Source organism: Arachis hypogaea, chromosome 1 (assembly GCF_003086295.3).
Source record: "Arachis hypogaea cultivar Tifrunner chromosome 1, arahy.Tifrunner.gnm2.J5K5, whole genome shotgun sequence".
In the NCBI taxonomy this organism is placed as follows: Eukaryota; Viridiplantae; Streptophyta; class Magnoliopsida; order Fabales; family Fabaceae; genus Arachis; species Arachis hypogaea.
The window spans coordinates 22,599,778-22,671,866 of record NC_092036.1 but is presented as its reverse complement, the minus strand read 5'-3'; the positions used below and the strand labels follow the sequence as shown (position 1 = coordinate 22,671,866).

At 35.9% G+C, this 72,089-nt stretch overlaps 2 protein-coding genes, 1 long non-coding RNA gene and 1 other non-coding gene across 30 annotated transcripts; 1 reads left to right on the top strand and 3 right to left on the bottom strand.

Moving 5' to 3' along the window:
- Positions 1–9,114: 9,114 nt before the first annotated feature.
- On the top strand, positions 9,115–9,222 carry LOC112716245 (small nucleolar RNA R71). The gene has a single exon (XR_003160231.1). It is a non-coding gene; the product is annotated as a small nucleolar RNA R71 (small nucleolar RNA).
- A 27,328-nt stretch (positions 9,223–36,550) lies between these two features.
- On the bottom strand, positions 36,551–39,852 carry LOC140183932 (uncharacterized). Its single transcript, XR_011880506.1, has 2 exons — positions 39,689–39,852; positions 36,551–39,591 (listed from the first exon to the last, which is right to left on the bottom strand). It is a non-coding gene; the product is annotated as an uncharacterized lncRNA (long non-coding RNA).
- A 1,700-nt stretch (positions 39,853–41,552) lies between these two features.
- Positions 41,553–44,882, bottom strand: LOC112800748 (thioredoxin-like protein AAED1, chloroplastic). The gene is made up of 7 exons (XM_025843136.3): positions 44,431–44,882; positions 43,416–43,462; positions 43,217–43,331; positions 42,437–42,481; positions 42,287–42,346; positions 41,949–42,050; positions 41,553–41,853 (listed from the first exon to the last, which is right to left on the bottom strand). Exons 1-7 carry the CDS (start codon positions 44,719–44,721, stop codon positions 41,734–41,736), a joined length of 780 nt encoding a protein of 259 aa, XP_025698921.1. The 5' UTR covers positions 44,722–44,882; the 3' UTR covers positions 41,553–41,733.
- An 18,326-nt stretch (positions 44,883–63,208) lies between these two features.
- On the bottom strand, positions 63,209–70,877 carry LOC112800715 (uncharacterized). Of its 27 annotated transcripts, XR_011862043.1 has the most exons (11): positions 70,083–70,877; positions 69,929–70,010; positions 69,702–69,849; positions 66,161–66,750; positions 65,932–66,072; positions 65,621–65,678; positions 65,380–65,511; positions 65,095–65,271; positions 64,803–64,867; positions 64,536–64,691; positions 63,209–63,466 (listed from the first exon to the last, which is right to left on the bottom strand). XR_011862043.1 is itself a non-coding variant. In XM_072196509.1 (7 exons), coding segments are annotated over exons 4-7 (231 nt in total). In that variant the 5' UTR covers positions 65,381–65,511; positions 65,621–65,678; positions 69,702–69,849; positions 69,929–70,840; the 3' UTR covers positions 63,209–63,457. The 27 variants fall into 27 exon arrangements, 6 of the variants coding, with proteins under 6 accessions (XP_072052610.1, XP_072052606.1, XP_072052615.1 ...); XR_011862033.1 differs by having other exon boundaries at positions 65,380–65,678; XR_011862036.1 differs by having other exon boundaries at positions 65,380–65,514; positions 69,929–70,843.
- Between the last annotated feature and the right edge of the window lie 1,212 nt (positions 70,878–72,089).

Sequence of the window (72,089 nt, the reverse complement as noted above, 5' to 3'; positions counted from 1 at the left end):
TGATCTTCTGTGAATTCTTCCACTTCTTGGCAATTTTCTTCCAATTCAACCATGTTTTAACCAAAGTCACCGATATCTTCCTCATCACTTGAGTCGTAATTGGGAGGTCGAGAAAAGTCGACCTCTGCATCATCTTCGTATTCACTTGGGGAAGATTCTTCTGTCTCAAAAAATTCACTTGCGGATGCAAGTTCAACACTAAGAGAACTTGACTTGTGATCATCATCATCAGGAAAACTTGAGTCTTGGGTTATTTCATCTAATTCCTCACAAGATACCTGCCTTGGGGGTTATGCACTATCCTCCTTAGCATTAATTGTAACGTCACGGAATTCTCCACAACTCTGGATTCCTGCGGAGGTTCAGCATCTCCTAAATCTTCAACCAACTCTTCTTCTTCTACAATGACAGCGTCCTCTACTTGTTCCAGTATGAAGTTGTGCTCCATGCTATCCACTGGAGCTTCTCGTGTCTTCTTCACACTACGTTCTTCATTAGATTCTCCACATGAAGCTATAGGAGTTCCTTGAGTGTCCGAACGTCTGGAAGATAATTGATTTATTGCTTGCTCCAGTTGATGAAGGGTTGCATTAAATTGGTCTACTGATTCTTCGAAGCGAACCTGTGATTCTTGGCTTGATGGATATGGACATGGTGCATAGGGGAGTGGTGGTTCTTGGGAGTAATTGGATTGGTGTTGGGGCGGGTAAGGATCATGTGGTGGCGAATGGCAAAAAGAAGCTTGTGAGTATGGTGGGTTGAGGTTGTGTTGAAAGGATGGTCTCTGGGCATGGGGTGGGGCTTGTTGATAGCTACAAGGGGGTTCACCATACCTATCAGCTTGGTATGCATTGTAGAATGGTCTTTGTCCATGATATCTAGGAGGGTGTTGTTGCCTAAATGGGTGATCAAATTTTCTTGGCTCCATCCATCTTTGATTGCTTAGACCGTGATGCATATTCCTGTTATAGCTTCCATTCCTTTCAACAAAAGTAGAACCAAACTCAAAGCGAGAGGGGTGAGAATTCATAGTAGTTATCAGAAATAAGAAGGGAAAACAGAAACAAATAAACAAGTAAAAGAAAAATATTTACAATAACCAATAATAAGGCACACGTTTGCAACTCCTCGGCAACGGTGCCATTTTGAAGAGATAACTTTTGCGTGGTCTAGAATTCAGAATAAATTCCCGTTGCAAGTATAGCTTCCATATTTTTTTGCTAGTAAAGAATTTTGTAAAAATATAGTCGTGTTGTGAGTATAGATTCTAAACCAACAAAAGTCCTTTCTTACAAACGTTTTGGTTGTCACAAATAACAAACCCCTTTGAAAATTGATAACCGAAGTATTTAAACCTCAGGTCGTCCTCTCAAGAAATTGCAGGGAGGTATGTTCTTATTATTGGTTATGCAAAGGTGTATTTTGGGGTTTTTAAAAGGGTTGAACAAGTAATTTAATTGACAAGAAAAATAAATAAATGACTATAAAATAAACTCTTGGCAAAATATGAGAAATTGGAAGTCCTATCCTAGTTATCCTTATCAGGTGTGATGAGAATTGGGTTTTAATCCCACTTAGTTAACCTTTACTAAAGCAAAGGAAAGTCAAGTGGACTAATTAGTTTGATCCTCAAGTCCTAGTCAATCCCTGTGGGAAGACTAGCTTTAGAGCGATCTAGATCAATCAGAATCTACCAATCTCAACCACTGCTGAGTTTGACAACTCAAGAGTTACCAATTAATCAACCAGAGCCAAAAGGGAATAAAATCTACTTGAATGAAAATAATTTGGATAGAGCCCAAGCATCAATAACATAAATTAGAGAAAACAATCATAAGTCTGAAATACCTCAAATTATATTAATTAAGAAAATCCTAACATGAAAAGTTCATAAGCCAAATAGGCAACATAAGTAATACAAGCATTAAAGCATCTGGAAGTAAAAGAGAAATACAAAGTAAAAGAAATATTGAACCTGATGAAGAGTCGAAATCCTAAATCCTTTAAGAGGAATCCTAATCCTAAATCCTAAGAGAGAGGAGAGAACCTCTCTCTCTAAAAACTACATCTAAAACCTAAAATTGAATTATGATCTGATATGAATTCCCCGTTTGAGTCTTTGTATGTTCCCTGACTTTAATCTGTGTTTCTAGGCCAAAAACTGGGTTGAAATGCGACCCAGAATATCTGCCAGTGACTTTTGTAATTCTGCAGATCGCGCACGTCACGCGTCCGCGTCGTCCACGCGATCGCGTCACTCAGCGTTTTTCATACCACGCGTGCGCGTCGTCCACGCATTCACGTCGTTCATGTAGCTTTCAATCCGCGCGGTCGTGTCAGGCACGTGAACGCGTCACTCTGATTTCTTCCATTTCGCGCGGTCGCGTGAGCCATGCGACCGCGTGACTTCTCGCTGGTCATCTCCTCAATTCCTTGTGTTCCTTTCATTTTTGCCTGCTTCCTCTTCATTCTCTAAGCCATTTCTGCCCTATGAAGCCTGAAACACTTAACACACATATCAAGGCATCGAATGGTAATAAGAGAGGATTAAGATTAGCTAAATTAAGACCAAAGAAGCATGTTTTCAATCATAGAACTAAACTAGGAAGGAATTGTAAAATCATAGAAATCCTATGAATAAGTGGGTGAAAAGCTTGATAAAACCACTCAATTAAATACAATTTAAACCATAAAATAGTGGTTTATCAGCCACTTGTCTGATGTAACGGGGATTTAACTTTTTAGTTTTTGATTGGTCATCCGATTCTAGTTCATTGAAGCGATCTTTAGGAATAGGTATTGGTGCGCGAAATTGTGAACAATACTTTTCACAACTCTCATAATCCTCGGTCATGAACCCCAAAAACTTGGTGTTCAATACCATGGCATTAACACAACTTCGCACAACTAACCAGCAAGTGCACTGGGTCGTCCAAGTAATAAACCTTACGCGAGTAAGGGTCGATCCCACGGAGATTGTTAGTATGAAGCAAGCTATGGTCATCTTGTAAATCTTAGTCAGGCAAACTCAAATGGATATGGTGATGAACGCATAAAAACATAAAGATAAAGATAGAGATACTTATGTAATTCATTGGTAGGAACTTCAGATAAGCGCATGAAGATGCCTTCCCTTCCGTCTCTCTGCTTTCCTACTGTCTTCATCCAATCCTTCTTACTCCTTTCCATGGCAAGCTTATGTAGGGTTTCACCGTTGTCAGTGGCTACCTCCCATCCTCTCAGTGAAAATGTTCCTATGCTCTGTCACAGCATGGCTAATCATCTGTCGGTTCTCGGTCAGGCCGGAATAGAATCCAGTGATTCTTTTGCGTCTGTCACTAACGCCCCGCCTGCTAGGAGTTTGAAGCACGTCACAGTCATTCAATCATTGAATCCTACTCAGAATACCACAGACAAGGTTAGACCTTCCGGATTCTCTTGAATGCCGCCATCAGTTCTAGCCTATACCACGAAGACTCTGATCTCACGGAATGGTTGGCTCGGTTGTCAGGCGAGCACTCGGTTGTCAGGCGATCAACCATGCATCGTGCAATCAGGAATCCAAGAGATATTCACCCAATCAAAGGTAGAACGGAGGTGGTTGTCAGTCACACGTTCATAAGTGAGAATGATGATGAGTGTCACGGATCATCACATTCATCAAGTTGAAGAACAAGTGATATCTTAGAACAAGAACAAGCGGAATTGAATAGAAGAACAATAGTAATTGCATTAATACTCGAGGTACAGCAGAGCTCCACACCTTAATCTATGGTGTGTAGAAACTCCACCGTTGAAAATACATAAGAACAAGGTCTAGGCATGGCCGTGAGGCCAGCCTCCCAATGATCTAAGAACTAGACGTCCAAAGATGATCTAGAGATCTAAAGTGATCAAAAGATTTTTAATACAATAGTAAAAGGTCCTATTTATAGAAAACTAGTAGCCTAAGGTTTACAGAGATGAGTAAATGACATAAAAATCCACTTCCGGGCCCACTTGGTGTGTGCTTGGGCTGAGCAATGAAGCATTTTCGTGCAGAGACTTCTCTTGGAGTTAAACGCCAGCTTTTATGCCAGTTTGGGCGTTTAACTCCCATTTGGGTGCCAGTTCCGGCGTTTAACGCTGGAATTCCTGAGGGTGACTTTGAACGCCGGTTTGGGCCATCAAATCTTGGGCAACGTATGGACTATCATATATTGCTGGAAAGCCCAAGATGTCTACTTTCCAACGCCGTTGAGAGCGCGCCAATTGGGCTTCTGTAGCTCCAGAAAATCCGCTTCGAGTGCAGGGAGGTCAGAATCCAACAGCATCTGCAGTCCTTTTTGGTCTCTGAATCAGATTTTTGCTTAGGTCCCTCAATTTCAGCCAGAAAATACCTGAAATCACAAAAAAACACACAAACTCATAGTAAAGTCCAGAAAAGTGAATTTTAACTAAAAACTAATAAAAATATACTAAAAACCAACTAGATCATACTAAAAACATACTAAAAACAATGCCAAAAAGCGTACAAATTATCCGCTCATCACAACACCAAACTTAAATTGTTGCTTGTCCTCAAGCAACCGAGAATCAAATAAGATAAAAAGAAGAGAATATGCAATGAATTCCAAAAACATCTATGAAGATCAGTATTAATTAGATGAGCGGGGCTTTTAGCTTTTTGCCTCTGAATAGTTTTGGCATCTCACTCTATCCTTTGAAATTCAGAATGATTGGCTTCTTTAGGAACTCAGAATCCAGATAGTGTTATTGATTCTCCTAGTAAAGTATGATGATTCTTGAACATAGCTACTTATTGAGTCTTGGCCGTGGCCCAAAGCACTCTGTCTTCCAGTATTACCACCGGATACATACATGCCACAGACACATAATTGGGTGAACCTTTTCAGATTGTGACTCAGCGTTGCTAGAGTCCCCAATTAGAGGTGTCCAGGGTTCTTAAGCACACTCTTTTTGCCTTGGATCACAACTTTATTTCTTTTTCTTTCTTTTTCTCCCCTTTTCTCTATTTTTTTTTCGATTTTTTTATTGCTTTTTCTTGCTTCAAGAATCATTTTAATGATTTTTCAGATCCTCAGTAACGTGTCTCCTTTTTCATCATTCTTTCAAGAGCCAACATTCATGAATCACAAATTCAAAAGACATATGCACTGTTTAAGCATACATTCAGAGAACAAAAGTATTGCCACCACATCAAAATAATTAAACTGTTATAAAATTCAAAATTCATGCAATTCTCATCTTTTTCAATTAAGCACTTTTTTTTTGTTTATTTTTATTTAAGAAAGGTGATGGATTCATAGGACATTCATAACTTTATGGCATAGACACTAAGACACTAATGATCACAAGACACAAACATAGATAAACATAAGCACTAAAATTCGAAAAACAGACAAATAAAGAACAAGGAAATTAAGGAACGGGTCCACCTTAGTGATGGCGGCTCTTTCTTCCTCTTGAAGATCCTATGGAGTGCTTGAGCTCCTCAATGTCTCTTCCTTGTCTTTGTTGCTCCTCTCTCATGATTCTTTGATCTTCTCTAATTTCATGGAGGATGATGGAGTGTTCTTGATGCTCCACCCTTAGTTGTCCCATGTTGGAACTCAATTCTCCTAGGGAGGTGTTTAGTTGCTCCCAATAGTTTTGTGGAGGAAAGTGCATCCCTTGAGGTATCTCAGGGATCTCATGATGAGTGGGGTCTCTTGTGTGCTCCATCCTCTTCTTAGTGATGGGCTTGTCCTCATCAATAGGGATGTCTCCCTCTATGTCAACTCCAACTGAATAACAGAGGTGACAAATGAGATGAGGAAAGGCTAACCTTGCCAAGGTAGAGGACTTGTCCGCCACCTTATAAAGTTCTTGAGCTATAACCTCATGAACTTCTATTTCTTCTCCAATCATGATGCTATGAATCATGATAGCCCGGTCTATGGTAACTTCGGACCGGTTGCTAGTGGGAATGATTGAGCGTTGGATAAACTCCAACCATCCTCTAGCCACGGGTTTGAGGTCATGCCTTCTCAATTGAACCGGCTTCCCTCTTGAATCTCTCTTCCATTGGGCGCCCTCTTCACATATGACTGTGAGGACTTGGTCCAATCTTTGATCAAAGTTGACCCTTCTAGTGTAAGGGTGTTCATCTCCTTGCATCATAGGAAAGTTGAATGCCAACCTTACACTTTCCGGACTGAAATCCAAGTATTTCCCCCGAACCATAGTAAGATAATTCTTTGGATCCGGGTTCACACTTTGATCGTGGTTCTTGGTGATCCATGCATTGGCATAGAACTCTTGAACCATCAAGATTCCGACTTGTTGAATGGGGTTGGTAAGAACTTCCCAACCTCTTCTTCGGATCTCATGTTGGATCTCCGGATATTCACTCTTTTTGAGTGAAAAAGGGACCTCGGGGATCACCTTCTTCAAGGCCACAACTTCATAGAAGTGGTCTTGATGCACCCTTGAGATGAATCTCTCCATCTCCCATGACTCGGAGGTGGAAGCTTTTGCCTTCCCTTTCCTCTTTCTAGAGGTTTCTCCGTCTTTGGATGCCATAAATGGTTATGGAAAAACAAAAAGCAATGCTTTTACCACACCAAACTTAAAAGGTTTGCTCATCCTCGAGCAAAAGAAGAAAGAAGAGAGTAGAAGAAGAAGAAATGAGGGGAAAGGGAATGGCTTTTGTTTTCGGCCAAGAAGGGGAGAAGTGGTGTGTATGTTGTGTGAAAATGAAGGAGTGAAGGAGGGTTTGTATAGGAGTGGGGGAAGGGTAGGGTTCGGTCAAGTGAGGGTGGGTTTGGGTGGGAAAGTGGTTTGAATTTGAATGGTGGGGTAGGTGGGGTTTTATGAAGGATGGAAGTGAGTGGTGAAGAGAAAGATGGGATTTGATAGGTGAAGGGTTTTTGGGGAAGAGGTGTTGAGGTGATTGGTGAAGAAGAGAGAGGGTGGTGGGGTAGGTGGGGATCCTGTGGGATCCACAGATCCTGAGGTGTCAAGGAAAAGTCATCCCTGCACCAAATGGCAAGCAAAATCTCGTTTTGTGCCAATTCTGGCGTTAAACGCCGGGCTGGTGCCCATTTCTGGCGTTTAACACCAGCTTCTTGCCCTTTTCTGGCGTTTAATGCCAGTCTGGTCCCCCTTTCTGGCGTTAAACGCCCAGAATGGTGCCAGACTGGGCGTTAAACGCCCATCTGCTAACCTCACTGGCGTTTAAACGCCAGTAGGTGCGTCCTCCAGGGTGTGCTGTTTTTCTTCCTGTTTTTCATTCTGTTTTTGCTTTTTTTCATTGATTTTGTGACTTCTCATGATCATCAACCTAAAAAATATAAAATAACAAAGGAAAATAGTTAGTTATAAAACATTGGGTTGCCTCCCAACAAGCGCTTCTTTAATGTCATTAGCTTGACAGAGGACTCTCATGGAGCCTCAGAAATGCTCAGAGCTATGTTGGAACCTCCCAACACCAAACTTAGAGTTTGAATGTGGGGGTTCAACACCAAACTTAGAGTTTGGTTGTGGCCTCCCAACACCAAACTTAGAGTTTGACTGTGGGGGCTCTGTTTTTGAGAGAAGCTCTTCATGCTTTCTCTCCATGATGACAGAGGGATATCCTTGGGCCTTAAACACCAAGGATTCTTCATTCACTTGAATGATCAACTCTCCTCTATCAACATCAATCACAGCCTTTGCTGTGGCTAGGAAGGGTCTGCCAAGGATGATGGATTCATCCATGCACTTCCCAGTCTCTAGGACTATGAAATCAGTAGGGATGTAATGGTCTTCAACTTTAACCAGAACATCCTCTACAAGTCCATGGGCTTGTTTTCTTGAGTTGTCTGCCATCTCTAGTGAGATTTTTGCAGCTTGTACCTCAGAGATCCCTAACTTCTCCATTACAGAGAGAGGCATGAGGTTTACACTTGACCCTAAGTCACACAAGGCCTTCTTGAAGGTCATGGTGCCTATGGTACAAGGTATTGAAAACTTTCCAGGATCCTGTCTCTTTTGAGGCAGTGTCTGCCTAGACAAGTCATCCAGTTCTTTGGTGAGCAAAGGGGGTTCATCCTCCCAGGTCTCATTTCCAAATAACTTGTCATTTAGCTTCATGATTGCTCCAAGGTATTTAGCAACTTGCTCTTCAGTGACATACTCATCCTCTTCAGAGGAAGAATACTCATCAGAGCTCATGAATGGCAGAAGTAAGTCCAATGGAATCTCTATGGTCTCAGTTTGAGCCTCAGATTCCCATGGTTCCGCATTGGGGAACTCATTGGAGGCCAGTGGACGTCCATTGAGGTCTTCCTCAGTGGCGTTCACTGCCTCTTCTTCCTCCCAAAATTCGGCCATGTTGATGGCTTTGCACTCTCCTTTTGGATTTTCTTCTGTATTGCTTGGAAGAGTACTAGGAGGGAGTTCAGTAATTTTTTTGCTCAGCTGACCTACTTGTGCCTCCAAATTTCTAATAGAGGACCTTGTTTCAGTCATGAAACTTTGAGTGGTTTTGATTAGATCAGAGACCATGGTTGCTAAGTTAGAGGTATTCTGCTTAGAACTCTCTGTCTGTTGCTGAGAAGATGATGGAAAAGGCTTGCTATTGCTAAACCTGTTTCTTCCACCATTATTATTGTTGAAACCTTGTTGGGGTCTCTGTTGATCCTTCCATGAAAAATTTGGATGATTTCTCCATGAAGGATTATAGGTGTTTCCATAGGGTTCTCCCATGTAATTCACCTCTTCCATTGAAGGGTTCTCAGGATCATAGGCTTCTTCCTCAGATGAAGTTTCTTTAGTACTGCTTGGTGCATTTTGCATTCCAGACAGACTTTGAGAAATCATATTGACTTGTTGAGTCAATATTTTGTTCTGAGCCAATATGGCATTCAGAGTGTCAATCTCAAGAACTCCTCTCTTCTGACTAGTCCCATTGTTCACAGGATTTCTTTCAGAAGTGTACATGAATTGGTTATTTGCAACCATTTCAATCAGCTCTTGAGCTTCTGTAGGCGTCTTCTTCAAGTGAAGAGATCCTCCAGCAGAGCTATCCAAAGACATCTTGGACAGTTCAGAGAGACCATCATAGAAAATACCTATAATGCTCCATTCAGAAAGCATATCAGAAGGACACTTTCTGATTAATTGTTTGTATCTTTCCCAAGCTTCATAGAGGGATTCTCCTTCCTTCTGTCTGAAGGTTTGGACTTCCACTCTAAGCTTACTCAATTTTTGAGGTGGAAAGAACTTTGCCAAGAAGGCATTGACTAGCTTTTCCCAAGAGTCCAGGCTTTCTTTAGGTTGTGAGTCCAACCATGTCCTAGCTCTGTCTCTTACAGCAAAAGGGAATATCATAAGTCTGTAGACCTCAGGGTCAACCCCATTAGTCTTGACAGTGTCACAGATTTGCAAGAATTCAGCTAAGAACTGATGAGGATCTTCCAATGGAAGTCCATGGAACTTGTAATTTTGTTGCATTAGAGAAACTAATTGAGGCTTAAGCTCAAAGTTGTTTGCTCCAATGGCAGGGATAGAGATGCTTCTCCCATAGAAATCGGGAGTAGGTGCAGTAAAGTCACCCAGCACTTTCCTTGCATTGTTGTTGTTTTCGGCTGCCATGTGTTCTTCTTCTTTGAAGATTTCTGTTAAGTCTTCTACAGACAGTTGTGCCTTAGCTTCTCTTAGCTTTCGCTTCAAAGTCCTTTCAGGTTTAGGATCAGCCTCAACAAGAATGCTTTTGTCTTTGCTCCTGCTAATAAGAAAGAGAAGAGAGCAAAAAAAATGTGGAATCTTCTATGTCACAGTATAGAGAGTCCTTGAGGTGTCAGAGAAAAAGAAAAATAGAAGGCAGAGGTAGAAAATTCGAACTTATCAAGAAAGATGGAGTTCGAATTGTGCATTAAGGAATAGTGTTAGTCCATAAATAGAAGGATGTGAGAAGAGGGGAAGCAATTTTCGAAAATTAAGTAAAATATTTTGAAAATATTTTGAAAAACCTTAATTGATTTTCGAAAATCAAGGGTGGAAAAGAAATCAAGTGATTTTTGAAAAAGATTTTGAAATTAGAAATAAAAAAAGATTTGATTGAAAACTATTTTGAAAAAGATGTGGTTAAGAAGATATGATTGGTTTTTAAAAAAATTGTGATTGAGAAGATATGATTTGAAAAACATTTTAAAAAGATTTGATTTTGAAAATTAAAAACTTGACTAACAAGAAAAGATATGATTCAAACATTAAACCTTTCTCAACAGAAAAGGCAACATACTTGAAATGTTGAATCAAATCATTAATTGATAGTAAGTATCTTTGAAAAAGGAAAGAAATTGATTTTGAAAAAGATTTGATTGAAAAATTGAATTGAAAAAAAGATTTGATTTTGAAAAACTTTGAAAACTTGAAAAAAAATCTGATTTGAAAACAAAATCTTCCCCCTTTAGCCATCCTGGCGTTAAACGCCCAGAATGGTGGACATTCTGGCGTTTAACGCCCAAAACTATACCTCTTTGGGCGTTAAACGCCCAACCAGGTACCCTGGCTGGCGTTTAAACGCCAGTCTGTCCTTCTTCACTGGGCGTTTTGAACGCCCAGCTTTTTCTGTGCAATTCCTCTGCTGAATGTTCTGAATCTTCAATTCTTCTGTATTATTGACTTGAAAAGACACAAATTACAAATATTTTTGGATTTTTAATAATAAGGATAAATCAAAATGCAACTAAAATCAAATAACAATGCATGCAAGACACCAAACTTAGCAGTTTGTATACCACTGACACTAACAAAATGAGAATGCATATGAGACACACAAAACACTCAAGTCAATTGAATTTAAAGATCAGAGCACGAAAATCATCAAGAACAACTTGAAGATCCTTAAGACACATGAATGGATGCATATAATTGACACCAAACTTAAAATGAAACACTAGACTCAAACAAGAAATATTTTTGGTTTTTATGATTTTTTTGATTTTTTTGTGCTTTTTCGAAAATTAAGTGGAAAAAGATATCAAAATTCTTAATGAGAATTCCAGGAATCAGTGCAATGCTAGTCTAAGACTCCGGTCCAGGAATTAGACATGGCTTCACAGCCAGCCAAGCTTTCAAAGAAAGCTTCGGTCCAAAACACTAGACATGGCCAATGGCCAGCCAAGCCTTAGCAGATCACTGCTCCAAAAGCAAGATTGATAAAAATCAACAAGCTCTTGTGATGATAAGTTGAAACCTCGGTCCAATGAGATTAGACATGGCTTCTCAGCCAGCCAGACTTCAACAAATCATCATGAAACTCTAGAATTCTTCTTCAAGAATTTCGAAAAAAAAGATAAATACCTAATCTAAGCAACAAGATGAACCGTCAGTTGTCCAAACTTAACAATCCCCGGCAACGGCGCCAAAAACTTGGTGCGCGAAATTGTGAACAATACTTTTCACAACTCTCATAATCCTCGGTCATGAACCCCAAAAACTTGGTGTTCAATACCATGGCATTAACACAACTTCGCACAACTAACCAGCAAGTGCACTGGGTCATCCAAGTAATAAACCTTACGCGAGTAAGGGTCGATCCCACGGAGATTGTTAGTATGAAGCAAGCTATGTCATCTTGTAAATCTTAGTCAGGCAAACTCAAATGGATATGGTGATGAACGCATAAAAACATAAAGATAAAGATAGAGATACTTATGTAATTCATTGGTAGGAACTTCAGATAAGCGCATGAAGATGCCTTCCCTTCCGTCTCTCTGCTTTCCTACTGTCTTCATCCAATCCTTCTTACTCCTTTCCATGGCAAGCTTATGTAGGGTTTCACCGTTGTCAGTGGCTACCTCCCATCCTCTCAGTGAAAATGTTCCTATGCTCTGTCACAGCATGGCTAATCATCTGTCAGTTCTCGGTCAGGCCGGAATAGAATCCAGTGATTCTTTTGCGTCTGTCACTAACACCCCGCCTGCTAGGAGTTTGAAGCACGTCACAGTCATTCAATCATTGAATCCTACTCAGAATACCACAGACAAGGTTAGACCTTCCGGATTCTCTTGAATGCCGCCATCAGTTCTAGCCTATACCACGAAGACTCTGATCTCACGGAATGGTTGGCTCGGTTGTCAGGCGAGCACTCGGTTGTCAGGCGATCAACCATGCATCGTGCAATCAGGAATCCAAGAGATATTCACCCAATCGAAGGTAGAACGGAGGTGGTTGTCAGTCACACGTTCATAAGTGAGAATGATGATGAGTGTCACGGATCATCACATTCATCAAGTTGAAGAACAAGTGATATCTTAGAACAAGAACAAGCGGAATTGAATAGAAGAACAATAGTAATTGCATTAATACTCGAGGTACAGCAGAGCTCCACACCTTAATCTATGGTGTGTAGAAACTCCACCGTTGAAAATACATAAGAACAAGGTCTAGGCATGGCCGTGAGGCCAGCCTCCCAATGATCTAAGAACTAGACGTCCAAAGATGATCTAGAGATCTAAAGTGATCAAAAGATTTTTAATACAATAGTAAAATGTCCTATTTATAGAAAACTAGTAGCCTAAGGTTTACAGAGATGAGTAAATGACATAAAAATCCACTTCCGGACCCACTTGGTGTGTGCTTGGGCTGAGCAATGAAGCATTTTCGTGCAGAGACTTCTCTTGGAGTTAAACGCCAGCTTTTATGCCAGTTTGGGCGTTTAACTCCCATTTGGGTGCCAGTTCCGGCGTTTAACGCTGGAATTCCTGAGGGTGACTTTGAACGCCGGTTTGGGCCATCAAATCTTGGGCAACGTATGAACTATCATATATTGCTGGAAAGCCCAGGATGTCTACTTTCCAACGCCGTGAGAGCGCGCCAATTGGGTTTCTGTAGCTCCAGAAAATCCGCTTCGAGTGCAGGGAGGTCAGAATCCAACAGCATCTGCAGTCCTTTTTGGTCTCTGAATCAGATTTTTGCTCAGGTCCCTCAATTTCAGCCAGAAAATACCTGAAATCACAGAAAAACACACAAACTCATAGTAAAGTCCAGAAAAGTGAATTTTAACTAAAAACTAATAAAAATATACTAAAAACCAACTAGATCATACTAAAAACATACTAAAAACAATGCCAAAAAGCGTACAAATTATCCGCTCATCAGGTATCTTCTTTCTTCTAACTTGAGAAATCTTCTTCTTAGATCCGCCTAACTCTTTTGTCGGCTTTCATAGTGAGAATTCTAACTCAGATTTGCGTAACCCTTCCTCCGTTGTCTCGGCTATCAAATTTAGGAACTAAGACGTTCGATATTCCAGTTTTTGGTTAATTCAAAGGTGTTTATCATACTATGAAGTCTCACCTTCTCTCTGATGTATAGTCTCTTCGATATCCCCAATAAGTAGTTTACTCCAATGGGCAAAACGGCTTGGTCACTTGATCCACAGTTCCCTAACAGAATCACCTTTTGTCCTAGTCTTTGGTAACCTATTATAAAATCAATGGCTATTCTCTATTACCTTTAATGTAGAACCTTCGATGGTTGTAGCTTTCCGCACGGCTCCTAGTGGTCTCTCTTTTCTCTCTCATACGTCAAACTTGTAATCACATAGATTTCCACTTCGTTCTTCATTTCTGGTTGCACAAAATATCTTCTTGGATTCGTGGTAGATTTTAGAAATCTCACGGTAATTTTGAAAATCTTCTCTTGTAAGCTTCAGACAACAGTTTCTCTTTCCAACTCCCGATTTTGACACATAACCCTCTCTTGGTGTCTTCTTGATTCAACTGGCTTCAGTACTCTTAATAGCTCCTTATTACCAGTATTTCACTTCTTAAGTCCTTGACTCTATGATCTCTATTTCGGAATTGGTCATGTAAATCTCTTCTTAATTTCCTTTTGTTTACCAGACTTCGACATCTTTGGCGGTTCCTTATTGACTCATTACGTGTCCCGTACTTCATCGTTATCTTGTTGTAAACAGGAAATGGATTTAGTTCGACCCATTGGTGGACGAAATTGTGATCCTCAAAGTTGGTCTCTTTGTACTTGTATGAAATTTAAATATTGGTTCTATCAAGAATACCCCAAAGAGATCATGGTATGATGAATTGGGATCTTAATAATCCTTGGTAATGGCACCAACAACTTAGTGTTGTTGTTGGACCAAAAGAGTTACAGGCACTGTTAGAGAATCTCGCAACTCCGTTCAACTAACCAGCAAGTGCACTGGGTCGTCCAAGTATTACCTTACGTGAGTAAGGGTCGATCCCATGGAGATTGTTGGTATGAAGCAAGCTATGGTCACCTTGTAAATCTTAGTTAGGCAGATTAAATTGGTTTATGATAAGTTCGAAAATTAATAATAAACAGAAAATAAAATAGGATAGAAATACTTATGTGAATCAATAGTGGGAATTTCAGATAGGCGTATGGAGATGCTGTGCTCCTCTTGAATCTCTACTTTCTTATTACATTCATCCAATTTCTTCTTACTCCTTTCCATGGCAAGCTGTATGTAGGGCATCACCGTTGTCAATGGCTACATCCCATCCTCTCAGTGAAAATGGTCCTATGCTCTGTCACAGCACGGCTAATCATCTGTCGGTTCTCAATCAGGTTGGAATAGAATCCCTTGATTCTTTTGCGTCTGTCACTAACGCCCAGCCTTCAGGAGTTTGAAGCTCGTCACAGTCATTCAATCCCGGAATCCTACTCAGAATACCACAGACAAGGTTAGACTTTCCGGATTCCCGGAATCCTACTCGGAATACCACAGACAAGGTTAGACTTTCCGGATTCCCATGAATGCCGCCATCTATCTAGCTTATACCACGAAGATTCTGTTGGGGAATCTAAGAGATATGCGCCCGGCCTAAGGTAGAACGGAAGTAGTTGTCAGTCACGCGCGTTCATAGGTGAGAATAATGATGAGTGTCACGGATCATCACATTCATCAAGTTGAAGTGCAACGAATATCTTAGAATAGGAATAAAAGAGAATTGAATAGAAAATAATAGTAATTGTATTGAAACTTGAGGTACAGCAGAGCTCCACACCCTTAATCTATGGTGTGTAGAAACTCCACCGTCGAAAATACATAAGTAAAAGGTTCAGGCATGGCCGAATGGCCAGCCCCCATGGTCTAAGGACTTGGCGTCCAGAGATGTCTAATAGACTAGTAAAAAGTCCTATTTATAATAAACTAGCTACTAGGGTTTACATGAGTAAGTAATTGATGCATAAATCCACTTCCGGGGCCCACTTGGTGTATGTTTGGGCTGAGCTTGGTCTATCCACAAGCTGAGGCTTTTATTGGAGTTGAACGCCAAGTTTTAACGTGTTTTGGGCGTTCAACTCTGGGTCGTGACGTGTTTCTGGCGTTTTACTCCAGACAGCAACATGGAACTGGCGTTGAGCACCAGTTTATGTCGTCAATTTCCGAATAAAGTATATACTATTATATATTGCTGGAAAGCTCTGGATGTCTACTTTCCAACGCCATTCAGAGCGCGTCATTTAGAGGTCTGTAGCTCCAGAAAATCCATTTCGAGTGCAGGAAGGTCAGATTCCAACAGCATCAGCAGTCCTTTGTTAGCCTCCTTCTCAGAGTTTTGCTCAGGTCCCTCAATTTCAGCCAGAAATTACCTGAAATCACAGAAAAACACACAAACACATAGTAAAGTCCAGAAATGTGAATTTAACATAAAAACTAATGAAAACATCCCTAAAAGTAGCTTGAACTTACTAAAAACTACCTAAAAACAATGCCAAAAAGCGTATAAATTATCCGCTCATCACAACACCAAACTTAACTTGTTGCTTGTCCCCAAGCAACTGAAAATCAATTAGGATAAAAAGAAGAGAATATACTATAAATCTCAAAATATCAATGAATATTAATTCTAATTAGATGAGTGGGACTTGTAGCTTTTTGCTTCTGAACAGTTTTGGCATGTCACTTTTTCCTTTGAAGTTTAGAATGATTGGCTTCTATAGGAACTTAGAATTTTAGATAGTGTTATTGATTCTCCTAGTTAAGTATGTTGATTCTTGAACACAGCTACTTTTAGGAGTCTTGGCCGTGGCCCTAAGCACTTTGTTTTCCAGTATTACCACCGGATACATAAATGCCACAAACACATGATTGGGTGAACCTTTTCAGATTGTGACTCAGCTTTGCTAGAGTCCCCAGTTAGAGGTGTCCAGAGCTCTTAAGCACACTCTTTTTGCTTTGGATCATGACTTTAACCACTCAGTCTCAAGCTTTTCACTTGGACCTTCATGACACAAGCACATGGTTAGGGACAACTTGATTTAGCCGCTTAGGCCTGGATTTTATTTCCTTGGGCCCTCCTATCCATTGATGCTCAAAGCCTTGGATCCTTTTTACCATTGCCTTTTGGTTTTAAGGGCTATTGGCTTTTTCTGCTTGCTTTTTCTTTTTCTTTCTATTTTTTTCGCCAGTTTTTTTTTTTTCGCAAGCCTTTGCTTTTTCACTGCTTTTTCTTGCTTCAAGAATCAATTTTATGATTTTTCAGATCATCAATAACATTTCTCTTTGTTCATCATTTTTTCAAGAGCCAACAATTTTAACATTCATAAACAACAAGATCAAAAATATGCACTGTTTAAGCATTCATTCAGAAAACAAAAAGTATTGTCACCACATCAATATAATTAAATTAAATTCAAGGACAATTTTCGAAATTTATGTACTTCGAATTAAAAACATTTTTTTTATTTAAGAGAGGTGAAGGATTTATAGAGATTATTCATAGCTTTAAGACATAGTTACTACATACTAATGATCATGAAGTAAAGACACAAAATATAGATAGACATGAAGGATAAAAACCGAAAAAGCAAAGAAATAAGAACAAGGAATGAGTCCACCTTAGTGAGGGTGGCGCCCTCTTGAAGAACCAATGGTGCTTTTTGAGCTCCTTTATGTCTCTTCCTTGCTTCTGTTGCATGATCCCTAGTGATTTTGGTGTTCCTACCCTTAGTTGCTTCCAATAATTATGTGGAGGAACATGTATCCCCTGAGGTATCTCAGGGATTTCTTGATGAGGGAATTTCTCATGCTCTTTTGATGTGCAGTCAAATGCTCTTCTACTGAGTTATGGACCCTTGAGATGAATATCTCGATCTCCCATGACTTGGAGGTGGAAGCTTTTTGTCTTCCCTTTTCTCTTTTTTTTTCTTTTTTTTTTGAGGTTTCTCTGAATTGTTGATTTTTAGTTTCTCTTGACTTCCTCTTCAGAGTCTTTTCAGGTTCAGGATCAGCTTCAACAAGAGTGCCTTTTTCCTTGTTCCTACTCATATGAAAGAGAAGAGGAAAAGAAAAGGAAGAGGAATCCTCTAAGTCACAGTAAGGAGGATCCTTATTATTAGTAGAAGAAGAAAGGGGATAATGGAAGGAGAGGGATGAATAGTCTGTATAAAGAGTAAGGATAGGGGAGGTGATAAGAGATGAAGAGAAGTGTTAGTAAATAAATAAATAAATAGAAGAAGATGAGAGAGGGATTTTCGAAAATATTTTTGAAAAGGAGTTAGTAATTTCGAAAATTAAAGATGAATTAAAATTAAAATTAAAATTTGAAACAATTAGTTAATTAAAAAGAATTTTTGAAAAAGAGGGAGGTATTTTAAAAAATAGAGAGGGAAAAGTAGTTAGGTGGTTTTGAAAAAGATAAGAAACAAACAAAAAGTTAATTAGTTAGTTGAAAAAGATATTAAAATCAAATTTGAAAAGATAAGAAGATAAGAAGTTGGATAAGATATTTTAAAATCAAATTTTTGAAAAAGATAAGATTTTGAAAAAGATATGATATAAAAGATACGATAAAAAGATATGATAAAAAGATATGATTTTTGAAAAGATAAGATTAAAAAGATATTTTTTTGAAAAGATATGATTTTAAAAGATATGGTTTTAAAAAGATATGATCGAAATTAGTTTTGAAAAAGATTTAATTTTTAAAATTAAAATTAATTACTTAACTAACAAGAAACTAAAAGATAAGATTCTAGAATTTTAAAGATTGAACCTTTCTTAACAAGAAAGTAACAAACTTCAAATTTTTGAATCAATCACATAAATTGTTAGCTAATTTTCGAAAATATGATGTAAAAGATAAGAAAAAGATTTTGAAAATAATTTGAAAAAGATTTTTGAAATTTTCGAAAAAAAGGAAAAAAAGGAAAAGATATGATTTTTGAAAAAGATTTTGAAAAGATAAGATTTTTAAAATTGAAAATTTGACTTGACTTGTAAGAAACAACTAATTTTTAAAATTTTTTGACCAAGTCAACCCAAAATTTCGAAAATTTGGAGGGAAATAAGGAAAAGATATTTTTTGATTTTTTTGAATTTTTAATGATGAGAGAGAAAAACAACAAAAATGACTCACAACATGAAAATTATGAATCAAAACTCATGAAGCATGCAAGAACACTATGAATGTCAAGATGAACACCAAGAACACTTTGAAGATCATGATGAACATCAAGAACATAATTTTGAAAAATTTTTGATGCAAAGAAAACATGCAAGACACCAAATTTAGAAATCTTTAATGCATGGACTCTAACAAACGAAAAATGCATATGAAAAACAACAAACAACACAAAACAAGAAATCATCAAGATCAAACAAGAGGATTTACCAAGAATATCTTGAAGATCATGAAGAACACTATGAATGCATGAATTTTCGAAAAATGCAAGAAAAATTTTTTTTTAAAGCATGCAATTGACACCAAACTTAAAAATTGACTCAAGACTCAAACAAGAAACACAAAATATTTTTGGTTTTTTTGTGATTTTATGATTTTTTTGTATTTTTATTATTTTTTTCGAAAATATACTTTAGAAAAACGAAAATAATAATAAAAAAATATTTTTGAAAGATTTTTGAAAACTTTTTGAAAAGAAAATTACCTAATCTGAGCAACAAGATGAATTGTCAGTTGTCCATACTCGAACAATCCCCGGCAACGGCGCCAAAAACTTGGTGGACGAAATTGTGATCCTCAAAGTTGGTCTCTTTGTACTTGTATGAAATTTAAATATTGGCTCTATCAAGAATACCCCAAAGAGATCATGGTATGATGAATTGGGATCTTAATAATCCCTGGTAATGGAACCAACAACTTAGTGTTGTTGTTGGACCAAAAGAGTTACAGGCACTGTTAGAGAATCTCACAACTCCGTTCAACTAACCAGCAAGTGCACTGGGTCATCCAAGTATTACCTTACGTGAGTAAGGGTCGATCCCACGGAGATTGTTGGTATGAAGCAAGCTATGGTCACCTTGTAAATCTCAGTTAGGCAGATTAAATTGGTTTATGATAAGTTCGAAAATTAATAATAAACAGAAAATAAAATAGGATAGAAATACTTATGTGAATCAATAGTGGGAATTTCAGATAGGCGTATGGAGATGATGTGCTCCTCTTGAATCTCTACTTTCTTATTACATTCATCCAATTTCTTCTTACTCCTTTCCATGGCAAGCTGTATGTAGGGCATCACCGTTGTCAATGGCTACATCCCATCCTCTCAGTGAAAATGGTCCTATGCTCTGTCACAGCACGGCTAATCATCTGTCGGTTCTCAATCAGGTTGGAATAGAATCCCTTGATTCTTTTGCGTCTGTCACTAACGCCCAGCCTTCAGGAGTTTGAAGCTCGTCACAGTCATTCAATCCCGGAATCCTACTCAGAATACCACAGACAAGGTTAGACTTTCCGGATTCCCGGAATCCTACTCGGAATACCACAGACAAGGTTAGACTTTCCGGATTCCCATGAATGCCGCCATCTATCTAGCTTATACCACGAAGATTCTGTTGGGGAATCTAAGAGATATGCGCCCGGCCTAAGGTAGAACGGAAGTAGTTGTCAGTCATGCGCGTTCATAGGTGAGAATAATGATGAGTGTCACGGATCATCACATTCATCAAGTTGAAGTGCAACGAATATCTTAGAATAGGAATAAAAGAGAATTGAATAGAAAATAATAGTAATTGTATTGAAACTTGAGGTACAGCAGAGCTCCACACCCTTAATCTATGGTGTGTAGAAACTCCACCGTCGAAAATACATAAGTAAAAGGTTCAGGCATGGCCGAATGGCCAGCTCCCATGGTCTAAGGACTTGGCGTCCAGAGATGTCTAATACACTAGTAAAAAGTCCTATTTATAATAAACTAGCTACTAGGGTTTACATGAGTAAGTAATTGATGCATAAATCCACTTCCGGGGCCCACTTGGTGTATGTTTGGGCTGAGCTTGGTCTATCCACAAGCTGAGGCTTTTATTGGAGTTGAACGCCAAGTTGTAACGTGATTTGGGCGTTCAACTCTGGGTCGTGACGTGTTTCTGGCGTTTTACTCCAGACAACAACTTGGAACTGGCGTTGAGCGCCAGTTTACGTCATCAATTCCCGAATAAAGTATGGACTATTATATATTGTTGGAAAGCTCTGGATGTCCACTTTCCAACGCCGTTGAGAGCGCGCCATTTTGAGTTCTGTAGCTCCAGAAAATCAATTTCGAGTGCAGGGAGGTCAGATTCTAACAGCATCAGCAGTCCTTTGTTAGCCTCCTTCTCAGAGTTTTGCTCAGGTCCCTCAATTTCAGCCAGAAATTTGAAATCACAGAAAAACACACAAACACATAGTAAAGTTCAGAAATGTGAATTTAACATAAAAACTAATGAAAACATCCCTAAAAGTAGCTTGAACTTACTATAAACTACCTAAAAACAATGCCAAAAAGCGTATAAATTATCCGCTCATCACCCTTCTAACTACACTCGCACTCTCCAACATAGAACTATAACTCATTTAACATTTTCTCCTTTGGAATTAACGTCCAAGAACCCCTTAGAAACTTATTGCTTAAGGTGTCTGCTATGATCGTACGATGTCGCTTCAACACGCATCTTCAGTCTTCCAATAATGCATTGTAATAATTTCCCAAATGGTTCATTAGGTTCAAGTGATACAAGTATTGGTATAAGGATCAATCTTCTTTTCATGGCTTGAAGGCTTCCAGCGTATCCTGGTGTTTCATTCATACGGTGCACCTCATTGCATCTATTTAGTCATGAGCGATACGATCGGCGAGGATTAAGGCTCTAGATTTCCTAGGAATGTCGCTGCTTCATTTTCATGTTCAAAAGTCTTACTTTAAAGGATTGATACTCTAATAATTGCATCTAAGAGTTATGCGTGACGCAAAATCCAACACAAGTTTATTTTTCAAAGAAAAGTTATGTTTAAAGGAACGAACGAGTAGCACGAATGGTGTTCACAGAATTCAAAAGAAAGTCTTACATACAGTTTACCGGAGTTGTGCAGAACTAATGGGGTGTACAAAAAGAGAAACCTAGTTGCATTTTAGGAAAGAAGTTCGAATCAAAGCTTAAATAGAAAGAATAAGGCATGTCAGATTGTATAGGTTCTAGTTGGCTTAAAAGGAATGTGAGTTTTCACAAGGGAGCAATTTTAAGTACCGCAGATCACCAAGATTAAAAAATTATGTGATTACATTAGGATGAATTCAGGCTGAATTTAAAAGAGACAAGCTTTGTACGAGTAAGGAACAAGATCGGAAGAACAATGAGTTGGGCTTTTACAGAAGAAGGTTCAAGATAGGACTTTCAATGTAGGCTATAAGAGAAAGGTTAGATCAAGTCCTGAAGATTAGTTGGCACGCTCTCGCAAAGAAACACCTAGTTGGACGATCCTCTCTTCCAGTACTCTTTTTAACTTGGTCTTGAACTCTACTGATTCTAATAACGTCTTCCCTTGTGGTGCAATCAACACTGATCCGATTTTTGACACTACGCCTATAACAAACTCATGCTCTCTCTAAGGTGGAAATTCTGGTACATCTTCAAGAACGGTCTTGGAAACTCTCTCGTATAGGAATTCGGTCTCACCTCCACTTGTCTCGCGATCAATTTACAACTAAAGGTTGAACTCGCTCTATTCCTTTTTTCCTGAAATCTTAACGTCACTGGATTTCAAACGGTAACTCCGCATAGCTCTCAACGGTTCCAATTCCTTAGGTATAATTCACTCAGCGTCCACTTCATCATTCTGATTCTTATCTTCCAAGAACCTAGCCGCTCATCTAAGTTAGCTAAGTATCGCTCGATCTCAACAGCTAGTAGTCTTCAACTAACCATCGGCTCGGACTCCACGATCATCAAAACTTGTCGTGCTTCTAATTCCTGAAATCACTTAACACACATATCAAGGCATCTAATGGTAATAAGAGAGGATTAAATAAAAGGAAATAAAAGCCAAAGAAGCATATTTTCAATCATAGCATAGAATCAGGAAGGAAAATATAAAACATGCAAATCATATGAATAAGTGGGTAAAGAGTTGATAAAATCCACTCAATTAAGCACAAGATAAACCATAAAATAGTGGTTTATCAGCTTCACAAATGGATCATACATATATTAATGATACGCAAGGTAGTTAAAAACTCAACTGCTAGCTTATAGTTACCTCGGATCTGAAGATCAGATTTGACTGCATCCCGGCGTTCCTTGTGTGGACAGTCTCGAGCTATATGCCCCGACTTCCCGCACTTGTAACATACACCTAGTTTGGCTCTATGTGGCTCATCTGGAGTAGTCTCTCCATAGCCTTCCTGTAACATTGCTGACTTCATAGAGTAACATTTTGTGAATTGACTTTTCATAACCAATTCAGGGAAATTCGTTAACCTTTGTGGACTCACGCAGTTGAAGATGTCTCTTCTAAGCCCTTTTTCATACTGAACACACTTCCACGCCTTACAGTCAGCTGGATTTTCTTGACAAACTCTTGAGATATGACACACCAAGCAATCAACCTTTCTTACAAACGTTTTGGTTGTCACAAGTAACAAACCCTTTTAAAATTGATAACCGAGTATTCAAACCTCGGGTCGTCTTCTCAAGGAATTGTAGGGAGGTATGTTCTTATTATTGGTTATGGGTTTTGTAAATTGGGATTTTGAAAGTGAGGAACAAGTAAATTAAATGACAAATAAAATAAATAATTAACTATAAAATAAACTCTTGGCAAGATATGAAAATTCGGAAGTCCTATCCTAATTACTCCTATGAGAATGGAAGTTAATCCCACTTAGTTAACCTTTGCGTAAGCAAGGGAAAGTCAAGTGAACCAATTGGTTAGAATTCCCAAGTCTTAGCCAACTCCTAAGGAAAGACTAGAGTTAGTGGCATTCAAATAAATTAGCCGACATAACAATCAATCATGAATAGTTGATAACTCAAGAGCTTCCAGTTAATCAATTAAAGCCAATAATATAAAAAAAGCTAAATAAGAATCTTAGATCTGAAATACCTCAAAATCATGAATTAATAAAGATATCAAATGTAACATGGGCAGTTGTAGCCAAATAAAGAAGTTGAGTTAAACATAGAAATCCATAAACTAAATTGAGGAAATAAATAAAAGGAACATTGAACCTGATATGAAGATGAAATAATCCTGAAGTGAAAAGAAATCCTAATCCTAAAATAAATTCTAATCCTAATCCTAATCCTAAGAGAGAGGAGAGAGCCTCTCTCACTAAAAACTATATCTAAAACTAAAATTATGAATTATGAAAAAGCCTCCTTATGAATGGATGCATTCCCCCACTTTATAGCCTCTAATCTGTGTTCTTCGGGCCGAAAACTGGGTCAGAAATAGCCCATAAGTCGCTGATTATGAAATCTGGTCCGTACAGGTCGCGGCAAAGTAACGCGGAGGCGTCATCCACGAGTATGCGTGGAATGAGATTCGCAGATGCGATGCGTCCGCATGGAGCGCACGTTCACATCGCCTATCTGTACGGCCACTATGGCGAATTATATGTCAAATCGAAGCCTCGGACGTTAGCTTTCCAACACAAGTGGAACAGCATCATTTGGACCTCTGTAGCTCAAGTTATGATCGTTTTAGTGAGAGAGGGTGGTGCACGAAATTGCAATCACACTTTTGCAATTCCGCACAACTAACCAGCAAGTGCACTGGGTCATCCAAGTAATACCTTACGTGAGTAAGGGTCGATCCCACGGAGATTGTCGGCTTGAAGCAAGCTATGGTTATCTTGTAACTCTTAGTCAGGATATCAATAATTCTCAGGGTTAATTGTAAAAAGTAAAAGAACATGAAATAAATACTTGTTTTGCAGTAATGGAGAACAGGTTGAGGTTTTGGAGATGCTCTATCTTCTGAATCTCTGCTTTCCTACAGTCTTCTTCTTCATGCACGCAAGACTCCTTCCATGGCAAGCTGTATGTAGGGTTTCACCATTGTCAATGGCTACCTCCCATCCTCTCAGTGAAAATGTTCAACGCGCTTTGTCACAGCACGGCTAATCATCTGTCGGTTCTCAATCAGGTTGGAATAGAATCCAGTAATTCTTTTGCATCTGTCACTAATGCCCAGCCCTCAGGAGTTTAAAGCTCGTCACAGTCATTCAATCCTCGAATCCTACTCAGAATACCACAGACAAGGTTTAGACCTTCCGGATTCTCTTGAATGCCGCCATCAATTCTAGCTTATACCACGAAGATTCTGATTAAGGAATCTAAGAGATATCCACTCAGTCTAAGGTAGAACGGAGGTGGTTGTCAGGCACACGTTCATAGGTGAGAATGATGATGAGTGTCACAGATCATCACATTCATCAAGTTGAGGAACAAGTGATATCTTATAATGGAAGCAAGCGTGATTGAATGAAAAACAGTAGTAATTGCATTAATCCATCAAGACACAGCAGAGCTCCTCACCCCCAACCATGGGGTTTAGAGACTCATGCCGTAGAAGGTACATTATGAAACGTGTAAAGTGTCATGAGGTAAAGATACAATGTCAAAATATCCTATTTATAGTGAACTAGTAACCTAGGATATACAGAAATGAGTAAATGACGTAAAAATCCACTTCCGGGGTGCACTTGGTGTGTGCTTGGGTTGAGCATTGAAGCTTTCATGTGTAGAGATTTTTCCTGGAGTTAAACGCCAGCTTTTGTGCCAGTTTGGGCGTTTAACTCCAATTTTTGTGCCAGTTCCGGCGTTAAACGCCGGGAATTCTGAAGCTGATTTGCAACGCCGGTTTGGGCCATCAATTCTTGGGCAAAGTATGGACTATTATATATTGCTGGAAAGCCCAAAATGTCTTCTTTCCAAAGCAATTAAGATCGCGCCAATTGGGCTTCTATAGCTCCGGAAAATCTACTTCGAGTGTAGGGAGGTCAGAATCCAACAGCATCTACAGTCCTTTTTCAGCCTCTGAATCAGATTTTTGCTCAGGTCCCTCAATTTCAGCCAGAAAATACCTGAAATCACAGAAAAACACACAAACTCATAGTAAAGTCCAGAAAAGTGAATTTTAAATAAAAGCTAATAAAAATATAATAAAAACTAACTAAAATATACTAAAAACAGTGCCAAAAAGCGTATAAATTATCTGCTCATCACAACACCAAACTTAAATTGTTGCTTGTCCCCAAGCAACTGAAAATCAAATAGAATAAAAAGAAGAGAATATACTATAGACTCTGAAATATCAATGAAACTTAGCTCCAATTAGATGAGCGGGACTAGCAGCTTTTTGCTTCCGAATAGTTTTGGCATCTCACTTTATCCTTTGAGTTCAGAATGATTGGCATCTATAGGAACTCAGAATTCAGATAGTGTTATTGATTCTCCTAGTTAAGTATGTTGATTCTTGAACACAGCTACTTTATGAGTCTTGGCCGTGGCCCAAAGCACTCTGTCTTCCAGTATTAACACCGGATACATACATGCCACAGACACATAACTGGGTGAACCTTTTCAGATTGTGACTCAGCTTTGCTAGAGTCCCCAATTAGAGGTGTCTAGGGTTCTTAAGCACACTCTTTTTGCTCTGGATCACGACTTTAATCGCTCAGTCTCAAGTTTTCACTTGACACCTTCACGCCACAAGCACATGGTTAGGGGCAGCTTGGTTCAGCCGCTTAGGCCAGGATTTTATTCCTGTGGGCCCTCCTATCCACTGATGCTCAAAGCCTTGGATCCTTTTTATTTTACCCTTGCCTTTTGGTTTAAAGGGCTATTGGCTTTTTTGCTTGCTTGCTTTTTTTTTTTATTCACTACTTTTTCTTGCTTCAAGAATCAATTTGATGATTTTTCAGATCCTCAATAACATTTCCCATTTTCCATCATTCTTTCAAGAGCCAACAATTTTAACATTCTTAAAACAACAAATTCAAAAGACATATGCACTGTTCAAGCATTCATTCAGAAAACAAAAAGTATTGTCACCACATCAAACTAATTCAACTAGTTTCAAAGATGAATTCGAAATCCTGTACTTCTTGTTCTTTTGTGATTAAAAACATTTTTCATCTAAGAAAGGTGATGGATTCATAGGACATTTATAACTTTAAGGCATAGACACTAAGACACTAATGATCATGTAATAAAGACACAAACATAAATAAACATAAAGCATAAAAATTTGAAAAACAGAAAACAAAGAACAAGGAAATTAAAGAACGGGTCCACCTTAGTGATAGCGACTTGTTCTTCCTCTTGAAGATCTTATGGAGTGCTTTTGAGCTCGTCTATGTCTCTTCCTTGTCTTTGTTGCTCTTCCCTCATAGCTTTTTTATCTTTTCTAATCTCATGGTGGATGATGGAATGCTCTTGGTGCTCCATCCTTAGTTGTCCCATGTTAGAGCTTAATTCTCCTAGGGAGGTGTTGATTTGCTCCCAATAGTTTAATGGGGGGAAGTGCATCCCTTGAGGCCTCTTAGGGATTTCATGATGAGGAATTTCCTCATGCTCTTGTTTGCTCCATCCTTTTCTTAGTGATGAGCTTTTGAGATGAATCTCTCCATCTCCCAGACTCAGAGGTGGAAGCTTTTGCCTTCCCTTTCCTCTTTCTAGAGGTTTCTCTGGCCTTAAGTGTCATACATGGTTATGAAAAAACAAAAAGCAACGCTTTTACCACACCAAACTTAGAAGGTTTGCTTGTCCTTGAGCAAAAGAAGAGAAGAGGGAGTAGAAGAAGAACAAATAGAGGAGATGGAGGGGGGCTTTGTGTTTCGGCCAAGGGGGAGAAGTAGTGTTTAGGTTGTGTAAAAATGAGGGGGTGAAGATGGGTTTATATAGGGGTGGAGAGGTATTGAGGTGATTGGTGAGTGGGTGAAGAAGAGATTGAGTGGTGGGGTAAGTGGGGATCCTGTGGGGTCCACAGATCCTGAGGTGTCAAGGATAGCTCATCCCTGCACCAAGTGGCGTGCAAAACGCCCTTTTCTGCCAATCCTGGTGTTAAACGCCAGGCTGCTGCCCATTTCTGGCATTTAACGCCAGCTTCTTGCCCATTCCTGGCGTTAAACGCCAGTCTGGTGCCCCTTTCTGGCGTTAAACGCCCAGAATGGTGCCAGACTGGGCGTTAAATGCCCATTTGCTACCCTTACTGGTGTTTAAACGCCAGCAGGTTTTTCCTCCAGGGTGTGCTGTTTTTCTTTCTGTTTTTCATTCTGTTTTTGCTTTTTCAATTGATTTTGTGACTTCACATGATCATTAACCTACATAAAACATAAAATAACAATGGAAAATAGATAAGTATAACATTGGGTTACCTCCCAACAAGCGCTTCTTTAATGTCAGTAGCTTGACAGTGGGCTCTCTTGGAGCCTCACGGATACTCACAGCATGATGATGGCCTCTCAACACCAAACTTAGAGTTTGCTTGTGCCCTCCCAACACCAAACTTAGAGTTTGAATGTGGGGGTTTTATTTGACTCTATATTGAGAGAAGCTTTTCATGCTTCTTCCCTTTCCTGTCTGTAAACCATGGTACTTCCTGAATGGCGAAGAGTTGCTCATCCAGAAAGGTTTCAGAGATCTCAGTAGGAGGGTGGGGCGCTCCTGCTACTGGTTCTATCCGGGACAGGTGATCAGCTACTTGATTCTCTGTCCCTTTTCTGTCTCTTATTTCTATATCAAACTCTTAGAGAAGCAACACCCATCTTATGAGCCTGGGTTTTGAATCCTGCTTTGTGAGTAGATATTTAAGAGCAGCATGGTCAGTGTACACAATCACTTTTGATCCTACTAGATAGGATCTAAACTTGTCAATGGCATAAACCACTGCAAGTAACTCTTTTTCTGTGGTTTTGTAATTCTTCTGTGCATCATTTAAAACACGGCTAGCATAATAAATGACGTGCAGAAGCTTGTTATGCCTCTGTCCCAACACTGCACCTATGGTATGGTCACTGGCATCACACATTAGTTCGAATGGTAATGTCCAGTCTGGTGCAGAGATGACTGGTGCTGTGACCAGCTTAGCTTTCAGAGTCTCAAACGCCTGCAAACACTCTTTATCAAAGATAAATGGCGTGTCAGCAGCTAGCAGATTACCCAGAGGTTTGGCAATTTTTGAAAAATCCTTTATAAACCTTCTGTAGAATCCTGCATGCCCCAGAAAGCTTCTGATTGCCTTAACATTGGTGGTAATTTTTCAATTACTTCAACTTTAGCTTGATCCACCTCTATTCCCTTGTTTGAAATTTTATGCCCAAGGACAATCCCTTCAGTCACCATAAAGTGACATTTTTCCCAGTTTAAAACTAGGTTAGTCTCTTGGCATCTTTTCAGAACAAGTGCTAGATGGTTAAGGCAGGAGCTGAATGAGTCTCCAAATACTGAAAAGTCATCCATGAAGACTTCCAAAAATTTCTCTACCATATCTAAGAAGATAGAGAGCATGCACCTCTGAAAGGTTGCAGGTGCATTACACAGACCAAAAGGCATCCTTTTGTAGGCAAACACTCCAAAAGGACATGTGAATGCTGTTTTCTCTTGGTCCTGAGGATCTACTGCAATTTGGTTGTAACCTGAATAGCCATCCAAAAAGCAATAATATTCATGACCTGCTAGTCTCTCTAACATCTGGTTTATGAATGGTAAAGGAAAATGATCCTTCCTTGTGGCTGTATTGAGCCTTCTGTAGTCAATACACATACGCCACCCTGTAACTGTTCTTGTAGGAACCAGTTCATTCTTTTCATTATGAACCACTGTCATGCCTCCCTTTTTGGGGACAACGTGGACAGGGCTCACCCAGGGGCTATCAGAAATAGGATAAATAATCCCAGCCTCTAGTAACTTAGTGACCTCTTTCTGCACCACCTCCTTCATGGCTGGATTTAGCCGCCTCTGTGGTTGAACCACTGGCTTAGCATCATCCTCCAATAGGATCTTGTGTATGCATCTTGCTGGGCTAATGCCCTTAAGATCACTTATGGACCACCCAAGAGCTGTCTTGTGTGTCCTTAACACTTGAATTAGTGCTTCCTCTTCCTGTGGATTTAAAGCAGAGCTTATGATCACTGGAAAAATGTCACCTTCTCCCAGAAATGCATATTTCAGGGATGGTGGTAGTGGCTTGAGCTCGGGTTTAGGAGGCTTATCCTTTTCCTGAGGAATTTTCAGAATTTTTTATTTCCTCTGGTTCCTCCAGATCAGGCTGAACATCTTTAAAAATGTCCTCTAGCTCTGATTTGAGACTCTCAGTCATATTAACCTCTTCCACCAGAGAGTCTATAATATCAATGCTCATACAGTCATTTGGGGTGTCTGGATGCTACATAGCTTTGACAACATTCAACTTAAACTCATCCTCATTGACTCTCAGGGTTAATTCCCCTTTTTGGACGTCAATGAGGGTTCGTCCAGTTGCTAGGAAAGGTCTTCCTAGAATGAGAGTTGCACTCTTGTGCTCCTCCATTTCCAGTACTACAAAGTCAGTGGGAAAGGCAAATGGCCCAACCTTGACAATCATGTCCTCAATTACGCCTGATGGATATTTAATGGAGCCATCAGTAAGTTGGAGACATATTCGGGTTGGTTTGACTTCTTCAGCCAAGCCAAGCTTTCTGATAGTGGATGCAGGTATTAGGTTGATACTTGTCCCAAGATCACATAGAGCTTTCTTGGTACAAGTACCCTCTAATGTGCATGGTATCATAAAGCTTCTAGGATCTTTAAGCTTCTCTGGTAAGCTCTTTAATATGACTGCACTGCATTCTTCAGTGAGAAAAACTTTTTCAGTTTCTCTCCGATCCTTCTTATGACTTAAGATCTCTTTCATGAACTTAGCATAAGAGGGTATTTGCTCAAGTGCCTCTGCAAATGGAATCTTTATTTCAAGAGTCCTGAGATAGTCTGCAAAGCGAGCAAATTGTTTATCCTGTTCCTCTTGGCGGAGTTTCTGAGGATAAGGCATCTTGGCTTTATACTCTTCAACTTTAGTTGCTACAGGTTTATTTCCTACAGAAATGGTTGGAGAAGCCTGCTTAAGGGGGTTGTTATCAGCACTTGCAAGTGTCTGACCCCTTTGTGGCATTTGAACGCCAGGATTGGGTGCTTTTTGGGCGTTTAACGCCAGATTGCAACCCTTATCTGGCGTTTGAATGCCAGAATTGGCTACCCATTGGGCGTTTAATGCCACTTTCTTACCCTTTTCTGGCGTTTGAACGCCAGAATCATTCCTCTCTGGGCTCTTACTGTCCTCAGAGGGATTTTGGGTAGTTGGTGGGTCATCCTCTGTCAGTTGTTCCATTCTTAGCTTTCTGCTGCTTTGAGTTGATACATTCAATGTCTTCCCACTCATTAATTTTAACAGCTTGGCATTCTTCTGTTATCTGTTTAGATAGTTGCTGTCTTGTCTAATTTAATTGTGCTTCCATATTCTTGTTAGCAATTTTAGTTTCTTGGAGCATCTCTTTAAATTCTGCTAACTGTTTTGTCATCATGAGTAATTGCTGATTAAGCTCAACCATCTGTTCTTGAGGGTTAGTATCAGTAGTTACTGCAATAGCTTCTTCTTTTATAGAGGACTCACTGCTTGAGTATAAATGTTGATTTCTAGCAACTGTATCTATGAGCTCTTGAGCTTCTTCAATCGTCTTCCTCATGTGTATAGATCCACCAGCTGAGTGGTCTAAAGACATCTGAGCTTTTTCTGTAAGCCCATAATAGAAGATGTCTAACTGTACCCGCTTTGAAAACATTTCAGAGGGGCATTTCCTTAGCATACCTCTATACCTCTCCCAGGCATTATAAAGGGATTCATTATCCTCTTGTTTAAAGCCTTGGATGTCCAGCCTTAGCTGTGTCATCCTTTTTGGAGGGTAAAATTGATTCAGGAATTTGTCTGATAATTGTCTCCATGTTCTTATGCTTGCTGTGGGTTGGTTATTCAACCACCTCTTAGCTTGATCTTTTACAGCAAATGGAAACAGTAACAATCTGTAGACATCCTGATCCACTTCTTTATCATGTACTGTGTCAGCAATTTGTAAGAACTGTGCCAGAAACTCAGTAGGTTCTTCCTGTGGAAGACCAGAATACTGGCAATTTTGCTGCACCATGATAATGAGTTGAGGATTTAGCTCAAAGCTGCTTGTTTTAATGGGAGGTATACATATGCTACTCCCATATGCAGTTGTAATGGGGTTAGCATATGACCCCAGAGTCCTTTTGGACTGCTCAATTCCACTTAGGTCCATGATGGAGAAAGGGAGATGATGTGGATATTATTTTATTTTATTATTATTATATTTTTTTTATTTAAGAGTAACCGAATAAAATAAAATAAATAAAAATTCGAAAACCAAAAGAGAATAAAATCAAAGCAAATTGAAAGCTAAATTAATTAATTAATTAAAAAGATTTTGGAATTAGCAATTTAAAAAGATATGATTGAAGAAATTAAAAAGATTTGATTTTTGAAAAAGATTTGAAAAGATCAATTTTTGAAATTAGAATTTTGACTTGACTAAAAAAAAAGATATGATTTTGAAAGAGATTTGATTTTTTTGAAGTGAGGAAAGAGAAAAACAACAAAATGACACCAAACTTAAAATTTTTAGAAAATCAAACACAAATTTTCAAAAATTTTAAAGGAAAACACAAAGAAGACACCAAACTTAGAATTTTTTTAAAGGTAAAGAAACAACTAAGACTATGCAAATTCGAAAAATTAAGAGAAAGTAAAAGCATGCAATTGGCACAAAACTTAAAATATGAAATTAGACTCAAATAAAAGACTCTAATCCAACAAAATAAAATACTCCTAATCTAAGCAACAAGATAAACCGTCAGTTGTCCAAACTCGAACAATCCCCGGCAACGGCGCCAAAAACTTGGTGCACGAAATCGCAATCACACTTTTGCAATTCCGCAAAACTAACCAGCAAGTGGACTGGGTCGTCCAAGTAATACCTTACGTGAGTAAGGGTCGATCCCACGGAGATTGTCGGCTTGAAGCAAGCTATGGTTATCTTGTAACTCTTAGTCATGATATCAATAATTCTCAGGGTTAATTGTAAAAAGTAAAAGAACATGAAATAAATACTTGTTTTGCAGTAATGGAGAACAGGTTGAGGTTTTGGAGATGCTCTATCTTCTGAATCTCTGCTTTCCTACTGTCTTCTTCTTCATGCACGCAAGACTCCTTCCATGGCAAGCTGTATTAGGGTTTCACCATTGTCAATGGCTACCTCCCATCCTCTCAGTGAAAATGTTCAACGCGCTCTGTCACAGCACGACTAATCATCTGTCGGTTCTCAATCAGGTTGAAATAGAATCCAGTGATTCTTTTGCGTCTGTCACTAACGCCTAGCCCTCAGGAGTTTGAAGCTCGTTACAGTCATTCAATCCTCAAATCCTACTCAGAATACCACAGACAAGGTTTAGACCTTCCAGATTCTCTTGAATGCTGCCATCAATTCTAGCTTATACCACGAAGATTCTGATTAAGGAATCTAAGAGATATCCACTCAGTCTAAGGTAGAACAGAGGTGGTTGTCAGGCACACGTTCATAGGTGAGAATGATGATGAGTGTCACAGATCATCACATTCATCAAGTTGAGGAACAAGTGATATCTTAGAATGGAAGCAAGCGTGATTGAATGAAAAACAGTAGTAATTGCATTAATCCATCAAGACACAGCAGAGCTCCTCTCCCCCAACCATGGGGTTTAGAGACTCATGCCGTAGAAGGTACAGTATGAAACGTGTAAAGTGTCATGAGGTAAAGATACAATGTCAAAAGATCCTGTTTATAGTGAACTAGTAACCTAGGATATACAGAAATGAGTAAATGACATAAAAATCCACTTCCGGGGTGCACTTGGTGTGTGCCTGAGCTGAGCATTGAAGCTTTCATGTGTAGAGACTTTTTCTGGAGTTAAACGCCAGCTTTTGTGCCAGTTTGGGCGTTTAACTCCAATTTTTGTGCCAGTTCCGGCGTTAAACGCCGGGAATTCTGAAGCTGATTTGCAACGCCAGTTTGGGCCATCAATTCTTGGGCAAAGTATGGACTATTATATATTGATGGAAAGCGCAGGATGTCTACTTTCCAACGCAATTAAGATCGCACCAATTGGGCTTCTGTAGCTCCGGAAAATCTACTTCGAGTGAAGAGAGGTCAGAATCCAACAGCATCTGCAGTCCTTTTTCAGCCTCTGAATCAGATTTTTGCTCAAGTCCCTCAATTTCAGCCAGAAAATATCTGAAATCACAGAAAAACACACAAACTCATAGTAAAGTCCAGAAAAGTGAATTTTAAATAAAAACTAATAAAAATATAATAAAAAACTAACTAAAATATACTAAAAACATACTAAAAACAGTGCCAAAAAGCGTATAAATTATCCGCTCATCAGAGGGTCAGGCTGACAGCTTTTCAGTTCCTTCAACTTCTTATATTCCTTCCACTTTTGCATGCTTCATTTCCATCCTCTAAGCCATTCCTGTCCTGTAATTCATGAAATCACTTAACACACATATCAAGGCATCTAATGGTAATAAGAGAGGATTAAATAAAAGGAAATAAAAGCCAAAGAAGCATGTTTTCAATCATAGCACAGAATCATGAAGGAAAATATAAAACATGCAAATCATATGAATAAGTAGGTAAAGAGTTGATAAAATCCACTCAATTAAGCACAAGATAAACCGTAAAATAGTGGTTTATCAGCTTCACAAATGGATCATACATATATTAATGATATGCAAGGTAGTTAAAAACTCAACTGCTAGCTTATAGTTACCTCAGGTCTGAAGATCAGATTCGACTGCATCTCGGTGTTTCTTGTGTGGACAGTCTCGAGCTATATGCCCCGACTTCCCGCACTTGTAACATACACCTAGTTTGGCTCTATGTGGCTCATCTGGAGTAGTCTCTCCATAGCCTTCCTGTAACATTGTTGACTTCATAGAGTAACATTTTGCGAATTGACTTTTCATAACCAATTCAGGGAAATTCGTTAACCTTTGTGGACTCACACAGTTGAAGATGTCTCTTCTAAGCCCTTTCTCATACTGAACACACTTCCACACCTCACAGTCAGCTGGATTTTCTTGACAAACTCTTGAGAGATGACACAAGTTGTCAAATTCACGGGTATAGTCAGCAACAAACATATTTTCTTGCTTCAGTTGCATTAACTCCAATTCTTTTGCAATGCGAATTGCATGTAAGAAATATTTTTTGTAAAATTCCGTCTTGAATCTACTCCAAGGGATATCTGTTAACTCCATCTGCAAGGTGTGATATAACTCCTGCCACCATTCCTGAGCATCTCCCTCCAACATGTAAGTCACTATTTCCACCGACTGTACTTCCGGTATGTGTTGAGTGTATAAAAATCTCTCCACATCTCGAAACCACCGATCAGTCTCTAACACATTGGCATTTTTGTTAAACCGGGGTGGACCACTCTTGAGGAAATCAATAAGGGTCATGGACCTATAGTATTGACCTATGTTGCTCGTACTAGCACCCGAGCTTCCATCTCGGGGTCCTCACATTGGTTCGGTCCTTGGATTTTCCTTCCAGTTACCTCGCTCGGATCCGCGAGTCGACTTTTGGTCCCCGTTCACACCAAACAATTGATATTAAGGTGATCACTCTCAATATCTCAAGTTTAGTTCTTAAAAGTCCCAAACGCATGCTCACGAACATGTATGCTACACATATTAGTTAGATATCCTAATAGCACATAGACATATACACAGGGAATGCACAGCAGCATATTCAGTCCGTCCTCAGGCTCTATAGGAACGAACTGCTCTGATTCCATAATGTAACACCCTACCATACCTAATCTTATGCTTAAGTCATAAGACTGAGATAGTAAGGTATTACGACCTCTAAAAATAGTAATATATATATATATATAATAATAGAGAAAAGGATACTTAATTAGGAGCCTTGAAAAACAAGTAAAACAAAATCGCAAAATAAAAAGCGCAACGCTCAGGAAAGGATTACTTGCGTGCTAAGAAACCTAATAGGAACATGATAAAGATAAGTAAAAGAATAAAGGAAAGCCAAGGAAACAACATAACCAGCCCCTGACTCAGCCTCCGAAGCTAAGGCTGACCAGAGGATATATATATATATATATATATATATATATATATATATATATATATATATATATATATATATATATATATATATATACATATGAACATACATATGTATCCCCAAAATACACCAAAATACCAAAATAAACTCATATCTCTCTTTCAACCTCTAAGAGGAGCAGCATACATAAGTTACTTGGAGAGTAAGCTAAATACATATATACAAATAGAAAACCAAAATACACCCAAGGACTACTTTGCTTTCTAGGATCCAGACGCCTAGCGAGGAGCCTCTCGACCTGCATCTAAAAAACAATAATACAATATGGAATGAGAATCGGAGGTTCTCAGCATGGTAAAAGTGCCACGCGCATAATAAATAAGGTCCTGAGAATGCCATAGGCAATCCTAGAACTCCATTATACAATTGTCCAACTTAATTACTAAATAGAAGCTATAACAGGGGTGATGATTGGATTTTTGATGGTATAGAATTTCACAAATGAATTCTCATTGCAAGTATAGTTTCTAAACCAATCAATAATCCTTTCATACAAAAGATTGTTTGTCACAAGTAACAAACCCCTAAAATTAATAACCGAAGTATTCAAACCTCGGGTCGTCCTCCCTAGGAATTACAATAAAGTGTCTTGTTATTGGTTGTGAGTTATTTTGGGGTTTTGATAAGAAGCATGAAAGATAAATGGCAAGAAAGTAAACTAAGGCCTAAAAAGGTCTTGGCAAGGGTTGGTGGTCAAGGATCTCTATCCTAATCACTAACCACAATATCAGAATTGGCAAGGATTAATCTCATTAAATCATCCTCTAACTAGTAGTAAAGGAAAGTCAAATGAGCTATATCAATCCTAGTCCATAAGTCCTAACTCTCCACTAATTCAATTAGTGAGAACTAGAGTCAATGGATCCCAATCATCAATTACTTGGACATTAGTAACTCAAGAGTTCCTAAGTTACCTTTCCAAGCCAAGAACATAAAACTCTACTCTAAAATCCAACCAAGCATTTCATCAAACACTTGGAAGGCATAAAAGGAAAGCATAGTAAATTGATAACAAGAATAGAATCTAACAACAATTATTGAAATGAATTAACAACAACAATCAAAAGAAACACATTTATTATGAATTACCTTGATTGAATTGAAAGAGAGTAGAAGAAACAAAAGTAGATCTACAACAAAACACAAGAACAACATAAAGAAAATTACAACAAAAGAATAGAAGAAGATGAATGTAGCAACAAAGAATTGAGAAGATAGAAGTAGAAGAAGATGTATTAAAATCTAGATATAAGAACTAAACCTAATCCTAATCCTAATCCTAGAGAAAAGTGAGAGCTTCTCTCTCTAGAAACTACTTCTAAACTAATCCTAATGAGTGTGAATGAACTAATGTCCCTTTGCTCTTCAATCCTTGGCTTTAAATAGCAGTTTAGGCGCCAAAGTTGGTTGGAATTGGGCCCCACAACCCTTGAGAATTTGTTGGTCACGTTTTCATTAAAAAATCATAAACCAGCACCGACGCGTACGCGCACAGCACGCGTACGCGTCCATGGGGTGATTCGCAAGGTGCGCGCAAGCGCCAGGTGCGCGCGCGCGGCCATGGGCGAGTTCAACTTCTGTGACTTTTCATGATTTCTCCACTTTGCATGCTTTCCCTCTTCACTCCTTTGATCCATTCCTAGCCTTTTTAATCTGAAATCACTAACAAACATATCAAGGCATCTAATGGAATCAAGGAGAATTAGATTTAGCTATTTTTAAGTCCTAAAAAGCATGTTTTCACATCTAAGCACAAAGAAGGAGACAATCACAAAACTATGCTAATTCAATGGATAAATGTGGGTAAAAGGTGATAAAATCTCTTAAAATCAATACAAGATAAACCGTCAAAACGGGGTTTATCAAGGGGTAGGTATTCTAAATCTACCAAACTTACTCAATTTCAATCCTAATCTAATACCAAACCATTTCTCCTTTTCCTTCATCCCTCTATCATCCACAATGCAATAGAAACAAGCAACCAAACAAGTTCACGCACAAGTAATGAGCAGATAGTACAAATAGCAAGTATAATAGGTAGCAGGTGATATAAATCATTTAGGCAAACCCAGGAAATGCAGTGCAATCAAAACAAACAAATGCATATGATGCATGCCTGTCCTATGGCTAATGGGGCCCATCTGTCAGTTATCCAGCCAACCCAACAAGTCTGAAAACCGTAGATTGTTCCCTATCGCACATCTCCAAGAGTCCATGCATAGATTTCACATTCAATCATCATATAAATCACTCAATGGGGCTATCCATACTTGGGAATTTATACGTGCCTGATCACCCTTACGACGTAGGGTCAACATAGTATCGGGATTCAACTTAGAACACGTGGTGGCAAGCTACGGTTTTTACCCAGAAAAATTCGTATCTCAGATATCATCATTCATAAGCCATTTCATAGTCATAATCATTATTTAATCATTCATTAAGCCATGGCATGTCAACTCCTTTTATTAACAACTTCCCTTTCACATTTTTCATCATCATTCCCTTATAATACATCACGTTTATCCTTTCCGGGTCCTGACCAAACTATTTATCAAACTCTTCTCAACCTTTTTAATATCGAATAATCTTAAAATGAACCCAACTCTAACATTAAATCAATCACATAAAACGAAGATTAATCTTTGACTTCTCGGACCCATGACTATCATTAAGACATCCTCGACACTCTATTTTTTTCTATTTTTAAGATAACAAATGAACTCGGAATTGAGAAAACTATATGTCCAGACGTTCATCTCGGAATAAGCTTTCTAACAAATCAAAAATCACAATTTTTTTATTTAACTAGTCTTAGAAACAGAGGAGAAACACTGACTGCTCTGCAGTGCTTAGAAACCAGAAAACAGCAACAGCATATGATATCTAAAATTCCATATAAAATTCAAATTAAATCCAATAGCCTTAAAAATTAATATGATTCAACTTAACATATCCAGGTTTATTTTCCAATTGATTTCAGGTCAAAACCATTTTTAATGAAGGTGTTATGTAACTTGGAAGTTGAGTAACTTTCTGTAGAATTCTGTTTTAAAAGCCAATGAACATGTCCTCTTTCAAGTCCCATAACTCACTCATTAAAACATGGACTGCCCTGAAATTTAAATCACAACTGCTAAGAATAATTAATTTTCACCTCCAATTGGTTGCACTTGAATATCCATTCATAATCAGAAGTTATAAGCTCTCAAAATTGCTGATCTAAGAAAACAAAATCTGGCTTTTATTGTATAACGCATCGTATTTCAAAAATTCATACTTTTAAAACCACAAGTCCAACCATTCTAAAATTGTACGACATTAAAATAATAGGACTAAAGATTTATTTAAAATTGGTTTCATTTCAAAATTCATTTTGAAACATTCGCAGCAGAGCCAATAAGTTACTGCTGTTCTAAAAATTATGCAGTAAAAATCAGATTCCACGACTACAATTTGAAAATTCACCATAAATCATACATTTAACGAAGAGCTCCCAAATTCTCCAGTTCAGTTCCAAACATTCCGAGGTTTAACCAGGACTTGGTTTCACGCAATTTCGATCATCACAGAATTAGTTACAGCATATGCAATACCACCATTAATAACTTCCACACCTCATAATTCCAATATATATCCACCAACAAATCTATTCCAACAACATTACAAGGCTAATCATTAAATACAACAAACAATTCAACTTATTCTATCGTTCCTCTAACCTAGTTTTCACAACACCGTAAATATTAAACGTGCGAAACTTAAACCATACCTTGACCGATCACTTAGTTTCACCCAAGGCAGCCTCACAATATAAATCACAGCCCCTCCAAGCTTAATTAAAACAGCCCCAAAACAAGCATTGATCACCAATAAGCCTCCAAGTACTCCCAACTCAAACCCAATACATACATACATACATACATACATACATACATACATATATATATATATATAACTCAATTCACCTCTGATTCACATATATATCCAAATTCAGATTTTTCATCAATAAATAAAAAATTGGCTAGGGTTTAGATTGTTCTTACCATACCCATTGATGATTGGAGTGCAACCCAACTATTATCCAATTTTAGTTTGTACCTAAACCACCAAAATTATCAAAATTACTCAAAACCTCAACAATTTTTGTGTAGAAAAGGGGCACAGAGAATTGGAAATGAATTGGTGAAAAACTTACCACTTTGTTCGGATAGAATTGAAGAGGACTCCAAGACGAACGCGTGGCCGCGAACGGCTCGTCAATCGGAGCTCAAACGAGGAAGATATGATGGATCAAAGATGGTGAGGGTTTGAGAGCTTCTCCTCCCTTCTCCAAATCTGTTTGTATCGTTGCATGCAAATGGGGAAGAAAGAGCTGCTGTTTAGTTTAAATGTTTGGGTCCGGTTTGGATCCTAGTTCAACCGATTCGGCCCTTTCGGTCAAATTTTGGGCCAAAATTTTGAAATTGATATCAAAATTCTCGTTTCGACGAGCTCTATCCTATTTTTATTTTAGTTTTACATTTTTAGCTTTCCTAATTAAAATTCAAATTATTGACTAATTATTCACCGATTTTAGCGGGGTTTATACCTATAAACTCAAAATGAGCTTCCTGCAGGGTTGATATGTTCCCTTCTATCTCAACGGTACATCATCCTTTCCTAACGCTAAGATTTTCCTCCACATTTCATGTATTTTATCTGCAAAGTATGAGGAGCATATTTACTCTCTACATTATTTAAAATAATGGATCTTAAAATGACAGAAATTTATCTATTACAAAAGTATGATAACACTGTATTGGTGCATTATAACACAGGAAAGTGGGAAAAACATAATAGTTTAGTAAATTTCAATATACAAACATAAATTACCTTTAATCTAAGGTAATCTCCGAATGTTAGACCAATTAAAGTAATGTCCTCTTCTAATGAGCCAGATACATCAACCCAGCATTCATAAGACAAACAAATTGCACTGTGTCAATGGCATGCATGTTGAGTATAATACCAGATTCCTTAATCTAAAATGATCTATAGGACAAAAATTATGTGGTTACACTTACAAAAGGGTTTACCTTAGAAATTCATGTGCATCCTCTTTTTTGCCATTACCAAGTTGACTTTGGGTACTCCTTAGTTTGGGAGAATATGGCATGCCCTTAGAAGAGAAGAGAAGAGAGTGGATATTTTGTATCTTTTGACTTCAAAATTAAACTTTCAAACTCACAGTTGAAACATTTTTTATTTGCACAAAAAATTTGCATAGAATTGTTTAATAATTAACCCTACTAACGGGGTTACAGAAGATAATATTCAAGAAATATGGCATGTAAATTATTCCAATGAAAAAACTCAACAAATGCATTTTCACATTTTTCAAAATTAAATGCACTCACTGATTGAATCTTCTGTTACTACAAATCGAGTCTTTTTTAACCTAGGAAGGATAACGTAGGAACTCTTTTTAATTCAGGGAGAATGATGTAGGAGAATATATTTTTATATTTGTGTTGTTACTAAAGTAATCTAGTTTAACATATGTTATTATATTGTATTATGAGTTATTTCCACGTCCAAGTTATAAAGATTTTTTCTTGTCCTACTAGTATAAATATGTATATATATTCTCTTTTGGATATCAACTTAAGTTGATTGAGTTATATTTGAATAAGTTGTGTATTTATTTTCTGTAAATTTTTTTTAGAGTAAGAAGTATATATTTAGCTTCGCCAATCAAAGTAAACTTTTGACTATTTTATCGAAAGTGGATTATTAACTTTGCCAAGATTAGTGACAAAAATGAAATCCCGACATCATAAAGCTACTCTTGAAATAGTAATTATAGCTATAATCAAATTTTAGTGGTGGAGGAGATGATTGAGCCAACTTTTAATTCGACCCTTTTCTTTATTTGTTTTTATTTTTATTTTTGTTTTTCTAAAAAATCTGTTTTTTAGAATTTAAATTCGAGCAGACATAATCCAAAAAATAATTGGATCAAATTAGATCATCCCAACACTTAAGTAACAATATAGGTCGACTAAGTTAGACTAGTTAAATTTCTGAGCATAAAATACTATCTATAATCCCAAGGTTTTATGATAAATATATACAACAACATCTATCTACATTCAGACTTATAATACATCATATTCATAGCGTACAAAGTATGTTGTCATCTATAGGATTGATCTGAACCTAAGTCAACTTATAGATTTGAATTTCATATATATTACAGCTTTAGGCAATAGCATTGCAACAACATACTTCAAAAATATCATCTAAGGGGGCATGATCGCCTGTACCTTCGTCTTTTCTCGCATATAATAGCTCCTTCCCTTTGAACACAAACATCCCTCCCTAAGAGAATGAAAATTGATGAGTTTAGAAAATAATGCAGTGAAGATTATTGAGTTTGTTTCAGTCCTGTGCTGCTAGACAAAAATATATCAAACCTGCTGCAACACACCACTTCTATCATCTGGTGTGGCTTCTATCGTATAGTTCTTTGTAGCATTCCGCAAAGCATCAAATCTAGATTTTGATAACACCTTTGCCTGTATATATCAATTTCTTCATTGAAACATAATAACAAACAGCATGCAATCGATCTCACTCATAACCATGGTTTCAAATTGCAGTCCGCAACTGCAATGCAGCCCCAATATTACTGTTTTGGTGCTCACAAGCAAGTTTCGTCAATTTTTGGCATCATAGTGCAACTACAACCACGAATGGAACCGCAATTTAAAACCATGGATATGACTACAGAAAAGTCAGTGGTTAAGCTTACACTGGCAGGGTTAAAGAATGTACGACCAAAACCATAATATAGGTCCAAAACATTATATGCCTGAAAGAAAGAAGAACTGATTAACATACATATGTAATAGAAGATGAGATTTAGTAGGTGAATATACCACAGTCTACCGATATATGTTACCTTGCGGTCAGGATCTGCATAGAGACAATCCACTGGAAATGGTAACTTAACATACAAAAATATCAAGTCAAACAGAACATGTCAGTTTTGACATCAAGAGGCCAAAAAATGTGCATGGAAAAACAGATATGGAACAATAACAGGAATCCTTCAAAATTCAGATATATTAGAGTATTGAGATCCAAATGCTACTCCTAGGCCTGATCAAGATAAAACCAATTAACATGGCTATCCTATAAATTTGCAATTGAAATGGTTGTTTTAAGGTTTTGAATCCGAAAATATTTAACCAAATAATTGAAAATAAGCTTGATAAGCGTGACAATTACCATCTATAAACCCTTATGAAAATTACCATCTATTTTTACCAACATAATCAAACCCTCAAGGTTGTCCCTCACAACATAACCAAAAAAGAGCAAAAAAGAAAAGAGTAATGGTTCAATTTAGTTCCTAAAAAATTGTAAGCATGATTCATTTTAGTCCTTAAATTTTTTGAAGTATCACTCTAGTCCTAAAATTATATTTCGTAGGTCGTTTTATCCCTGAAGTTGTATTCCACATGTTATTGTCCCTAAAATACCTAAAAAGTGTACCTTCAAAACTATATTGATACTTTTGAAATTTCAGAGACTAAGATAAACACATATACAATTTCAAGAACCAAATTGAATCTTTACTAAAAGTGAATGACTTATCTCGTGTTATATTCAGTTATATATCTAAGCATATACTTTACCACAAAAACATTGAAAAAACAAAGCAAGAGAAAGAAATTACTCGCTCAGCAAGCATGCGGGCTTTACTGGGGCCACCAACTCCAACTGCAATTAGTTTAACACCAGCTGAATCAAACCTAGCTTTGGCTTCTTTCAAGGCTGAAGCTAATTCCCAACTTGGAACAAGATCAAACAAAGCATAATTAGAAGAACTATTCTTCAAAAAACTCTTCAATGGTCACCGAAAGAATATCAGTTACCAGCAAGGGCATCCAAAGTGCCTCAATAGGGCCACCACAGCTATGCCCTGTGAAAATCAATACCAGTATTCAATTAATCATGGTTGTTTCCGATATTCGGAGAGAAATAATCACATTTCTCCCCCCCCCCCCCCTTCTCCTCGGAACACTTTTTTACTTTAAACCCAAAATAAATTAATCTAAACAGGCATATATATTGTCCGAAGAAAGAATCTGAGCTGCATTTTAGCCTAACAGTCAGTTAAAAGAGGCTATCAAACCGGGAAAAGAAAACAAAATTAACTATTGATCACTCTGAGATTTTTTACAGCAGTTTAATTTGAAAGATACACATGCTATCAATTCAACTATTGTAAGATTTTTGACATTATTAATAAGTTTATGACCGGAAAAATACATGATGTAATTTTGTTCATAAAAGTTGCATTTAATATGTATTTAATCATTCATTTTCCATAAACTTATTAATTTATTCTTTTAAGGACCAAAATTATATCATATTTGTGTTTCTGGTAGAACTAAACTGGTATAAGAAAGAGATATCATGCATTTCTTTCAAGAACTAAATTAATGTTAAAAATCTTTCAACGACTAAATTAAAGTTAGATGAAGTTTTAAGAAGATTTATAGTTAGTTAGTTTAGTAAGAGGGAAAAAAATGATGATTTATTTTAAGAAGGGTTAAGCAATATTATACTAATTCAATCTCGAGAAACACCATTAGCTACAAAAAGATGCATCTCCAATTTCTCTCTGAACCAAAGATGGGATTAACTTGGGTTAATAATAATTGGCTTTGCTAATTTTTCTCGTTAATTCATGTTCTATCAGGCAACAAAATCAATTAACATGTACAAGAACAAGAAACACTGCGATAGGTACACTTTAGTCTCTACTATCTTGCAATTGAAAATGTAAAATAACTAACTAACAAACTTGTAATTACTAATAATGGTTATAACAGAATTTCTCTAATTAAGTTACTAGTGTATAAAGAAGATAGAAGGTTTCATTACCTGGTTTTGATCCCAAAGGTCTTTGAAGGCAACAGGGTCGCCGGAGGCGGTGAAAATGGTTACGTCGGCGAGTTCCTCGGCTACGGTGGGAGTGTAGTGCGAGGTGGAAGCTCTGGCAGAAAGGTTGTGTCTTCTGGTGAGGGCAAATGGGCCGGTTGGGCTTGGGCCCGTCAATTTGGAGGAAGTAAGAAGCATAAGGGAAGGGGCGTGAGAAGATGGGGGTGAGATTGAGGGGAGAGATGGTTTGAGAGATTGAAGGGTTGGGGTGGATGGAAGGAACGATAACGCCATCGAGTGAAGATGAAGCGTAGGCCTTTGAGACTTGAGAGTGAATGGTGTTGGGTGAATGGGCGTGCAGAGTCCAAAGGGGCAGAGCCAGGAAATTTTCCGTGGCGAGAGAAGCCAAATAAGTCGGATCAAGCTCAGTAAAATGATAAAATCAGAAAACAAGTGTAATAAAAATGAGGTTCATAATCATAAAGGATTATAGCTAAAAATTGATAGTGATTAATCTCGAGTTAATATTTAAATTGTTTTTTGATATTGCACTCGCGTCTTTAAATTTGTTTTTTATTTAATTTAATCTCCAAAATTAATATTCATCTTTTATTTTAATCTCTTAATTATTATTTTTTTAAAATATACTGATATGTCAAAACATAATTAACTACTAGTATTTTTACCTGTAATAACATTACGGGAATATAAATTTTAAAAAATTACTGTCTATTTTAATAGAAAAGATTTATAAAATCAAACTACTTTTACAAAAAAAAGTCGTTGATTGACAAAAGTCTCTGACTAAGAAGATCGATGTATCTGTAGATAAAAAAGTTAAATAATAAGATTTTTAGTTATTATTTTTATATGAAAAATCTAATTTTTTATAATAATTAATTTTAACATTTCTTATCTAAAATTTAAAACAATTTAACGTGTATACTTTTACATTTAATTAGGTGTTAACTGTTAAATCTGTTGCACAATAGAAATAATTAATTTTTATACTTGCTATTTAAAAATAATATTTTTTCTCTCTGTGTATATAAAAATATAATTAGATATTAGTATAAAAAATTATATTGATAGTTATAAAATTAACTCAAAATTAATTTTTTTAAAACAATTGAATCTTGATTCTAACTTTTAATTATAACATTAGTATTCTCTCCAAATTATATGTAATAAATATTTGAAAGAAGAGAAATAAAAATATATATTAGAAAGATAAGCGGTGAAAATTTAAAACCAAATAAAAAATTATGTATATAATAACAATAATAATAATATTTTTTATTTAAATTATATTATTTTGTTAATTTTATTTTCTATAGAAGAGAAAATTTTATTTTAATTGTAAAAAAATATCGGATGATATATTTTGATTTGTTAAATTACTAATATAAAATATAAATTATATATAGAGTAAAAATAGTAGAGAGAAATAAAAAATGGGGAGAGGTAGATGAGAGAATTTAGTAATGGAATTTATTAAGTTTAAAAAAAATATTTTCTCTCAATTTTCATAAGAGAGTGTCATGTGAAACATTTGATTATTAAATTAGATAGTAATATATGATACATAATATAGGTATATTTCAATTTTAATTTGGTTTAATTACTCTATTGGTCCCTATAGTTTTACAAAATTTTCAATTAGATCCCTACACTTTTTTTCCTTTTAATTGAGTCCTTACACCAAAATTTTCTCTTTAATTGGGTCTCTACACTTTTTTTTTTCCTTTTATTTAGGTCCCTATACCAATTTCTTTTTTTAGTTGGGTCCCTACAAAATTAAGCTAATTACTACTAAGAAGGACTTAATTGAAAAAAAATTTAGTGCAGGGACTCAATTAAAAAAAAAAAGTATAGAGACCTAATTAAAAATTTCACGAAACTATAGGGACCAACAGAGTAATTAAACCTTTTAATTTTAATATTTTAATTTAAAAAAAAAAGCAATTAAAGAATGTCATGTTGTACATTTTTATTGTCAAATTAGTAATTAGTCATTGATATTGATAATGATATATAAAATAAATAGAGTAGTTGAAGCAACGAGAGAAATAGAGAAAGGAAGAGGGAGGAGGGGATAACTCTTTAATTTTGGAGGAAAAGATTTGATTTCAATTGCAATGAGGGAGTGACGTGTGGCACATCTTGGTTGTAAAATTAGTAAGAAAGAGAGAAGAATTCTTTAATTTTGGAGGGAAAGATTTAATTTCAATTACAATGAGAGAGTGACATATGATACATTAGTAAGGAAGAGAGAAGAATTCTTTAATTCTGGAGGGAAAGATGTAATTTCAATTACAATGAGAGAGTGACATGTGACACATTTTGGTTGTAAAATTAGTAAGGAGGAGAGAAGAATTCCTTAATTTTGGAGGAAAAAATTTGATTCCAATTGCAATGAGAAAGTGACATGTGGCACAGTTTGGTTTAAAATTAGTAAGGAGGAGAGAAGAATTCCTTAATTTTGGAGGAAAAAATTTGATTCCAATTGCAATGAGAAAGTGACATGTGGCACATTTTGGTTGTAAAATTAGAGAGATATAATATATATATGTAATGGGAGTGATAACAAACCGGTTACTAGGAGGTGAAATATCGACATGGATCGTGGTGTCAGATAACATAATACGATTTGTAAAATTCGGTCTAACCGTAATTAATTAAATAATAAATTAAATAGGAGCAAATATGGTTAGAAAATTTAGGAATCGAAATTTGATAACTTAAATATGATATTTGAATTCAGTGAATTTTTCTGAGTCGGAAAATATAATTTTCTGCGTAAAAACGCGCACTGAAATTTTGACTGGCAATATCGACTGAGATCTGTCTGGTACTGCAGCTGAGAAAATTGATTATAAGTAAATAAGGTTAAGAAATTAAGAATTATAATTAGGGAAGGTAGAAATATTTAAAGTGTGATTTAGAGCGCTAATCTTAAAGATTTTGGCCCAAAATTGGGCCAACGGACAAAAATAAGTGAACCGGGCCCAAGTGGGCCTAAGATCCACTATATATAAACATTAGTTATGAGCATTTCAACTCATTTACCCTAAACAAAAGGGTTTTGAGCGCAGCTTGGAGAAGAGAGAAGAGAAGAGAGAAACCCTAATTCTCTTTGATCTTCAGATCACCATAACTTTCTCTCTGAAATATCGATTGATGAGCTGTTTGTGGCCACGCATCGCTCTTCTCATCCTCTACAATTCTATCTAAGTTTTGTGGTAAGTAATCTACTGTCCTATGCCCAGTTTTTTTTTCTCTTTAAATTTGAATTTGGTTTGAGGTTTGAGGAACCTTGTGATTTTGATTATTTAGGAGTGCTCTACTATGAGACATTGGTGATATTCATCACTAAATTTTGTGGTTTAAGGTAAGAAACCCTCTAACCCTTGTGATTTATCATTTTTATGAACCATAGGTTAATGTATATATGTGAAATTGGTTATGTTAGTGTATTTGGTAATTTCGGTGCACAATTGGGAGGTTGGTGTTGCTTGAGGAGCTTTGGTGAGGCTTGGAGTTAAGGGGTAGTTGAGACTCTCAAGAAGAAACTCAATTATTTTGGCTACAAGAGGTACGGTTTAAGTTTCATTTAAGTACCGTGTGGTGTGATGAGAATTCCTAAGCTCGATGCCCCTAGGATTAAGTTTGGATTGTGTATGTAAATGGTTGGTGCTAATATGCATAGTTGATATGTAATGTGAATTAATGATTGAGTTGAGAATTGTGTGGTTTTGTATGTTTGGTGTGTTGAGAATTGATGAATTGAATAATGATTATTAATTTGTGGAATATGCATTTAGATTGTGAATTTGGGCCAGAGGCCGTTAATTTTGGGTCGGAGGCCGGAAAAAGATAAGGAAGGTAAGTTGATGTGTGCATTGTGTGATGATATAAGTGATTGGATGAATTTTAGATATTGAATGTGTAAATAATTGGGTTGGTTATTGAGTAATAAGGTTTGAGGAGTTGAAGTGTGGAATTTGGTAATTTTGGGTGAAATTGTGTAGATGAGGTAGGTTTGGTTTTAGTTGAGTGTAATTTTGTGAATGCAGTTGGGTTGTGGCCATTTGGATGATTGGAAATGAATTTGGCTTGTGAATATTGAAAAAATTGGTGATTTCTATTTTTGGATAAAAACTAATTTTAACCAACTTTGGTGGTCCGTAACTCGGTCCACAAGATTTGGAATTCTTCAAAATTAGATTTTTATGAAAGTTTATTCAATGATCTTTCCAACGGTTCAAAAATGGTTGAAAAAAAATTTTGTAGAAGAAGTTATGTGTGTTAGAAGTTCGGGGTTTAAAAGTGTAATTCTGCAGCTTTTTTAACTAAGTAAAATTTTTAGCAGAACGCACTCCCACGCGTAGGCGTGGCCGAGACGCACGCGTCATTTTCAAATGTTCACTACCTACGCATGCGCTTGGCCGATGCGTACGCGTCGATGCGCTGCACCAAATGCCCAGCCTAATTCCTGAGAGTTGTGCGAGAGTTGCGCTAGTTTTGTGCGTGGGGCACAAACCGCACCCACGCGTATTCGTGGGTGACGTGCGGGTGTCACTTGGATTTTCTGCCATCCACGTGTACATGTGGGCGACGCATATGCGTTGTTGTGACTTGTGGCCTTCCACGCATGCGCGTGGGTGGGGTGCACGCGTGACCCTGTTTCCACCCCAAGGTTGATTTTTGAGTTTCAAAGCCAAATTCCAGACTTCTAAGTCTCCTTTCTCACCCTTTATGTCCTAAATACTTATAGTATGCCTAGCGATGGAGATAGGCTAGGAGATGTGATAACTTGTGGACGAAGTAAAGGGAGACTTAATGATGAGTCATGACTAATGATGACTGTATGGGTGTTGAGGGTGATGATGGAAGTGCGGTGTATGCCGTGGGCCAAAGAGCTGTATTTGATAATGATAATTAGCTGGTTATGAGTTATGCCATGAGTCGGATGGCTATGATGAATGTTGATTTTTGGCTTGAAATGAAATTATGACTTTGAATGATTGCTTTATCTTGAACTCTTTTTCTCGAAAGTGCGACCCCAGAGAAATGGAGGAAGGTGAGGGTCCCCTTCCTTGTTCTTCCTGGTATTGTAAAATCGCCCCCAACGAGATGGTGGGAGGTTAGGATCCCCTCCTTGGTTTCTCCTGGGCATATGAGAACGTACCTCCTTGGTTGATGCAAGGGTTGTGGTTGCGTCCCACTTGCTCCTGGTTGGTTAGTATAGAGGTTTTCCGGGTGGATGCAAGGGGTTGTGGTTTAGCCCCACTTGCCCCCAGGTTATGATGAGTGATGTATAAATGTGTAATCATGTGATGTATAAATGACGATATGGTCATAATGAATGATTATGGAATATTATGCATGAATGTGGAATGATTATTTGAGATACGAGTTTTTCTGGATGGAAGCAGTGACTAGCCACCACCTGCTCAACGTTGAGACTCTATACTCTGCTGACCCTATGTCGTAGATGTGGCTGGACAATGTGAAAGTTTCGGATGAGCTTGCCCTCATGGATAAACACCAGTGTGGGTGTTGTATGGATAGACACCAGTATGTGTGTTGTATGATTGTAATTATGATTATGATCATGGTTATGAATGAGAATAACTCGAGTTGGGGATGCACGACAGAGGGACAGTCCAATGGTTAGCTACCAGGACTTGTCGGGTTGGCTATATAACCGACGGATGATATCATCAGCCATAGGGTAGGCATTCATCATTTGCATATGTTTGAATTGTTTGGGTTTGCCTATTTGCTTTGAATTGCTACATCATACATGCTATGTTACCTGATTATGTGCTACTTGTTCTACTTGTACTTTAATTGTGTATTACTTACTTGTATTGCTTGTGTTTGTACAACTGAGAGGTCTCTCATGCTGGTGTCGGTGGACACTGAGGGCTGTTCGTGATGAGACGAATTGATGATGTGATTGGATAATGATGATGAATTTGAATGAGGTAAGTTGAGCTCCCTGGGTAGAGGCAGTGAAGTGAATTCACTTGCTTCAGGTGAGGATATGATGTATTGATATAACATCGCTAAGGCAAAATAACTGGTGATGGTTTTATTTATGATTCTCTTTCTAATTTGTTGGAGAGTTAGAAAGTTGAAGATCATGAAAGATAAGAGTTCGATTTAGCTTTCCCCTTATAACAGTTGCCTATTTATGGATTAACGAGAACATAGGGAGAATGTTCGGTGAAAGGAAGTTTAGGATGCTTAGTGAGTTTTTATTGCAGTGCATTGTATTTATTTGGCACTTTACCGTACTGGGAACCCATGGGTCAGGGTTCTCATTCCGTATATATCTCTTATTTTTCAGATACAGTTCCAGGTGCTCGTAAGTGAGCTGTGGTTCATCTGAGAGACGGCGAAGATCTTTATACGCTCTACTTTATATTTTGCCTAGAATCTCTCCACCTTTATTTTGAAAAATTTATGTTATGTATTGAACTCTTTTGAACATGTCTATAGAGGCTTTCATGTTTCATTTGGGAGAGATTAGGAGATATTGTTGTCAACTACTATTATACTGTACCCTAGCCGACCTAAACTTCGCGGGTCGCGACTAGTGGCTATATATATATATATATATATATATATATATATATATATATATATATATATATATATATATATATATATATATATATATATATATATATATATATATATATATATATATCCTTCTCTTATTCTCCTTTGTGCCTTTATCTGTTTATCGCTTTCGACTTTACGCTTTATCTTTTAGTTGTCGAAACGTGAGTGATACGTCTTCACAATTTTATTTCTACTATTTTCAGGCTTCTCTTTTAATATTCCCTTCAAATATGCTTATATTTATATATTAAAAATCCACCTGAGAGTCGTACCACCGTAATATTATTGACTTATTACTCGAGCATAAGGATTTGAATATTAGGGTGTTACACGATTTGTTCATGTATCATTTAGTGTAACAAATTATAATATTAAATTATGTAAACTGCGAGAGAGGTATACAGTTTCAAAATAAACATAAACCGCTGATGGATCTAGTGGATTACATTGAGGAGCAAATTGGCCAAAAATTACAGTAGGAGTCTCACGGTTTTGGTGTAAATAGCAAATATGCATAAACCGGGACAGGACAAATGCTTTCACATAACAGTTTCAAGATCCAATTCATCAAAACCAAAACAATGCAAATGCTTCGAGTTCTTTTGCCATTGAACCAAACACATGTTTCACCCAACAACAACCATGAATGGATCAAGCATCTCTAATAGCAACCGTTCTTCTGCCTCAGTCTCAGTCTCAGCCTCAACCACAATTTCAACAACCCATGATTATCCTGGGATATTACTTTTAAATATCACAGTCATTACGGAAAAGAAGGTTATCCTGGGATATATTGGAATTTGGCTGGCTCAGGGACATCCTTAACCACTCCATTCAGACAGGAGGATATTACTAAAGTGTGTGTTTGTGTTTTACATAAAAAAATATTTAGTGGTTAATATAATTTATTATTATTAATATTAAACTAATAAAAAAATAATTTTGATATCAATTTTTTCAAAGTCCATTTAATTTAGGTTAATTTATGGCTCCACTATTTTTATTATACTTATACCCATTTTTTATAAGTAATGCTAAAGAAATAATAATGTTATTTTATTTGATTTAACATCTATAATTTTATATATATAATATCTAAAATTATATATTTATTATATTTAAAACTTTTTATTTATTTTAATAATAATTAAAAAAATAAAATAAAAAATTTAAATTATTTTAGTTCAATTTTTATTATTTTTTAAATATTTTTTGTTTGTTAAATGTTTATATTCTACCAATATAGTTAAACAAATTTTAACTTTAAATTTATATAATGAGTCCTTAAACTATAGTATTGAGTCAAAACTGTTAGTTTGTCAATACAATTGTTAAGTAAAGCAGTAACTATTTTAGTAATTTATAATTATCATATAATAAAATTAGCATATAGTTTGCACTTATATTTATTCTCCGGATACCGTCATTGCTTCTTCTCCGGGAAAAGAAGTTCACGACCCGTAGGCCTTCTACCTCCACGCGGCATTGCTCCGTCAGGCTTTCGCCCATTGCGGAAAATTCCCCACTGCTGCCTCCCGTAGGAGTCTGGGCCGTGTCTCAGTCCCAGTGTGGCTAATTATCCTCTCGGACCAGCTACTGATCATCGCCTTGGTAAGCTATTGCCTCACCAACTAGCTAATCAGACGCGAGCCCCTCCTCGGGCGGATTCCTCCTTTTGCTCCTCAGCCTACGGGGTATTAGCAGCTGTTTCCAGCTGTTGTTCCCCTCCCAAGGGCAGGTTCTTACGAAAGTTTGTATATATGAATCAATACAGTTTGATGGCCCTCAAGAATTTTTCTTATCCCTTCGTTGCTATATTATTATTACAAAATATAATTTGGCTGTGTTCGATTTAGCATTAGGAATGAAAAAAGTGCGTTTAGGTTGAACGCTTTTTTTTGTGTTTGGTTACTTTTTTGTCTCCTTTAAACGCATATGTGATTTCACATTCTAAAACCACGTTTATATGAAACTAAAAATTTTAACTTTTGCATTCAGAAAATTACGTTAACCAATTAGTTAATTGAATTTATTTTCTTCCTACCAACTTTGTTCTTTATTTTTTTCGTAGTTTCTTTAGTACTAAGATCTTTCATGTATATAATTGTATTTTATTTTGTTTATATGAGTTTCTTCTTTTATTTTTTATTATATTTTATTTTTGTTTGGTATAAAAAATTTTTATTTTTTGTCTGACTATGTTAAAATTTGTAATTGTAATTCTTGTATATTATGTTTATTATTGTAATTTTGTTATAATATAAATTATTGATCCTACTAAAAAGGATAAAATAAATGAAATGCTAACTATAACTATTAATAAAGTTATAAATAATAAAAATTTATAGTCTACAATAGTACTAAATAAAAAGTTACCGATAGTACTAAAACAATTATGAATAATATAATTTAATAAAGTATATTTTGATATATTATTCATCTATTATTTCTGTTTTTTATATAAAATATATTTTGTCAATTTTTATATGTTATTTTTAATTTATTAAGTAAATATTAATTTTTATTATAAAATTTATTTAAATTTATATCTTTATAGTAATTTTTTATTTAAAAGTGATTTTAAGTAATATAATCTAAACAATATTTATTTTAGAGTAAAACTCTACCCCGATCATTAACGACTTTGGTAACTCTCATTTCGCCTCTCATCGATTCGAAAATGACATTGTTACCCCTAACAATTAACTTTGTTAGACATTCTACCCCCTCCATTAATGTCTCTGTCCAGAACTAATGTATTTTATCTACATGTCACGTTAGCTGATGATGTGTCAAGGAACCATTTTAAGAGACAAAACACCCTTTGTCGTATCAGCAATACGTTACAATAAAATAGAACAATTAAACCCCTAAAAAATTTTTAGGAGACACTTAAATCCCTAACCAATTTAAACATAGACATATAAATCTATAATGAACTATGAAGTAGGACAAGTATCCCTAAATTTTACCAAGTTATTGTATTTGCTGCACTGGTTGCTGGCGTTGGTTGGCAGCAGCCTCAGTTTCTTACTCCTCCTTCTCTTTCTTTTTCTCTGTCCTGATATGAATGCAGTAAAAGCTACCTCATCAAGTTCAATCCCTTTCAATTATTTTCTTCTTGATCTCCAATACAAATTTCATGTCCCTATCTTTGCAATATTCACTTATTAGTGTTGTGAACGTGATCTTGTTAGATTTTACACTTCTCTCACTCATCTCATTTACAAATTTTCTAACTTCCTTCAAATTACAGATTTTGCAAAGGCCATCGATTAGCGCATTGTACGTGATCAAGTCCGACTTAATGCCTTGATTGATCATTACCTGAAAATTCTTCCAAGCGAAATCAATTTTTTATATTTGTATTTTCCATCAAGCAAAGTGGTGAAAGTAACACCATTCGAGATCAACCCTTTTTTGCGCATGTCATCAAACAAAAGCTCTACAACATAAGAAGAAGAAGAAGTAAGGAACTAAGGCTACTACTAACTAAGGCTAACAACTAGTACAGCAGCACGTATAATGACATTCAAATTTAGTGATACTTTTACTACTTCATGGTTCATTATAGATTTATGTTTACATTAGTTAGGAATTTAAGTGTCTCTTAAAAATTTTATAGAGGTTTAATTGTCTTATTTTATTACAGCATATAGCGTACGCATGATCCTTGTTTTACTAAAAAAGTGATTTGTGAGTTTTTAAGCACTCCTCTAGCTTTCTAATCCTCTTTAATGATTGGTTGAGATTTTCTAGCTAATGATTAGAATTTGGGACGAGCGAGACGATTTTGGGTGAATTAAAAAAGTTATTTCGTTATGAGTTTAGAGCTAGTGAGTTAGACTTGAAAAATTCTGTGGAAGGGTTAACTTGTATAGACATGGCAGAGTGTTATGTTGATGATGATTGAGAAATGAATATGAATTGAGAAATGAATGAGATTGAGCGATATCTTATTTAAATGGTTTATAAACTTGAAAGAACTTGAGAAATAAGAATGATTGTGATGAGTTGACAAAATGACAGTTGATGAGAAATTTCGGAAGATCAATGTTGATGAATTTGTTGAGTACGAGCAGTAATCACTAAATAATAATTATGATATGCATTGATTGGTAAGTCGCTATGCTCCTGGAAAGAATAGTGGTTTAATCTCGCTTGTTGAGTTAGCAGCGCCGGCGTAGGGGCTGTGGTAGTCTCCTGCCTACATTCATATATGAGGGCTGAGGTAGTATTCCGCTTGCATAACCTTTCTTACCATAAGAGTGAGTTGGACACTATATCCCAAGAAGCACATAAAAGTGAGCCGAGCACTATATCTCAAGGAGTGCATAAAAGTGATTCGGACACTATATCCCAAAAGTTCACACAGTGAGCCGGGAACTATATTCCAGGGACATGGTAGAAAGGCGATATTCGAAAGGATGTGTCGGGTTGGCAATTTGAACCGACAAGTAATATCATGAGCCATATAAGATAGACATTCATCATATGTATTTTCTATATGCTTGTTTGCTTTGATTCATTGAATTATGTCTAAATGAATAATATGCCTAATTGCTAATCTATTTCCTAATGTATATGTATATTAATTATGCTTTACTTATTTGCATTAATTGTGTTTTGCTAAGATTGAGTAGGATCGGAAGGCGGTGGCGATGAGATCACATGGAGGGTAGGTTGGCAAAGACTGTAGGATAGCGGTGGATATAGTTAGAATAGAAATTCTTAAGTTAGATTACCCTATTATGGTTAATTATATATTTCTTTAAGTTTGAATATTTGTACCGATGTGAAGTTTTAGGATTGCCTTTGCCTTTCTGGAACTTTATATCTTATCTATTAGGCATTGTTACCATATTGAGAATCCCCGATTCTCATACCATATGTTGTTTTTCAGATGTAGGTCACAACCTATGTTGGTGAGTTTGCGGATGGTGATAGAGTAGAAGATGACTCAACTTTCTGTTTTGATTTACTTTTATAGTCTCTCACTTTTGTATATTTTTGTTGTATTAAAGACTTGTATTTTAAAAACTTTGAAAGATAGGATGTTAACTATTTTAAACATAAAAATTCTGTTATATTCTATTTGAGTTAGTTGGCCTAAACTCCACAGGCTGTGATTAGTTCTTTTTTGTATATATATATATATATATATATATATATATATATATATATATATATAACTTGTTTACTCTATGTATTATGTTTATCTTTTGTACCAACGCGTTTGGTTTTGTGTGTGAACGTTTCGCATTTTTGTATTTCTGTTTTTTCTATGCTCTTGAACTCTTATTCTTTCATTAGATTTTTAGTGTATGATATTTTTTAATTATATATTATTATTATATGAGTTTTAGAATTATCGTGGTGTTTTATCGCCCATTATTTTACGGCTAGAGATAAAATTTAGGATGATAGAGGGTTAGACAGGAATTAATTGAATTACCACTAGAAGATATTTTCTATATGTATAGCCGTTGAAACTAATAGTCATTAGCGCAGTATAATACACAGCCTTATGTATAAGCTTTGTGTTGGGTGGGAAAAACACTTTAATATTAGCAAGCATATTCCTCTTCCTTTCTTCATGTTCGTACCACCCTATCCTAAAGGATTATGACACTGTTCTTTGACTAATCACTAACAGCTATTTTCCTTTTTTTTTTGGTGTATTTCTTATACCAATAAACATTTCTTGCACTTGACTCCAAATTACCGTGTGCTTTCCCATTCAATTCTTTTATCATTTTCTTATTAGGTAGTAAGTTATTCTCATTCCCCCACTCAAAAAGGATTCCCAGTTCATACTTGTAATATGGGCGATGCTTGAAAACTACATAACAATCCTTTTCGTTGTTTGCAATGTGTTCGAAAATCAGTCTTGGAACTAAATGACTGGCCATTTTGATTTCAATGATCAGAAATTTCATTTCAAAAGTTTCATGATTGTATAATTTCCTACCAATAGCGACAAGCACTACTTCGGATCTGTTGAAGTAATAATAACGTATATTTTATCATGAATCATATTTAAAACTCGACCTATTCATACTAAAGTCACATGGCTAAAATTGAAATCATATATATGCATGCAAGAGAATTAAACCAAAAGATATATAGGCTAATAATGCTATATGTTTGTGCATTAAATTGGTATACAAATTTTTAAATAAACAATTTACAATAATTAATTAATCATGGCTTGTTTTCATTTATTTTAACTAGATGCATTTTCGATCTCCACTATCATATTTTAACTACTAAATTAAGTGTAAAAAATATCACTATATACATATATCTGCGATCAAAAGCCTGAACAAAAGGAGCACTAAGTTATTGTTAAATAATCTTTTTATTTGGTAACTAATAAGTATATCAACTTGTTGATCTTTCACATTTTGAAAAAAGAAATTGTAATAAGAAAAAGTCTAAGGGCTAACAATTTTATTAAAATTTGGTCAGTACTTAACTTAATTAACAAAAAAAAATAAATAATTTTATACTTTTAAATATAATTTTACTCCATTAAAAATATTAATAATAATTAATTAATTATTATAAACTATAAAATTTATTGGTCCTTAACACTCCATATTGTAATGATATAATGATGAATTGTTACTGAAAAACTTACTTGAGAAAGACATATATATTCTAAGAAAGTGACCCAATAAGGGATAAGGGAGGAAAAGATGATGCTTTATTATCTTCAAACATAATTATAGCATGTTACTACCATTTATTTGATCTTTTCAAACGACACGAGAGGACAAGCTATGGTGCATATATATGCTGGAACCATATTATTGATAACACTATCATCAGTTATTGAATGCATCAACCGCTATACCTACCGACAATCCAACTCTTTGAATTGCTATTGCAACTTGTAAATTATATAAAGATTAAGGGTAAATTATTAAAATAAGTACTGTAAATTTACATTGCTGACAAATAACTTTAAAAATGTGAACGAAAAAATATTTTTAAAATATTTAAAAAATAAAAAATAATTGAATATTAAATATATATTTTATAACAAGATTTAAAAATAATATTTTGATATAATTTTTTACAGATATTATTAAAAAAATTATTTTCATCTTTAAAATTTGATAATTTTATGTTAATTAAATTTTAAAATAAATCATTATGATGACCAAATTTTTTAAATAAATAAAAGTTTAAAGATCAAAATTTGTTCTATTTTTTGTATATCTTCTAAATATAATTATTTAAATATTCTCATAAAAATTTGAATAAAATATATAAATTATTTGTTAAATAACAAAAATTATTTTGTTATTTATAAAATATAATTATTTTTGTTATATTTTTAAATAATTTAAAAACTTATTTATCGTTCTTATTTTTAAATATTATTTTTGTCTAAATTTTAGAATACTATTTTAGTAATTTAATCAAAACTAAAGTAGAATTTGTCTCTCTTAACACCAATATTTTCTACAACACTTGTGGAACATTAAACTCTAGCGAATCCAAAAAAAATTTATTTATATAGATTTTCCTTCACGCTCATCATGATCTTCTTCCTTTAGTTCAAAGAAACTAGCAGGCAGCTTCCCCTTCACGTTCTATTTGCTTGCCATTTAGATATCTTAAGTCGTTAGCGAATACTAATTACATGAACGTACCTTTAAAAACCCCATGGTCATAGCTACTAGCCACATTTTGTCTTATTGATCATGTTAATATGAGTCACAAAAAAGCTCTTTCGCAGGGAAGCATACCCTTTTCTTGGGAGGACAAACCCGGAGTTTGTAAGACCCCCAACAATAATGAGTGCTCTCTACAGAAAATATCACCTTCCTCCTTACCACCACCATTTCCTAGCCACGTGGACTACTCAAAGAAGAAGATTCCTCTGCCTCCTTATCCGTTGTCACAACCACCTCCTCTTCCTCGTAGAAGCACGTCGGGGAAGGGCTTTAAGCGGCAGGATGACCCTTTTCTTGTTGCTTACAAGGAGTGTACCAAAGGTGAGAAAAATGGCAAGTTACTCGACAAAAATAAAAGAGGTGTTGGATTCAATTTTAGCGCAAGGAGAATCAAATTCACTCTTTCTTGTAGAAGTATCAGTGATGCAAGGGACGATTATGTAATGCAGCCTGTTCGTATTCCTATGGTTAGAACTCGTGCGTTGTTAACATTGGAAGATGATCACAAACAATCTTTTAACCATGGAACATGGCTGTGATTTGTTTATTGTTATTTTGTTTCCTTTCAAGATTTGCAAGATAATTATGACTTTTAACATATTTATTATATACAACTATTTAAATATTGTTTTCTTCCTATTTTAATTTGGTTATGTATACTACAATTTGTACGTACATGAATTCGGGTTAAGGAGAAGTTTGTGAGAGTAAAGCTTTAAACAACCATAAGTCCATAACAAATAGTTTGCAAAATTAAAATGATAAAAAATTGAACACCAAAAGTAAAACAATAACTGTTAGAGTAAAAGAATAAACCTCCATTGACTATGTGGTCACTCTTTATCCAGAGAGGTGGCTAAGAGTGAGCATAGTGAAAGAAGAGCAAGTCTTTCACTAATAAACTTCATTGGCACTTAGTAGAATTAGGTGAGAGGAATGTATTCCAGCTATTTTGGTGATTGAATATATAAAAACTTATACCTATTATTCATTTTTAGATTAAACGGTTGGTTGGTGGCATAGATACTTGCATATATAACTGTGTTTTTACAAATGTTTTAAAAAATATTAAGAATAATATTACGCATTTAAATTTTTTTTATAATTAAGTCTAATTAAATTGGTCTAATATAATAAAAATTAATTATAACTAATATTATTCTAACTTTTATTTAATTTGATTAAACTTAGTTCATAAAAATATTTAAATGTATAATATTATATAAATAAATATTTAAATGTTATTAGATGTCCATATTTTGTTTTTAAAAAATCATCTGGTAACCATATTTAGTTTGAATTTAGATGTCATAGTACTTTTGGAATCCAAAAATTTTTATGTCGTGATCGACCACATGGGCTATAAGGACCAAAGACAAAGGTTTGGAGAGCTAAGCCAGTAAAGTAATTTCAAAGATTAGTATCATGCATTAAAATTAATTTTAAAATTTTAATTATATTAATTATATTTTTGATATTGATAAAAGTGTATCATATAGATATCTTTAAAATTGGCAAAAATACACCATATTAGTTTTTGATCCATTTTTCATTAACAGTGTGCTAATGTGACTTGATGAAGTGGATTATTAGTACCACGTCACTTCATGGTTTGGTCACGTATAATGATATAATGACGGGTCAATTAATGACATATGTCATACTGATATGGACACATGTGCCACGTGTTGTAATATTATTTGATTATGTGTTGTATCACGTGTTATAACATTATTCATCCACATAGTATCTACTATGTCATAATTGTATATGCACCAAATTGGTCTTTAATTTTGTATTAAGTGACTCATTTTAGTCGCTGAAATTGAATGTCGTACATTAAATTAGTCTCTTTACAAATTTTTTTACTTTTTTAATTTAAAATTTTCAATATCTATAAATATACTAATTTCAATTCTATTTTTCACATGTTTAAATTAAAGTATTTTTATAAAATATTTTAAAATTTTAGTTTTAATTATACAATTTTTTTCTAAAATAATTTAATATTAATAAATTTTATAATATATAAATATGTTATTTTTTAAAAAAATTATATGATTAATTAAATATACTTTTATTTTTGTGAAAAATACTTACGTATCAAGAATTAAAATATAGATTTTTTATTTTTGTCAGTCTCTATAAATTAAAATATATGTTTTTTAAATCAGTCGTATAATTTTTTTATTAAATAACATAATTATTGTTACAAGTTGAACCTTAAATCAATTATGATAGTAAAAGTGTTTGAATTGCATTTTCGTCAAGGCCTCCATTCTTTGATTTTTTTTTTCTTTCTAATTTTTGGGACATAGATTCTACCCATAAGTAAGGGTGAAAATAGGTCAGGTGACTTGTCAGAGTCTATAGCTTGATCTGGCCTGTTATAAAATAGGCACAGATTTAGACTCTTATAAAGGTCTTAATATGTTAATAGAGCAGGTCCATACTCACTAATTAGTCTTATTGACCTGTCAGACATGCCTGGACAGGAGCAGAACTAGATAAAATATTAAAAGGGACAAAAAATATCTACACAATAAAATAAGACTAAAATAAAATTTTAATGGGGACTAAACTGAAATTTACATATAATTTATATGTAAAAAAATAAAATTAGAGAGGGCCATTGCCCCCTTTCCTATAATGTAGCTCCCCTTTCCTATAATGTAGCTCCGCCTCCTGTGCCTGAACTTGTTAACACATAATTTTATATATAAATAATATTTTATTATTAATAAAATTATGAGATATTTTAAATTTATTATATTTAATTATAAATACTTTTGTATATTTTAAATACTTTAAAAGTTTAAAATTTTTTATAAATATTAAATATAACATATAACATATAAATATTTTATTAAAAAATAGATTTTTTTAAATAATATTTTTATTTTTGTAAAAAAAAATTTATCAAGCCTTTTAACAGGTTTCAAGCCAGGTCAGGTTGAATAACAGGTCAAGCTTAGTACTTTAAAAAAAATCTATAGCAAATTGCAAACTAGACTCAAACCAATTAACTACATGACAGGTCAAGCCTAGCCACGAAGCCCCAAAAATCACGAGCCATGTACTTTATTAATAAAGTCACGCGCTGGGACTTGTGCGTACGCACAGGAGGTTGTGCGTATGCACACTTCAGTGTGTGCTTCTCCTTTATTTTCTTTATGTGTTCTCCCCTTTTGCATGCTTCCTTTCACTTTTGCCTAGCCATTCTTACCTATTGGACCTGAAATCACTTAACCAAAAATATCACAGTATCTAATGGAATAAAAGTGGAATTAAAATGATCAATTTAAATATAAAAACGCATGTTTTCACATTTAGGTTCAAATTAGAGAGAAATTACAAAAGTATGCTATTTTGGTGAATAAGTGTGAGTTGATGTGATGAAATCCATCCAATTCAAGCAAAAAATTATCATTAAATATGGACTCATTATTGGTAAACCCCAAACTTCTAATAACTGTAATGACTTGTTCTCCAATGCATCTAGGCTCTACAAGTATAGTTAAATCAGGTTTGTGTTGGTTAGCGACTCTTTTAAAGATATGATTAATGTAACACCCTCACTATCGATTGTCACACTTCCGCCTATGCCACTCTGATAGCTTGGGCATTACGACAACTCTAAATATATTTAATACTAAAATAGGAGCTTGTTTAAAACTTAAAACCGCGTAACCTGTCAAAAATATTTTTTCGTCGAAGACATAAATATACATATACATACAAACCAAATACAATACCTTAAGATATATATATATATATATATATATATATATATATAAAACACTAGATTACAAACTTACATTTCATAATTTTCTATCTCTCTTACAAGCTTAATAAAGATAAAGGCGAGAAAAAAAAATAGCTAAGATAATACAAGAATACCGAATAAACAGAAAATAAACATAACTCTTCTAAAGTTTCGTCGTCCATATTCTGAAAAGGGATAACCTATAGGAGAGTGAAAACGTCGTCCTCGCTTGTTCTCACTATAGGATTACAAAAATTGCTATAACAAGATACGTAAAATACAATTATCATTTGAGTACAGTGATCATTGCTCGTCTCACTACAAGAAAAAGGCATATTTGTACCAAAAAATATTGTTACAAAACGTCGATATTTTGACACAATTTTTTTGTAACAAAAAATGGTCCATTGCAGTAAGTCCCGTTACAAAAAGTTTTTGTAATGAAAAATGGAACTGTTACAATTCAATACCATATTTTGTAACAATTTTTTCTGATACAAAAAATCAGAAGCCGTTACAAAAGTGGTAACAAATTTTGATCTTGAAGGTATTTTTTGTGCAATCAATTTTTTTCCTATCAAAAAAATTTGTTACAAAATGTAACATGATTTGGTAACATTTTTTTTCTTCAGTTACGAAAGCAAATAAATTATTTTGTAACAATTTTTTTTATTACAAATTACATGCATAATTTACTAAATTATTTTTTAAATTAACTAATATATTAACGCTTTTAATAAGCAAGTTTACATGTATATAATATACAAAAACATACATAAGTCAAACAAGATCCTTTTAGCTAAAATTGTCTTGAAACAAAATAACATTAGCTAGTGAGTACATTGATTAGTTCAACCAAAACATAAAAGTTCTAACATAGATTAGTGTCTCTATGCATCAAAACATTCTTGAGCCCTCAAGGTAGCATATGGTCACCATTTCAGCACTCCTGTAAATAAGAAAAACCGAAACCAAAAAGTTAGAAACAATATATAACACTATCTATAATTTTTCCACTAAGTTTTATCCAAACTATTTAGAAAAAATTAGGCAGAACCTCCCCTAAAACTTGGATATTTCCACCGTCCACGGTTCTAACAAACACAACCAATTCACAACTTGCACCCTTTCAAACAACACAATGCAGTTTAATTGAGCAACCAAATAGGACAACAACCAAATAGTGAATAATAAAACCCGAAGCTTCGAGCTTCCAACAACCGAAACAGTGAAGCACTTATCCGGATAATCAATCAATTGAGCTTAGCAACAGTTGAAAACCAAAAGTAATTAAATACCAACTTAATCAATTAATTGAATCAAAGATGAATATTGAAAATAGCTTAAAATAAATTCCGGCAGCATTTCAGCAGTAAATTTGCTTATTTCACAATTTCAATCAATCAATTCAAATTCCATATGAATTCTTTGACAGTTAAAAACACAAAAAATCATAATGAATTCATAGGAAGGAAGTAAATAAGCCAATTCCAGCAAGAAAACATGAGGAAACAATTAAAACCAATATAACCAGCAAGAAGCAAAGCAGCACTTAGCAGAACAGCAATCAATGGCCCATCATACAGCACCCAAAACAGTAAAATGAACAAAGGTAATGGATTTAGGCAGCATTCTATTCATTGAAGTCAATAACCATTACACTTGCAAGCAGCAGGGGCATAGTAGTTTATCCATTAATTCAACAGAAAATCAATCAAGTCAAACTAAATGATTTCAGCAACAAGTTTATCAATAAAACCAATCTCAGTTCAGCAACCATCATCTATTCCAACACAAACAACAATAACTCAGCAGCATTTTCTTTCTCATTGAATTTAACAATCATCCAATAAGCAAGCAATGAGGGAGAAAAATCAGCAGCAACCAACAGCAAGTATAGAGCAGCAATAACAACTGAATGTGAGAAATTATTCAACAACAAATGCACACACAAATACAAGGATTACTTAAATGACTCATCATGCTTATCCACATAAGTCTGCAGTGAAACCACTTACCGTTTCACTTAAGAGGCTTGTAACAACATCTTTTTTATCAACTTCTTTCTTATTCTCCCTTTCAGGCTCACTGTCAGTACTGGTAGGAGGTGGAAGTGTTGAAGCACCAAACATGGCTTCGTCATGAGCAGCTTGGATTTGTTCCTCCCTTCTTGCCTTGATAAGAAAATGGATTCAATCTATGTTTAGTCTTCCATACATAGATGATGCATGTATGTTAACAAGAAACAAAACTGACTATTCATGAATATAAGAAGAGGAATATACCTCTATTTTAGAATACTGGAAAATCTGGCCAATTTTCTTGACCAAGGAAGCATCATCTTCAGCCACTGCAGATAGGTGGGCAAATACAATCAGTTCAATTAAGTTTCAAGCTTCAAACCAAACCCCAAACCATTACTCATTATCATTTATAAGAAAAAATATCATTGGCATTCAATAATTAAAAGAATCACCATGACTAAGCAATGAACAATTAAAATGAACCTAAGATTTCCTCGTCAACAATGTAAAAACTGAAAGTTTACCCAATAAAACATAAGTACTGCAATATTACCCAATAAAACATAAGTACTGCAATATTTCCATGTATGTAGCTGCCAGTGGCACAGATATTGTGAACAGAAACACCAATTCCCCCTGTTGATTTGCTAATGACAGCACACTCCTTCAAAGTATCATATATTCCCTCTATACTATCATCTTTCATATATATGAGGAAGCAACTACTCAACTGTCAAGCATATAAAGATAGCTAATTAAATCAGGTCTCCAATGATCAGTTCACCAACAGTGGGAAAAAATAAAACACAGGCTCACAAAAAGACAGGGAAAACCTTACTTGGCGTTGGCTCCTTTTTGCATGGGTAAGTGAGGCGTAGATTTTTCTTAAGCTGGGTGCACTTCCACCAATTCTTTGTTTGCTTCCAATAATGGATGCCATGCTCTAACTATTTCTAACACTATGAAAAAGCTGCTATAGGAAAAACATAAGACGAATTAAAACAAGAAAAAAGAACAGCTGTAGAGGAAGAACAGCTGAGATGAACCATAAACCAGAAACCAGCAACCAAGCGACGCACAACAACTAGGGAACGACAACGTCGAGAACTACCAGGGAGGAAGAACGGCCGAAATGAACTAAACCAGTAGAGGCAGAGGTCCAGGGACCAGAGGAGCAGAGGAGCAGAGGAGGAGAGGAGCAGCACAAGCAGAAGTAGTTTCAGTAATTCAACAGAACAAAACAAAACAAAACAAAATAGAAGCAGTTTCAGTAATTCAACAGAACAACCAGCAAGGCAGCAACAATGAAATAAACAAGTCAACAACCAGCAGCAATCCATCAAATAGCTTACCATACTAAAGTTCAAAACTGAATCAAGGAATAGCTTACCATACTAAAGAGGTGCGACTAAATCGAGCAACCACAATAACAACACTTGCTGCAACAATGGAACGGCTCAGAGCAAGGGGCAGCAACGGAATGATGGCTCCGACGGTGGCGTACGATGGAGCAACTCACGATAAACAATCCCTGGCACAAACAATCTCAGCAACAACTCTTATAGTAACCAGGATTTTGACTGACAATGAGAAAAAACCAAAACAGGGCTAAAGCTTACCAAGGAGATGGCGGCTCCAATGGTGGCAAAACAGCGACGGAGCACAGCTCCTTGAATGGCAGGAGAAGAGGCTCACAGCGGCGGTGACAAGTGGCGATGAGGGTGACGATGGCAGGCTCGCAGCAGACGCGACGCCTCTACCTCTCTCTAGTTGGTTCTCTCTCAGCGTGGTGCTCTTCCTCTCGATGGCGATGCACACCTGCGACTCCATGGATGGCGACAGAGCTTTGGCGGCACAACCCCCAACTCGTGACAGTAGCGGCGACGGTTGGACAGAACTCCCATTCCTCGCGCAGCTCTCTCTCTCGACGTCACCTCCCTCTCGCGCGAACTCTCCTCTCGGTGGAACTGACAACGATGACGACCCAATAGTGACGGTGACGGCTCGGTGGCCCCAGTGGCGATGACGAGGCTCGGCGGCCCCAGTGGCGACGGCGACGAGGCTTGGCGGCGGTGACGCGTGATGGTGGTGTGGACAGCTCCTCCCCCGACGCTTTCTTCCTCTCTCGGATCCCCCTCTGCTCTCATCCCTTTCCTTATTTTCATTTCTCCTTTCTTTCTGTTTCAGAGTGTGTGTGTGTGTTGTGCTGCTGAAAGGGAAAGGTGAGAGTAGTGTTGAGGTGTGGGGAGAGGTTGCAAGGCGATTAAGGTTAGGTTAAAGGGGTTAGGATTTGTTTGTTTAAAAATGATTTAGAAATTTAGGTAAAATTATATTGGGAATTAGGGTTAGGGTTAGTTTAATTATTTTTAAAATATTATTTTATTATTAATTTATACATTATTTTTAAATAAATACTAATTAAAATAAAATTAGAGATATATAAATTAATTTTTTTCATAAAATTTAAAGTATTGAATTTAAAAATTTTAAATATTTAAATCAAATCATATAAATTTTTTATATTTTTTAATTACTAAAACTTTAAATAATAACTAAAAAAATATTTTGTTTAAATGACTTATTATTTAATTTTTAAAAGAATTTTAAACTTAAAATATCATTAATTTGACTTAAATATTTTTAGTAAAATAAATTTTTGAATATAAAATCTTAAATAAATATAATAAATCATAAATAACTCATTATGTTAATTTTCAAAAATTCAAAGTCTTACATTTAATATGTTAAAATAAAATTTTTTATTAGTTGCAAAAAAATCTTTGAATTTTGTGACAAATTAATAACTTGTTATAAAAATATTGTATTTTGTGACAAATTAATTTTTTGTTACAAAATATTTAGACCTTTTGAAACAAATAGATATTTTGTTACAAAATATTTTGAATTTTTGCAACAATATAATCTTTTGTTATAAAATATTATAATATTTTGCAACAAAACAAGAGTTCGATACGAAAGCCAACATAATTTGTAACAAAAGAAATCACGTTGTTACAAAATATTAAAATATTTTGTAACAAATTTTCTTGTTGTTACAAAATATTCTTATTTTGTAATAATAACTAATTATTGTTACCAAAAAACCATAATCTGTAACAATTTTAAATTTGATACAAATTTTTTGTTACAAATGCTCCATTTTCTTGTAGTGTCTTATGAGTCTTCCCAAAAACTTTGGGACACATTCGAAATCCAGAAAATCCCTTTTTGAAGACTTGATAAATTTCTCAAATATTTTAAAACAAAACCTTTTTCCTTTCTTGTAAAATCTGAAAAGTTTTTCCTAGACAGTATGAATGACCAACATATCCCAAACATAGGTTCAATTAAGTCTATGCTGTAAGACTTTGATTTTTTATACTTTTCTAGACCGCAACCATGAAAGTAGTTACCTACGCGGTATAAATGATTATCCTGTTCCAAACATAGGTTCATTAAGTCTATGCTGAACCGGTCAGATACTTTATACAAAACTAGAACTCAATATATCAATCACGGCCTCAAGTCCATCCAATCCAACACATCCCCCAGCTCAAACAACTCAATCATCAACCAATTCATCACAAACCAACCAATCAAACACAATCACAATTAATGTAGTTCAAACATAATCAATAGCAATTACAACAATTATAGCAGTTAGCAGTTAACATAAGTATTCACATAGGCAAACTAATTACAATATGCACACCAAAACAATGTCACATAAATGCATATGATGCATGCCTCTCCTACTGGCTATGAGCTCACGCGTCGGTTACGTTACCAGACCCGATTCGGATAAGCGGGATCCAACCACCGTCCTTACCTGTAGGTCCCATAGACAAGCGGGATTAAACCACCATCCTTGCCTAGGAACACGCAAGCGGGATCAAACCACCGTCCTTGCGCGGGCGCTGCACCCTCGACAAGCGGGATTAAACCACTGTCCTTGCCAGGTGCCAGCGACTTATCAACAATCTCATCTCAGCATAAGCAGGACGAACCCGGCCCTTATGCCTACCAAACCATAACTCATCAATCTTGAGAACATCCATAATCAATCAGGCTCAATAACTTATTTCAAATTCATTCTGGCCCATTTTCTTTTAAATAACAAACGTATTCAATTCACATCTTACCGAGAATCACTTTTCAAAACGGAGTCACTTTCCACATGTTTCCAACACTTCCAAAAAATTACAAAACCATGCCAAATTCAAAATCTCTTTGAAAGACTCAAAATCATTCATTTCTAAATCAAGATTTGGTCATAAAATTTCTCGGTGGAGTCTCAAGACTTCAGGAGAAAATAACCTAACTCATTTCTTAAATTTCTTGAAAACCTCCGAAACCTGAACTTCTTGATATGAATAATTAAAAGTAGAATTTAAACTAAAAACTAAGTCATGTATCCAAATATTCCGAACCAATTTCAAAACCACTAACTTAACCAAAACCAAATCATTTAAACCAAACACCAATTTTTAGTTTCATTCTCAAATCTGTTTCCAAAGGCTCGAAAAGTGTTTCAGTGTCACTAAATCAAAGTTTCAGAAAATACTTCAACCTTTTCGTAAAATGTTGTAAAGTGAAATTAGTTAATCGAGCTCCATTAAAACTCCTTCAAAATTTGTTTATTTGATCAAATTCCAAACTTGATTATTTTCATCTTTAAATCGACTTTAGAACATGGTTCTCTTCTAAAATAGTTTACATTCAAAATATAATAATTTTCTTAATAAAGGGGTTCAAAACTAATTCATTTATCGGTAATACAGTTCAAGGCATAACCCATTCTCTTTTTAAAATACCGTATGAAATAAAGTTTCAGATTTTATAGAAATTTTGGCAGCATCTCCCCTAAAACTTGGACTTTGCCACCCTGTCCGGGTCCCAACCAAACCAATCCTCAACTCTTTCCAACAGGTTCAAGACCAAATCAATTTCCAATAAAACAAAAACTCAACTTTTAGATTATCACAAACCATTTCAAATCAACCAATCCAGAAATCTCCAATTTATCAAAAGCAGACATTATTTCAATCAAACAGGCAACCATATTCATTCAAGACAAAATCAGAAATACGTTTCGCACAGCATTTCTATTTATAATAATTTCTAATTTAAAATAAATTAGTTTGTATAAAAAGCCCCTACCTCGACTCGTTGAAAACATAACCCAAACGCATCAACCGAACTCTTTCCTCTCAGGCCGGAACCAACTACAACCACAAACTCAGTCCCTTATCACTTTTGCAGCACTTACAGCAACTTAAAAGCGGCATTCAACATACAGAACTCGAACCTACGTTACCAAAACTCATATTTATTAACCAAACACAACAGAATACTAACACGAGGCTTTTCGAAACATACTTACTTACCGAAATAACACAATGAGGCAGCTACGATTTCGAACTGATCCGGCAACAGCTTCGGTAGCGGCCAGAAGCTCCGGTAGATCAACTATAATAACCACGGAGCATCAAAACCTTCTCGAAATTCCAAAAGAACTGAAATCAAACTTAAAAATATTACAGGCGGTGGAACTCAGCGGCAGCAGAGGCGTTCCTGGTGGCAGAGGCTCGGCCCAGAGCTCCGGCGGTGGTCCCGGAAGTCACAGAACTACTCCCGGCAATCAGAAACACAGAGACACAGCTTCCTTCTTCGGCAGCGACACCTGTGGCGGTAGGAGCGGCGGTGGCTGGTGCAGGTCTCCCCTCTCTCTGCTCCCGTGCTTTTTCTCCCTCTTACTCTATGTGGTTGGACAGCCTTCTCGACGGCACGGCGGCAGCGACTCCACACGTGGCGGTGACAGTGTCGGCTTTGCCTCCCTCCACGCGCCTCAATCTCCCGTCAGTCTCTCTCTCACCCATCACGACACTTTCTCCAATGGCGAATCGGCGGCTCTGTGGTGACGATGTGGCAGGATGCGATGGCAGCTGAGCACGGCGGTGCATCCACACGCGATTGTGACACTGGCGGCGTTGGCTTCCTTTGGCGACGACGAAGACGGCATGGCTGTAGCGGCTGCGCGACGCGACAGGGACTGGGCGGCTCCTCCAGCATTGCATCTTCTCCCTCCTCCTCTCGGTGACAGAGGCACGACTCATGGCTCCGTGGACGGGATGACCATGGCGGCACGGATTGGGTAGCAGCAGCGACGCGGCCTCCTTCCTCTAATCCCATTCTGCTTCATTTTTTCCTTCTTCATTGCAGCATTGCTGCTGCTTCTGGTTGTGTTGTGTGCTGCTGCTGAGAGTAAAGAAGAGGGGTTGGGGGTGTGGCGGCTGAGGGTTAGGGATTAGGGTTTTATTTTTTGAAAATTAAGGTTAAGCTAGGGGTAGTTTTGTAATTTTAAATAAAAGTGGGGATAATATAATTATTAGGAATAAATTTTAATCTAACAATAATAATGTATAAAAATGCTATTTGTTCATCAATTTTACAAATTACTTTCAATAAAATGTTCAAATTCAAAAATTAGAAATAATATAATTAATTTTTCTATTTTCCAAAATAGCAGTATTAATATTTTTAAAATATTAATTATTTTGTCCAAATCATGTAAAATTCCTATTATTTCATAACTACCAACTTTGTAATTAAATATTAAAAATAATCCAATAATCATAAAATTTGATGAAATTCTGATTTAAATAGCCAAACCTCATTATTTTCGAATTTTTATAATTTTAAATCATAAATAGAAAAATAATCCATAAGTATAGAGTTTGGATAAAAATCTTAATTTGTTTCAAATTCAATTAATCAAAATTGCCTTTAATTATTTTCAATAAAAATGATTTTCCTGAAAATAAAACTGTAAATAATTATATGATTTGAGATTAGCTTAAAATAGGACTTTTCAAAAATCTTGGATCTTACAACTAAAAACTTTGCTAATCACACCTCTTACATTCTAATTGAGAATAATATTTAAAACAAGATAGAAAGATAGGAGAACCATCAAAAACCACATCTTCTAAGTCGTAAGGCAGTACCTAATTAATCTGCATCTCCTCTTCCTTTAACCCCTCCGTGGATGGGATAGTGAAATTTATGCCTTCTAAAACAATATCTTTCATTTTTAAGTCTCTTGTTACATTCTCTCCTCACCTTGCACTATTGGATCAGGAGATTTTTTTTGTGGAGGATTAGTCTGCTAAGAAATGTCACCTCTTCCTCCATGTGATCTATAGTTGGAATTTTATAATTATTTTCTTGCCAATTATCTTGATGGTGATTAAATATTTTCCCTTGCATTGTATTGCTTTGATTTAGTCCATCTTCTTTACTTTCATTTGTATCATTTGGATGACCTATTTTTTCCTAACTAATTTTACAGCATGGTTCTGTGTAAGTTCCTTCAAAATGTCCCGGTTATCTTCTTGCTTTTCTTTTTGTTTTTGGTTCATGTTGTTTGTCGATTTAGTCTTTAGTACTTCATTAGCTGTCTTCCTTTGTGTTTTTGGTTGTTTCTTCTAATCTTGTGCTTCCATGGTTGTAGCTTCTTTATTTTTGCTCTCAACTTCTTCTACCTCT

Excerpts from the sequence above, each read along its gene's own strand:
- LOC112800748 (XM_025843136.3), bottom strand. The coding sequence starts at position 44,721 with ATGGCGTTATCGTTCCTTCCATCCACCCCAACCCTTCAATCTCTCAAA. Across the intron at positions 43,463-44,430 it reads ACCTTTGGGATCAAAACCAG|GGCATAGCTGTGGTGGCCCT; the intron begins GTAATGAAACCT and ends TGATTTTCACAG. Across the intron at positions 42,347-42,436 it reads ATGCAGATCCTGACCGCAAG|GCATATAATGTTTTGGACCT; the intron begins GTAACATATATC and ends TCTTTCTTTCAG.
- LOC112800715 (XM_025843123.3), bottom strand. Across the intron at positions 64,692-64,802 it reads TCCAGTATTCTAAAATAGAG|GCAAGAAGGGAGGAACAAAT; the intron begins GTATATTCCTCT and ends TTTCTTATCAAG.